Here is a 72,089-nt window from a genome sequence, read left to right on the forward strand (position 1 = left end):
AAATGTTGAGCTACTACTAGGCGAAAAGAGTGCATCTAAAGCTAAGGGTTCTAAAGAAGGGAGTTTAGTTAGTGAGTGATTTTTCAAATGTTTAAAGATTTTAAAGTTTTCTTCCAAATTTCTTGATGTTGTTCATATGTTAATGTTGATAAAAGGAACGATTTCGAAAGAAATTTTGTGTTATGCTTCGAGTAAAGTTTTATGTTTAATGATTGTATGCTATGTTATGAATAAACCATTAGTCTTATTCCTATCAAAGAGCTAACTATTATGTACACATAAGGAGTAAAGGTAACTATGTAAAAAAGGACTGCGTAGTGGAGTGAAGCTTGCCAATACATAAAAAGAGTCTATTGAGCTTAGCGACCTGAACAACGAAAAATGAATCAGAAAATTCTCCAAGGGAAGCTGTTGATGAAAAGGACATCATAGTAGTCTATGTGTAGGAATAGTTCATGTTCATGGAAGAAAGGAATATGAGAGACTGATGAATAATTTCGGTTTTATGAAATAAAGGGATGTAAGCTATGTTTATGAAAATGATTTCATATATTGCATGCCCAAAAAGGTTTTCAAAAACTTTCACTCACTATGCTTTGCCTTATGGTTTAAGTTTTCCCTCCCCTAAGGCATTAAGACCAAGTTGGGATATAAAAGACGAGCAACCACACATTGAACATGTGTAAGGCGTTTAAGCTTTATGTTATAATTCACGTACTTAAAAAAGCATGTAATATGTATATTTGGAATTTGTATTATTAATGAATAAAAGAAGTTTTGGTTATTGATATATATTGCATTGTATAGTTTTTATCGCCTAACATCTATATATCAAGTTTGTATTAAATTATTTGAATGAAAACTAGGCCATCAAAGCTAAAGTTCATGGACTTATTTGGGTGTTCTGGTATTTCACCTAAAGTCAGGATTGCTCAAGTTACGTCGTGTACTACACTACGAGGTTTAGGATGCGTGCGAGGCGGGGTGTGACATCGAATACTTTGCCTCAACTAACAAAGAGAAAATGAGAATAATTATAATGGCAATAGACCAAGAGCTGATAGAAGTTTCAATGTCGAGAGTGTGAAGGCTTTGGACTCTATCAAGCAGAATGCCCCAATTTTCTAAAATGGAAGAAGAAGAGTCTGACTATAACTCTATCAAATGACGAATCAACTATTGTCAGTGATAAAGAGGAAGATAGCAGGGCCTTTACTTGGATGCACTGTGGAAGAAGTAAATGTGACAAATTCGAGTCCTAGATATCAAGAGAGTAATATTGATAGTACTATTGATAGTGTTAAGCCAGATGTCTCTAACCTAAGCGTTGATCAAATAACCCTGAAATGGGAAGAAGATCAGACAGCTCTGAAACAACAAAAGGAGAGGATTCAGATCTTAATGGAAGATAATCATAGACTGCTATCAATAATCTCTACCTTGAAAATGGAATTAAAGGAAGTGCTCCTTGACTTTGAGATCTTAACTAAATCAGTTAAAATGCTTAGTTCTGGCAAGAAAATTTTGGACAATATACTTGTGAGACCCTAACCGCATTCTGAACTACTTGATGAGAGCAGACAATTGGAAAGTGCAAAGTAATCTATGTATCGAGTTCTACTTATGCGATAAGAAAGATCTACATGGTGAGATGGAAACCGATGTGAGTTTCCTTCAATGTGAAGTAGTTGACGTCATCCTTGTGTAAGAAGGCCAATGAGCTTATTTGACCTTGCCACCCAACTGAGTTCAAGATAAGAGGTGGCAGTAACACATGGCTATTTGTTATTGGTTGAGTCTCACCATCGAATAGAATTAACCATTCCGATATGAAAAACTTACCGAAAAGAGTTCTATAAACAGGAGAAGTCTGGTAAGTTTAAGAGTTTTTTATGGAAAACAAGACATGCGCAGTAGAATTAATATTGATTCTACTCTAATTGCATCTAAACAAATTTAGAAGTTAACATGCAAACTACCCTAATTCAACTAAATTAGGGTTAAAGAAAATATGTACTTCGTTTCTTCCCGTTCCTCAAAATCTCTTTACAAACTCGAATGGGAACCATCATTAGTGTTGACCCATTATTCCCTAGACTTAGAATTAGGTTGTGGGACTTGTTAAGTGAATGAAAATGAGGAAGAGATGGAAAATGGAAGGTGGGATTTTAGGGTTGAGAGTTTTTGAACAAAAATTGTACTTCAAAATAATCAAACAAATGGCCAAAATTTTTGTCAATTTTAAAAGAGACCTATTTATAAATAAATTACATGCAAAAATACAAGTAATTTGTTCATAAAAACTCAACACCTAATATTCCACCAATAATTAGTGGAACTTAGTGCGCTAGGTGTTTACATCTTATGTAGACACCTACCTGACTAAGTGTTACTAGGATTATTCAACAAAATGTTGAATTTTTTCACTAACTTTAGTCCAAGGGTAATATGGTCATTTGACAATTCAAGTCAAAAGTCAACATTTTGACTTTTTACCATTTTTTTCTTCTTGACTAATTCAGACCTTCTAAGGATGAACTCATGTTCGTTTTTCCAAAATTCTAATCACATTTGAATATAAAGCCAACCAAAGTTTGACTTTTCAAAGTCAAAAAGTCAACTTTTTGACATTTTACAACTTTGACCATGTCCATCAATTTCAAGCTTTCAAACATGAATCTGTATTCATATTTTTAATATTTATATCACATTTAAATATAAAGCTTTATAACCGACGCTATATCACATATATTCAACAGTCTCTCTCCTTGTACCTAAATCGAACAATTCAAATTATTCCAACATATTATTATAAGTTAATTTCATATGAGCTAGTAGAGGAACCTAATGGATTTATAGATCATGGACTCTAATGATCCGAGATTAACTGGTTAAATCCTTTTAGACCGAGCTAATCAACATTCGTTAACTTACAGGTCATTCCACTAAAGTCTCGTAGTTGCATTCTCCATACCATAGTTATATTTTTCTCTATCTGATATAACCATGATTAATAAGTTAATCATTCATAGGTTGTTCGTAACCTCGAATGGGTCAAAATATCGTTTTACCCTTGAGATTACATCTTGCTCCTTAAGTCCCCACTGATCCACTATCGAACAATTGGTTTAAAATTCAACCTATAAACTAAATCCCTCTCAGGGCAATGAGATGTTGAGGTGTAACAACCCAACTTTTCCGGACTAAGCTGAGGTCACTACCAAATACCAAAACTCGACCATTCAACGTAAAATTTAAAACGGACCAGATACGATTCATTAAAACAGTATAAACCTTACAAAAGACAGTTTCGGGCCCTATTTTAAATAATTCAAAAAAAATCACAAGATAAAATGTCAAGTCACCAGTCCAAAAAATCACAATCAAAATATTCTGACAAAATACATAGCGGAAGCGAAAGAAAATCAGACGCGTCCATATGGCCTTCACGCATCCTTCCTGCCTCTCGTCGGTCTGCCCCTCGCTGTACCCCTACCTGAAAAGTTAAAGAAGAGAAAGGGTGAGTATAAACATACCCAGTAAGGGACCCACTACTTGGCCCGTTAGGGAACAACAGTTAACTTCCTATTCGGGGGTACCCTACATAACAGTCTAGTGGTTCCGTAGAACGCACATATCAGTCTAGTGCTCCCGAAGGATGCACATATCAGTCTAGTGCTCCCGAAGGATACACATATCAGTCTAGTGCTCCCGAAGGATGCACATATCAGTCTAGTGCTCCCGAAGGATACACATATCAGTCTAGTGCTCCCGAAGGATACACATATCAGTCTAGTGCTCCCGAAGGATACACATATCAGTCTAGTGCCCCCGAAGGATGCACATATCCGTAAGGCACACTACCCCATAGATGAAGCTAACCGTTACCCCTCAGTCCAAACTAAACTGTCTACACCAGCCACATCCCAACGACATTCATATCACAGTCCCACCATAGGCTTTGTCAGTCAGATAGTATAGGTTTAAACATCTACACCCTCAGTTGCTTTATGCATTACCGATTTGCACGCCCAATAGGGAAACCCTAGGTCCAATCGACTAACCAACCAAAACCGGACTCACTGTCCTTTCCCGTCCAAATTCCATGAACCACATCCAGACCAGTGCTTTACTACATACTAAACCGTAACTTTAAGGTCCATCAACATATAATTTCAATCCACAAATAGCAGTCACAGTATATTTTCATCAGACAAAATATAATATCAGTACTTAACAGTCAACACGCATACAGATATTCAGTACAGTCACTAACGTGTAATCCCCTGTGGATTACTACGGTTTTAACCTGGACTCGGGGTCCAGTAGTAGGAAAACCCTTACCTGAAACTCGGTTATGCCCCTCGATCGAAATCCACGCTCGACAGATCTACCTAACGAAACACGAAAGTTTTAGTTGATGACTTTAGTAGCAGTTGTTTTAAAAAGGTTATCCGTTGACTTACCCAAGGAAAGGAAGCTATCTCCAACCAGGTCTGCCGCGGAACCCGAGAACTTAAGCGTCAACTCTGTACTACCTTCAAGGGAGAAAAGTAGGGCCATATCTTAATCCAACATTCAAACTCGAATCGGACGAGGTAACATTAGGGAATTCATCAGAACAATCCTTACCGAAGACTCACCGTGAACCGAAGTGGAGGAAGGAAGGCTTAGGTGGCTCGGCTCGGCTCTCGGTTCGGCTCGGCTCGGCTCGGCTCGGTTCTCGGCTCGGTTCGGCTCGCGGCTCGGCTTGGTTCGGCTCGCGGCTCGGCTCACTCGGCTCGTGGCTCGACTCACTCGGCTCGTGGCTCGGCTCGCTCGGCTCGACTTGGACAAGGATGGCGGCTCGGCTCGAACAAGTATCGCGGCTCGGCTTGGACAGGGATTGCGGCTCGGCTTGGGCAGCGATCTCGGCTCGGCTTGGACAGCGATCTCGGCTCGGCTTGGACAGCCGGCTTGGAGCCGATTTAATCTTCACACTCCCGGCGGCGGAACGCGGCGGCGATGGCAGAGATGGTTTGCCCGGTTTCTTTCGTCGACGACGGTAATACGACGGCTGACGTTTTACCACCAAGGCAGAAACGGCCGACGGCTGGCCGTGCACACGGAACTGAGAAGAAGGGTAGTCGGGGACGGCCGTCGCTGATGCCTCCCGCCGGTGATGTGCGAACACCGAAGTGGACGGCCGACGAAAGCGCGCGGGCGACGTCTGAGTGCCGGATGAAGAAGCCGAAGAGAAGAAGACGAAGGAGAAGAGAATGAAGGGGAATAGATGGCCGGCGGCGTGCGGGAGAGAAAACGGAGATGGAGGGGGCTGTGCGCGCGCGAGGTAGGGTTTTTCTCTCTCTTTTATTTTTTTTTTTGTAATAAATATATATATATATATAATTCTTAATAAATTTATAATATTAATAATTTAAATTAAATAATAATATATATATTAAATACAAATAATAATAATAATAATAAAGTAATAACAATAATATATTAATAATATTAATATTAAATAAATAATAATTTATTTTATTGTTTTAGAAATAACAATATTTCTATAATATTAATTAATAATAATAACTATAATATTAATATTATAACAAATAAAATAAATATTAATAATAATAATATAATCAATATTATATCATTATTATATCAATTTGCACTTTAAATAAAACGAGAAAAATTTTACCTTAAAAAAAATTTCGGAGCGTTACATGAGGCCCCTTCTTCAAGACTTGGATTCAATTTGGAGATGAAGCTAAAGGTAAAGTTTTTAGCAAGGGCAACCTCATCAAGCTTGATTTACCAAATTTTCAGGATACTTGTAAAAGGTCTTTCAATAAATTTGATCAGTATCGATCAATTATGTGACCAGGATTTTCTTAAGATAATTAAATGTGAAGTTCTTGATAAAGAAAAGAATACTGCCATTAGTGGTACTCGTCTATTCGATAATTGTTATTACTAGAATCCTTATTTTGATTAGTTGGTCTTTAATATAACAAAGTCTGATGAAGTTGAGTTATGGCATAAGCGGCTTGGGCTTATAAGTCTACCACTAGAATCCTTGTAAAAGGTGCTGATGCTCTTTTTAGAATCCCTCCTACAAGGGCTGAATCAAATTCTTTTTATGGTGAGTGTTAGACTAGTAAACAAACTAAGGCGTCCAGTAAGTCTGTCAGTTAATGCAATACCAATCTCGTTCTCGAGCTTATTCACATGGATCTAATGGGTCATATGCAGGTTGAAAGTCTCAGTGCGAAAAAAGTATGCATTCGTTTGTGTTAATGATTTTTCCCAATACATCTGGATGAAATTTCTTCGAGAAAAGTCTGACACCTTTAAACTTTTTCAGGCTTTGTGACTCCAACAACAAAGAGAACAAGATGAATAGATAGTTCAAATTCACAGTGATCATGAAAGAGAGCTTGAAAATGTAGCTTTTATGAGTTCTATTACGATGAAGGATTGTTCATAAATATTTTGCTCCTCTAACTCCCTAATAAAATGGAGTTTTGGAATGAAAGAATAGAACTCTACAGAAAATGACTCGTGTTATCCTTCATGCTAAGTCTCTCCCGCTATATTTTTTGGCTGAGGCGTTAAATAATGCTTTTCATATTCATAAACGAATTTCTTTTCAACCAGGGACTCTCTTTACAAATTAACTCTGGAAAGGTATAAAATCAAATGTAAAATATTTTCATGCATTCGGTAGTACATGATATATTTTGGGAGACAGAGAATTTCATCGTAAATGGGACTTTAAGTTTGATGAAGGAATTTTTTTGGGATACTCTAAAAGTAGCACCGCATTCAAAGTCTTTAATAAGCAAACCATAACTGTCATGGAATTAATCAAACATGGTTATGAAAGACACCTTTGAAAACTCACTCGAGCAGTGAGATGATGACAATGCATTATTTCTTGCACTCAAAATTTGCACCCCTAGTGCTAAGTGCAGTCGATTAAAGCTACTCCAGTTAACACCAGACATTCTAACCTAAGAAACCACTCATCTACAAATGAGGCAGGTAGTGAGCTTGCAGTTGATCCCATGGTTAATAACTCAAAGGATTCTTTAGGGGATGATGGTCTAACTGTCTTTATAGCTACTCGAGAAAATATTTCATCTGCTCATGTTAAGAAGAATCATCCTACTAGTAGTATCATTGGAGAGATACAGAGTGGAATTATGACTTATAAAAAGGAACTTCGAGACTATTCCAAAATGATTGCCAAAGTTTGCTATATTGCTTCTATTGAACCCACTAATATTATAGAAGCCCTCAAGGACAAACATTAGGTATGTGCTATGCAAGATGAACTGATTCAGTTTGAAAGAAATTATGTTTGGAAATTGGTCCCTAAACCTACTAGAGCTAAAATTATCGACACTAAGTGGAATTTAAAATTAAAACTAATGAGCATGGGGCAGTCACAAGAAATAAAGCTTGCTTAGTGGCCCAAGGGTACTCCAAGATTGAAGGTGTGGACTTCAAAGAAACCTTTCCACCTGCGGTTCGACTTGAAGCGATTTTGTTGTTGCTTGACTTAGCTTGCATTAAAAAAATCAAGCTTTTATAAATGGATGTCAAGAGTTCTTTCCTAAATGGATTTCTAAATGAAGAAGTGTCTGTAGCTCAGCCCAAAGGGTTCATGAGAACATCCACACCATGTGTATAAGCTGCACAAAGCTTTATATAGGCTTAAGCAAGCTCCTAGGGCTTGGTATGATAGACTTGCTTAATTTCTTTCCCAACAAGGCTATTCTCGAGGGGAACAAATAAGACTCCCTTAATTAAACGATCTGGTCAGAACTTCTCTATTGATCAAATCTACGTGGATGACATAACCGTCGGAGGATCCCCTTAGTCTTTAGTTGATGGATTTATTGAACAGATGCAGTCTGGATTTGAAATGAGTATGGTTGGTGAGTTGGCCTTCTTCTTGGGCCTTTAAGCTTGGCAAAGTAGTAATGACATCTTTCTATCTTAAGAGAAGTATGCTCGAAACATGATTAAAAAATTTGGTTTGGAAAAATCTCATCTAAGCACACTCTTACTGCCTTCCATGCCAAAATCATAAAAGATCCATCTGGCGATAAGGTTGATGAAAACCTGTACAGAAGCATGATTAGAAGTTTGTTATATTTAACAACCAGTTGTTCATATATAGCTTGTGTCTTTGGTGTTTGTGCTCGATATCAACATGCTCCTCGGATTTCTCATCTTCACTCTGTTAAGAGAATTCTGAAATATATTATTGGCACTCTTGAGTATGGTTTGTGGTATTCATTTAATACCAACTCTACCTTGGCTGGATATTGTGACATCAATTGGGTTGGTTGCTTAGAATATTGAAAAAGCACATTTAGAGGTTGCTTCTTCTTAGGCAATAATCTTATTGCATGGTTTAGTTAGAAAAAAAAATTGTCTATGTTTGTCTATTGCTGAAGTTCAGTATATTGTTGTTTGAAGTAGTTGTACACAGCTGCTTTAGATGAAACAAAAGTCTGAATATGGCATTTTTCAAGATACCATGATTTTATATTGTAATAATATAAGTGCCACAAAAAACTCTAAAAATCCTATTCAGTGTAGCAGAACTAAGCATATTGATATTCGACACTATTTTATTCAAGAACTTGTTGAAAAAGAGATCATTTTGCTAGAACATGTTCGTAGCCCTATGCAACTTGCAGATATTCTCACCAAACCCTTAGATGCTACTATCTTCGAATCTCTTCATGTTGGGCTTGGTGTCTGTCGGTACAACCGATAGCAATTACTGGTATTGAGTGGACTTCTTTTTATACTTGCATTGTGTTCAATATCTTGCCTATTGGGCCTTAATTAGGTTACTTGGCTCACGAGGAATATATTTTGAAATTCTCAATTTTTAGGATGTTCTGGTGTTTGGCACTTGTGTTTCCATCTTACAATGTGTATCTTTCATTCTTTCCAATTACTTTAATTACTCTGCCCTCAAGTTTATAGTGTGTTTGGTTTGCTCAAAATGGTTTCAGCTCGCAAGGACGTTATCGCTCTTCCAGTTCCACATCAATGTCTCTTAATATGGTTGGCTAATAGGGAGCTCCATCTAACCTTCAATCTTCCTAACTTGACCAGGTTTCCCCACCTCCTTCAAATGATATCAAAGCGATACCATAAAGACGTCCTAAGTTGCTTAAGATTGGGCAAATTGATTCGCAATCAGATAAAGGCTTTTTTGGTCTTTTGCATGGTGATTCTTCTGTTAGAGCCTCTATGACTCTGACTTCTACTCAACATTCGGGCTCTAATTTCCCCACTATAGATGGGTCTTCTTGGCTACCTGTTGCTCTCACAGTTACTGCTACTAGGTTGTTTCCTACATCGTCCAAGACTACTCGATCAAGTGCTCCAAAGGGCCCTTCCTGCTGACCCTAGTTTGTCAGGTGAAGTTTCTGATTCCTTGGATAAGGACCATATATGTTGCCATTGTCCGTTTGATATGTCGTCTGCAATGGATTCTTGCTGATTCCTATCACATACTTCTTCTGCCTCTACTAACCCTTCTATGAAAGTCTCTACTACCCTAGATAATGCTTCTATTGGGTTTTATGTCTTAAATTTCGTAGATAATAAATGTAATTTGTTAACCATCATTAATAAAGTGTTGTTTTTGTAATTTCAATAGTGTTATTGATTATTAGTTTTGTCTTAATAACCTAAATCCAATAAACTAATATCTTAAGTTGTTTGATAAGTCTTAAACTATATGTAGAGACATACAAGGATCAATGTTCGAGATACAATATAAAAGATCTATAGTATAGGGATAAGATTGGATACTTTATTCTGCTAACACTATGAATACGATTCACTTTGTATTTGGTACAAATGCAATGATCCAACGCATTCGTGTAGGCGACATGCGAGTGAGGGTATTATCTTATGCAATGACTTTACATAAGATCGGACCACGAAATAATAACCACTAGATGTAACTTCGTTAACTAATTAAGTGTCTATTCCATTAGAATGACCTAGGTAACTTTGTGGTAATCCTGAGTGTATTATGAACTGTTGTTCGAGAGATTGTCTTTTGATTTGTATGAGTGAGATTGGCCAGTTTGTCGAATCAATATGCTTATCATTTTGGAGATAACACCGAGTGGCGAGTTAAGAACATAATCACACAAGATGAAATTTACTCCTTCCTGACTTTAGGGTAAGTAGATGGGTGTTATCTTAAATGGTGTCTCTGAAACTTGAACTAAGGGTTATACACTCTCTATGGTACGAGAGGGTTTTTTGTTTATTGGTTGGACCATAAACGGGTTGTTCATTAGAGAAGCACTGGTATTTAAGGACTAGAAATTAACCTAGAGGTAAAACGATAATTTGACCAAACTAGCATTATGGATATTTGTAAAAGACTAACTTACTGTTATTGGTCTATATCCATGGACACAAAAGTATATCTACAGTAAGAAGAGTTCAACTGTGAGTCTTTAGTGAAGTGTACACACAGTTAACGAATAATATTGATTGATATGGTTAATGAGTTTACTCAATTAACTCATATCGTTGTAGCTTCTGATCTGTAGTTTCATTAAATCTCCTTCCTAGCTTGTGAAGGGTGATGAAGTTAATATATATTGATTGTAATTTGAAATGTATGGTAACATTATAATATAAATTTTATATTTTAATTAAACTTTGTAATATAAATTTAATTCGAATATGATTCAAAATTAATTTACGAGATAATAAAATATTTGAATGAGTTCAAATATTAATTTAATGTGAATTAGATTTATATTAGAACTAGGTTAAAATTTAATGTGTATCTGATACACATCAAAACTATAGATTATGAGAGAAACTTATTTATGAATATGATTCAAAATTCCTATATTTAATTTAGCAATTAATTAATTTGAGAATTAATTAATAGTTTAATTTAATTATATTAAATTAAATTAATTAAATTAAAACTATAGGTTATTTGAGAGATATCCATTTAAATATAAATTAATTAATTATTAAATTAAATTAAATAAATAACTCCCTTGTGTGGGAGTTCTTTAGGAAACTTGGGATGCTTTCCCACACATCCCAATCTTTTGCCTTAACTTCCTCTTCTTCAAAATGAAAAAGAGATAAGTAGATAGATACAGATACAGAGGTATTTTTTAGTTCTCTGTGTAATTTCTCATAAAGAAAAAGAAAACAAATTCTCTCTTTTTCTCAAAAATCATTTTTGGTTCCCACAAACCAAAAGGCCTCAATTACTCTAAAGATAGGTTGGTTTTCAAGTGATGATGACCCTTATTTTGGCGATTAGTAGAGAGTCGACAACGAGAGTAAGTATTAATTTCTCTGTATTTCCAATTTTGGTTACAGTAATTAATACATTAAAAACCATTAAATTTATTTAGGTTACAGTAATTTAGTTTTTGTACTTTTTTCTTCCAACGTACTGGTTTTTCTAAATCCTAATTAATTAAATTTGAGTTTAATATAATGTTTCTGTTAATTGTTTCTGCTACAAAAGGCTCTAATCCCTTCAGCTTCAACTCTCAATGTAGATACCCTTGCTCCTTCTAGTGAAGTTGCTCTCTCTGTTGATGATGCTACCTCTAGCAATGATGTTGACTCTGATGCTCCTAGCATACTTGATTCTATGCTCGTTGGTCATTCTCCTTCAGTTGATGATTTTCCTTCAAGCTTGTCTATTGTTGCAGAGGATGCTCCTTCTTCAACTGCAGGGGTGTTCCCTTCTATGAATTCTTCAGTCCTTGCTCCTCCCAAACTTCATTGGCGTCCTCCTTTCAAAGAGCAAAAAGTCATCACTACCAAAGTCTATCACCGTAAGTTACCTCAAAATGCTCCTTCAATACCGATTGATGGTTTGTCATTTCACTCTGAGTGTGCATAAGTGGAGGTACGTGGTCCAACGACACATTGCTGATGAGGTAAACATCTTTGACAAACGTCATTCATGTCTTGCTATTTTGGAGTTGATCAATCGTGCGGGATTAACTCATATTTCTCTTTTGTTGGCCTTTTCTTACCTTGTGTTGATTAGATAATTTATTGTCAAATGTTTAATGAATATGGACAGTATGTAGATACATACATAATCAATATTCAAGACGCATTTTAAAGAGTCTATAGTATAGTGATAAGATTGGGTACCTTATCCTAGTAACACTATGGATACGGCTCAGCAATGATCCGACGCATTCATGTAGTTGAAATGCGAGTGATGGTATCCTATATAATTAGTTTACATAAGACTTGACCACAAAATAGTAACATTAGATGCACTAGTACAAATTTGGGTTTTAACGACACTACAAATCAAAACATTGTGTCGTTAAAAATAAAAAGGGGGTAGGGTAAGAGTAAAATGTGTCATTGAAAATAGAAGTGACACGCTATTTCTTAACACAATTCTATTGTCACAATTTAATTTTTCTTGACAAAATTTAAAGTGTCGTTAATTAGCGACAAATTCTTTGTGTCATTAAATAAATTTTGAAATAAACAAACAAAAAATTCAAAATTTTCCAATTCTCTCTTCGCGTGACATTAAAAAAGAATTTTACAATTTGCTCAACATTTTCTCTCTCTCCCTACCAAAAAACGGGAAACAACGTAACTCATCTCCAAATCTAAGAGACTGTCGTCAAACCCACTAATCTCACACCGTTGAATAAGCAAACATCATCTAAGGGACTGTCGTCGAATCCACCAATCTAAGAGACTACCGTCGAAGAATCTTGGTCGCTCCATTTCTCTTCTCCCCCGACTACAAGAAAAATGGGTTTTAATGACACTACTAATCAAGATATTGTGTCGTTGAAAATAAAAAAGATGGGGTGAGGTACAATTGTGTCGTTGAAAATTATTTATTAACACAATTTAATTTTTTGACACATTTAAAACGTCGTTAATTATCAACAAATTTTTGTGTCATTTAAAAACTTTCGAAATAAAAAAACCTCAAATTTTAAAATTTGTTAATTCCCTCTCTCACGCAATTAAAATTATATGATAATAGCATATTTTCTCTCAACATTTTCTCTCTCTACTGTAAACGCAAAAACCTAGGCTCTCTCTACCTATATCATGCATATATTCATTATTTTTATAATTTTATACAGAATTAGAATCTAGACTCTCTTACGAACCCAATGCAATAAAAAAACAATTAAAATGAAGTCCAAACAAAGAAAAACGGGTAAATCGAAGATCAGAGACCAATTGGTAAATAACCAAAAAGATTCAATACTTCCACGCGCGTAAAACACCTCAAGGTCGCGAGGTCGAATCCCAGTCGAACGTATTCCTTTATTCCCCATTTTCGAAAGACTTCACGTGCGCCCTTCTCCACTCTTCAACCAATCTACGCATGCCACGTGTCATCTTCTCCTCACGCGCGCCTTTGATTTCCTGTGTTCAAATCTCATAGCTTGCAAATCATTTTTCTCACCTATTTTCAATGGCAATCTTGTAAATATATTACAACTTTCCAAAAATCTTCTTCTTTCCGTCAAATTGAGCGCGCGCCTAGCCTTAAAGTTATGAGTTCAAAGCCCATGAAGCAGTTATTTTCATTTCTTCTAATTTAGCATGTTGATTCTTTAATTTTTGTTCAAGAACGAATTCAATTCCATGTGATCTCTATGAAACAATCTTTTAATTTGCTCTCGATTGTTTAATTAGTATGCAAGATACATTTTGTTTAGAAAATTAAAGTGCAAAATTCAATTGATTATCTTTGTCTACGAGAAATATTTTTTGATTCAATGGAGGAGTAATCTTCTAAGAGGTTGTAGATACAACGTTTTGTCATTTACTTATTTTTTTATTTTTATTTACTTTTTATTTTTTATTTTTTATTTTACTTTATTTTTATTTTATTTTAAAAGTTGGATTTGAATTTGAATTTAACTTTTTCTTTTTAAAAACAAAAAAATGAATATCAGTCTCCTCTCTATTGTCCCTCAACTCACCCAATTTTCTCTCCTACTCCCACTTTCTCCACTCTCCTCTCTATTTTCCCTCAACTAACCCAATTTTCTCTCTCACTCCCACCTTCTCCACTCTCCTCCCTATTTCTTCTCAACTAATCCAATTTTCTGTCTCACTCCCACCTTCTCCACTCTCCTTCCTATTTCCCCTCAACTAATCCAATTTTCTCTCTCACTCCCACCTTCTCCACTCTCAAAACAAAGGAAGATTTTTTTGGGAGGGTAACTTTTTTTTTTAAAATTTCCTCTCTTACCCTTCCCTTTTGAGGGTTGAAAAAAAGCTAAGGAAACTATTATGTCAAATTGGTCAGAGGTAACTTTTTTTTTTAATTTCCTCTCTTTCCCTTCCCTTCTGAGAGTGGGATCAATTATAAGGATGTGGTTTTTCAAATTTGTTTTTGTTGTATTGTTACTTCAAATTTAGGTCAATTGGATTTATTTTTCTTTTATTGTTACTTCAAATTTAGGTCAATTGAATTTATTGTTGCATCAAATTAGCAGGCTAATGCTTCCAATTTGTTAGATTTAGGTCATTTGAACTTAATGTCATTCCTTTAATTTTGTTAGGTTTAGGCCCATTGAATTTATAGTTGCTTCAAATTTAACAGCCAATTGATTTGCTTCAAATTTCTTGGTCATTTGAGTTTATTCTGTATTCTTTAAATTTGTTAGGTTTAAGCCACTTGATTTAATTTGGTTGTTGTTAATTTTTATGGTTTATTGTTTATTAATTGATTAAACTTGTGAAAAACAGAATAGTTGGTTAGGTTTGATATTTATTTCACAAACCTATATTATTTCTTGGTATATTATATCTGATATATATTATTTTATATTATATCTGATATATTATTTTCGATATATTATTTTATATTATTTCTGATATATTATTTTAAATTATTTCCAATATACGATTTTATATTATTCCCAAATTTTATATTATTTCCAATATATTATTTTATATTATTTCCAATAAATTATTTTATATTATTTTCAATATATTATTTTATATTATTTTCAATATATTTATTCTCAACCTGTATATTATATTATTTCTCAACCTGTATATTATATTATTTCTCAACCTATATATTATTTTACTGTATTATTTGTCGACTATATTGTTTGCTATATTATTTGTTAAATCATTTGTCAACCTATATTATTTCCTATTTTTCATATTTCACATTGTTTTGCTAATAATAATAATAATATAATAAATTATATTATTATTATTATTATTATTATTATTATTATTATTATTATTTATTTATTTATTTATTTATTTCTATAATTGCAAAATGTATGAAAAATTCATTTTTTTTGTCATATGGATATAAAAATTTGAGACGGAAAAGAAGTAATGTTCATTTATGGATTTTATGGTTCTTGGCTTGCAACTAGTATATTACATTTTTTAATTAGTAAAAAAAATTCATTTTTCCTCACTTAGATAACTTTTTTTGCTTTTTCGAACTTCGAAGTATCATGCTATGTAAGTTTCATTATCATCTAATTTTAACATTTATGAATAGTGATAGAGTAAATTAAAAACTATAAGAGGATAAGATACAAAACTAGAATTTCTCAATTTAAGCCATTAAAGATTTGTTTATGTGTTGTATGTCAATGATGATGTTTTCTTGTGCTATGGTTCCCAGGAAAAAACAAGGGTTATTTAGATCAATATATTATCTACTCGATTTTTTGGGTTGAATTTGATAGAAGAGGAACTACAAGAGATCTTTGATAGCAACATTTCCAAATCCTCATGGTAAGAAAGTTTTGAAACTTACTTATTTTGCAATAACATTGGTTGCAACTTTTGTTTTTGGAATAACTTTGAGAATGATGTTAACTTAATTTACTCCATTAGCTAGTTAGGTTTCTATCTCACTAGGATGAAACAAGGGGAAGGATGTCACAACCCAGCTCGATGATCAAGAAATCCCATCCCTGCGTACCTCGGTTGCCCGATTAATGGCCATCGAAAAGAATGTGATGGAAATCAACAGCATGATGAATGATCTTCAAGCCATTATGGATCAAATCGTTCGTTGTTTGGAAGTCAACTTGAATGCACTACCACATCGACAAGAGGATAACTTGTCCAATGATCAATGAAGACAAGACCCACGTGCAGCCAGCAAAAACCAAGAAACCGACCATCAGTGATTCTAACGACCAAGACATGGAGAAGAAGAGTCAAAATCGACTGAAGAAATGCAAGAACCCCTCAGACCCCTCCAACTTCTAGCATCCATCAACCCCACCTCAAATTCGACGTTACTTCCTACAAAAAGGAATTACTCCAAGCTTACCTGTGCCCATTTAACTACCTGTTAGCATCAAGAAGAATAAAATGATTTCTTTATGGCGGAAATGGTCGAAATGGAGGAGTTGACAACCATGAATTCAAAATGAAGGTGGAATTCCCAACATCTAGTGACAAGCCTGGTATGGCCATTGGCCACAAATGGTGGAGATGATGGAAGAACAATTCTTGTCGACCAATTTTAAACAAATACTCTATGAACAATATCAACGTTGTTAGGAAGGAAATAGAAAGTTAGTGGAGTATGGTGATAGGACTTGGACAAATGAGAATGAGAACTACCAAATTGCTCGTTCATTGATAGCCTTAAAGATGAAATACAAGAACAACTTCATTTACAGCCTAAAGCCTTACTACCGACAGTAATCTCAATGGCGTATAAAGATGAAATTAAATTGGAAAAAAAAAGAAAGACAAAAGAGTACTATCATTAAGAACTCTTGGGACAAGTCATTTGTTCCTTATCAACAAAATATTCTCGAAAACATCAAGCAAGGTTAAAGTTGTTGGGAATGACTTTCATTGTACTATTTTATAACAGTTGGAAATTAATAATTGTTATTATTTAATATATTTTATAACTCAAAAATCATAATTCTTTTATATATATATATATATATATATATATAATATATATATATATATGTTTAAAGAAAAGTTTTTGGGTGATTTTTTTTCCTTTTCAGCAAAACAAAACCCTAATTTCTTTCTCTGAGCGTTTTTCCTTCTGATTCTATTCCTAATTCTTACGAGTGCACGCTAGAGTTTGGTAGTTGTGTTAACCTTGGGGAGCAACCCGGCATATGCGATTTAACATTGAGGTCGCGCCGAATTTTGGTTTCAAGGCAGTGGTTTGACATGGCACAACAACGATGATCAACGTTTGTTTTTCCAACAATTGAAAGCAAAATTCTCAAATGTTGATCAGATTTGAAAAGAAAAAAAAAAAGGAAAGAAAAGGGGTTTCGGGCAGCTTTCCCTGAGTCGAGGTGTGTCAAAATAGATAAGTACCACAACTAATTCATCTTCATTCTTGTGTTGGATTGTTGGCAAGTTTTGATTTTTGTAATTCCCTTTCTATCTCTCTTTCTATCTCTTTGATTTAATGCTTATCGCTTGATATTTCCTTGATAAGGGTTGGTTTTGTTGAAGTTTTTCTATGTAATGTTAGTTGTTTTGGTGGAATTCATTGGGGGAATTTGACTGGGGTTTAGATCATAGGTGTGTAAATTGGTCACAGCCTTCTAAAGGGTTGACTGTTGTTGTGGGTATTATAAGATAATGTGTTTTGATCTACCTTTGATGCAAAATTGAAAATAAAATCTTTTGAAGCCAACATATAGCTTCAGTTTCTTTATGTAATTCACCTATTGTTCTTCATTTGCTTGGTTCGTTATGTTCTTTTCGGCTTGGAATGAAGAATTTGAGAGCTAAAACTTCAAAATGGTAGAGTTGGGATTAACGTGAGAATGCAATGGAAGAATTTTTCTCTATTAGGTGTGCGACGTGTCCCAATATTTTGGTAAGTTAGTAAAAGTTGGTCTAAATTTTAAGAGTAATTTTCTAAAATTACTATTTATTTTGGTAAGTTGTCATTTATTTATTTGACTAATAAACTGTAATTTATTCACTACAGTTATTTCTAGGGGCGATTGGGTATATAGCATTTGACCCAAAATATATTAAGGATATAGCAAAAATTATAAAAAATTGCAAATATGGCAATTTTTAATAAAAAAGACGAAATTACCCCTACATATATTTTCTTCCACTTTCTTCGCGTTTCAAGCAGATTCTTCGCGAGTGGGAAAGTGCATACGATTTCAAGCAAATTGTGGAGTCTGCGTTTCATCCTCTTTCTATTTTCTTCCACTTTCTTCCTACTCCCATTTGGTTTTCCGGTGCCAGTACTTTCCTCCTCTTTCTATTTTCTTCCACTTTCTTCCTACTCCCATTTTGTTTTCCGGTGTCGGTGTCGTTCTGCCCTACTACTTTCTTCTATTTTGTTTTCCTTCCGCCACGCTGCAGGTACTATTTTCTTCTATTTTGTTTTCATTCCGCCGCACTACGTTCTATGCTATGTTTTTCAGTTTGTGTCTATCAATGATGTGTTTCTATCACTGATTTAGAGTTTAACTTGTTTATGTTGAAATGTTTAACATGCAGATCTGATTTAGGTTTGTGTGTTAGTGTATAGGGTTAGGGTCTATCGGTGATATATTTGTATCAATGATAGTCTTGAGGGATATTTAGTTTGTTTGCATTGGGATGTTAGTAGATAATTTAGTTTAATGTATATTTTTATGTGATGTTGTTTATGTTATATCAGTGATCTGTTTCTATAAACTTGAAGGATGTTTTACTTGTTTGTGTTGGATTGTTATTAGATATTTTAGTTTAATGTGCACTTCTTATATGTTGTTGCCTAGGGTCTATCGTTGATATGTTTCAATCTTTGATAGTCTTCGAAGATGTTTAGCCTGTTTGACTTGGGAAATTAGTAAAAGCTCTAGTCTAATTTAGATTTTGTGTGTTATGTTGCTTAGGGTCTGTCAGTGATATGTTTCTATCACTGATTAACGAATTTGGAGGATGTTTAACTGGTTTATGTTGGAATGTATAACATGCTGATCTGTTTTAGGTTTGTGTGTTAGTGTATAGGGTTAGGGTCTATCAGTGATAATTTAGTTTAATGTATATTTTTAGTTTAGTGTATAGGTTTGTGTGTTAGTGTATATTTTAGTTTAGTGTATAGGTTTGTGTGTTAGTGTATATTTTTATGTGATGTTGTTTATGTTCTATCAGTGATATGTTTCTATCAGCTTGAAGGATGTTTTACTTTGTTTGTGTTGGATTGTTATTATATGTTTGTATCACTGATATGTTTGGGGGATGTTTAGTTCATTGGGTTGATGTGTTTGTTGTAATTTTAATAGATGGATAAGAAAAAAGATATTATGGAAAGCGAACCAAATGAAAAATGTGCAAAAAGAGTCTCAACACATGAAGCTTCATCAAGCAAAAAGAAGATCAAAAAAGAGAAGGTATTCCATTATATATATATATTGTTTTGTTTCTAAGTTTGTATGTTGCATATTTGTAACAATTATTTTGCTCTAAACAGGGAAAACAATTAATTATTCCCAAAGAAATGTGGAAGTCAACCTTGAGAATCACTGTGTACTGTAATCTACAAACTTCTGACCATATTATCGAAAGTTTATCACCTAGTTGTCTAGACTTGTTTAAAGAAGGACCATTTGGGCACTTGTTAAATTTAAAAATGACAAAAATACCTTTACAACTATTAGCACACTTGATTAGAAGACAATGTGTCTCAACGGACAACAATGTTCTTCTTTTCAACATCGAAGGTAACATTGTGGAGTTTGGACTGCGAGATTTTTGTTTGATTACAGGATTAAATTGTGGTGAATATCCTATAGAAGATGTTTTAGATGCAACGGAAGAAAATGAGTCTATGGTTAAACAATTGTTTTTTAGAAATAACACTTCCATTAGTAGACAAGAATTGAAGACTGCTTTTAACTATCACTGTAAATCTTGCACCGATGAAGAAGAGCTAGTAAAATTAGCCAACCTTTACTTCTTGTACAATGTTTTAATTCCTAAACAAAATCACAATATGTTGGATTTAAAACATGTAAAAATGTTGGATGATAAAGAGAAGTTTAGGAATTATCCTTGGGGAAGGTTGTGCTTTAGTCTTACAAAGCAATTCATTCAAAATGCGGTGAAATCCAAAAGAAAATCTAAGAACTTAGAAACAGAATCTAAAGCGTATGCCTTTCTACAAGACTTCCCGATGGTTCTAGCTTACTGGGCATACGAAATACTTCCTCAACTTGCTAGTGGGTATGTGACAAGAATAGGGAAAGGGTGTCCAAGAATATTAAATTGGGAATCCAGTGAACAACTCGATTGGCAAGATCTTGAAGATAACATCTTTCTGGAAAAAAATGTAAGTTTCATTTGTTTTCGTTTCTAGTATTTTCTAAATTTGTTGTTATTAAGTGATAGATCTATACCAGTGATAGATCCTTATCAGTGATAGATCCTTATCAGTGATAGATCCATATCGGTGATAGATCCTTATCAGTTATAGATCCATATCAGTGATAGTTTCTTTTTTGTTTAACACTGATTATATATTTTGTTTTTTAGCTATCTGTGGTCCCCATTGTTGCATCAGAATAAGAAATGAAATCTGAGTACTTCAGATATTTTTTGGAATTAGAAAATGATAGATTGGATGAAGAAGCATGTGCTATGAAGGAAAGCAATATGGCAGAAAGAATATCTTCTTTACATGAAGATATTAAAGATTTAAAAAAAAGCACAACGAAGATTTAGACTGCTTGAAGAAGGGACAAGAGGAGATTGTTCGTTTGTTACTTTCACTGACAGAAGTGGTAAATCAAAGACTTTCGCACAAATGTGAAAGTGAAAAACAATCTCAAGAGCCCTTGAAAAAGAATCCTCCTCCACCAATAAGTTTAGAAATGATTGATGCGGATGTTGATTAAGAGAAAGAGGTAAAATTATTAATAGTTCTTTTACTTTTATTTTTTCCAAGACTATTATGTTTGTGTGTGAAAAGTCTATCAATGGTAGAATTGTATCAATGATAGACTATTCTTTCTATGATTTAAGTCTATTAGTGATAGACTATTCTGAAATCTCAATTCTGATTCAAAAGTCTATCAATGATAGGATATTGACAATTTCTATAATTCTTTTCATTGCAATACTAATATTAATATCTGCAAAAGATTGAAGATAATGAGGAAATCGAGGAAGATGATAATCATCGTGAAAATAAGTCAAAAATGGTGCATGACACATCAAACAAAGTGAAGGTATTAGAATAATCACATTTTGTTGTTTTATGATAGACTTAATGTATATATGTAGATAAACTCTAATTCAATATTATATATTTTCAGGTTGTTCAAGAAAAGGCAAAAGTGAAAATTATGGAAATAGCGACGAATATTGAAAAAGCTAGGCCGAAGAGACAACCTAAACCATCAAAGAAAGTGTTGGAGAATGTGAAAGAACAAAAGAATGTAAGAGGCAAGAAGAATGATTCTCCAAAACCAACAAGACATTCTCCTAGAATAAAGGATCTAGCACCTAGTTTTGATTTGCAAATCTCTCAATTATAAGTAGATGGATATTGTAGTGCAGTAGTTTTGTTGATATTTGTGATAGACTTCACATTGCAAATCTCTTAATATTTAGTAGATAGATATTGTAGTGCAATAGTTGTTTTGTGGATGTTTGAGACAGAGTTCACATTGGACCTTCATATGCTGTTAATTGATTTTACCATATTAATGAAGAAAAAGTTTTTTGTCTGTCTTTGTTTGCATTGAGATTAGTATTTATTGAACCATTCCTTTCATCAATTATCCCTTCTAGTTCCTTCAGTTGTACATTGGTTTCTATCATTGGTGATGACTACACAATAAAGTCTATCATTGATAGAAACTATCTATGATAGACTTTATAGTGGATTACTTCATATTACTACTTTACAATATAATCTTGAGAAAAAGATAGATTATTATTAAAAGGTTTGAACTATTCCTTTCATCAATTATCCCTTTTAGTTCCTTCAATTGTATATTGGTTTCTATCACTGGTAGAAACTATTGGTGATATCTACACAATAAAATCTATTATTGATAGAAACTATCTGTGATAGACTTTACAATAAAGTCACTTTTACTTTTATAGTCTTGAGAAAAAGGTAGATTATTATTGAACGGCTTGAGTCAAACAAATAGAAAGTATTTACTACACACACAAAATAAATGCTCTATATGCTAAAGCTAAAAGTTTATTATATAAAACATAATATCACGTCACTGTAAAAATGGTGGAAATTTGCAATTTCTACGATTGTGACCAGCACGATGACAATGGCTGCATCTTGAGTGACTTTTCTTCTCGCCAATTGATAGTATTCTTTGTTTTCGCGGTCGTCCTGCTCGACGCTTGAAAGTTTGAGGTAGTATGTTATTCTCAATCCTGATAGATTTTCAATTGGCATGGTTCCCAACCGGACGAACTGATCCAGTATAAGTTGAAATCAAAGTACTTGACAAAAAATACTTGGAAACAAAAGAGTAAGTATTCATATTACGCCCACGAAGAACAGCAAGAGCGTGGGCACATGGAATTTCATCAAGATCCCAAACGCGACAGGTACATGATTTGCAATCTAACCGTACAATAAATTGTTTTCTTCCATCAATCACTTGAAATTCAACATCATTAATAGCATTAACCTGAAGAAAAAAAAAATAGTCAACATATATGGTTTATCCCTGATAGAATCTATCGCTGGTATAAACAATCACCGATCAGAATCTATCAGCGATAGAGTCTATCATTGATAGGTCTTGTTACATTACCCTTTAATTAAATAAATAAACATTGAAACACAAAAACTTACTGTGAAGCTTCTTGAGTTTTGATGTTGAATTCGTAATTCTCCCTCAGCCCAACTAGTTAAAATAGTTCTCATACAACATGCAACTTTTCTTCGATCATAAAACCAATTTTGAAGTATTTGTCTGATAGAATCGAGTAATGCTGCAACGAGAAAATCTCTAGATTCTTTTAGAACTGAATTTAAGCTTTCTGAAATGTTTGTAGTCATCATTTGATATCTTTTCCTTGTACAGTATGCTCGAGCCCACTTTTCAAAACTAACCTTACTAAGATAGTCTCGTATACTAGGATACATAGACTCCATCCATCTCATATTAGTCTCAAAATCAACAACTGTATATGCTTTTCCACATCTAAAGAAGAGCTTATCAATTATAGGGTCCTTATATATCAACTTCAAACTTTTTAGAAGGTGTTGCAAACAAACGCAATATTCAGCATTTGGAAAAACATTATGAACACTTTTTGGGATACTTAAATGTCGATCAGATATTACAACTAAATCTTCCCGATCCCCTAAACTATTCTTTATATTCTCAAAAAACCATCTCCAGGATGCATCATTTTCAGAATCTACAATACTAAAGGCCAATGGGAAAATTTGATTATTACCATCAATTGTTGAAACTGTCAAAAGAGTTCCACCATATTTAGATTTCAAAAATGTACTGTCAACTGATATATTGGGCCTACAATATTTCCATCCTTCAATGCATGCTCCAATAGCCATAAAACAGTACTTAAAATTTCCCTCTGTATCAGTTTCATAAGCAGTGAATGAACCTGAAATAAAAAATATTATTAAAATGTCCCTCTGTATCAGTTTTACTATAGGTATGTCACTGATATGGTTTATCACTGATAGACTCTATAGTAAACCACCATAACACCAGTCGTCTGATGATATGCTCATTTACTATAAGGCCTATCACTGATAGAACTTGTCAGTGATAGACCATATCATTAAAAGCTTGATTGATGATATATAAATTGTAAGAATAAAAACATACCTGGGTTAATTTCTTTTAGTTTCATGAAAAAGTTTGGAATCAAGGCATAAGATTCTTTTGCTTCACCATTCAAAGAATTCATAACAAGTTTCTTTGCCCTCCACGCTTTATAGTAGCTAACATTTACACCAAGTTTAGTATGCATGTGAATCATAATATCATTTGGAGTCGAACGATCAAAAGAACTAAAGTCTTTTACAATACAATCACTAATCAATGATGAAGATGCTTGTTTATGAGTAGTTTGAATAACATTTATGGAGCAATTGTGATTAGCAATATACTTCCTTAGTCGCCATAATTCCCCACCCTTGTAACGAGATGCACGAACATACCATGGACAATTATCTTGGGAGCACTTAAACTCAATAGATTTAGAATTTGATATCACGGTCTTGAACTCAAAGTTGTTCTTTATAGCAATGTAGTAAAATGACTTTGATAGTAATTCCTTGCTAGCAAACATATCCTTTTATTTCAAATCGAATGTAGAAGACAAGCTACTAACATGAATATCCGTAAGAATTTGAAAATCGTCATCAATGGAAGAAGAAGGTAGCAAAGAACACAAATTATCCATCCCACTGTCAACAACACTAGACCATTCTAAATCCATATTAGAGACATGAGCAATAGCATGGGCAACTAATGGATGTCTCGTAATTTGCCCTTTAACTAAACTTAGAAACCAAGTAACATCTTTATCTTCTTGAATTTGAACCGCAGTTTGAATATCAGTGATACCATAATCCAATAAGATTGACAGTTGTATTGAAGAAGGAGATGCATCAAATCGAACTTCTCTTAATATCAAACTCACAAAATTTTCAAAAGACATCATCTCATCAACCAATACACCTGTAGTCTTGTAATTCAAGTAACTATTTGTATCATCCCACTGTCCACTATGAAACACTACTATTGGAAGCTTAATCATAATTCTAAATTACTGTAGAATTAAAAAAAAATAGTGTATTAGTGCTAGAAGACAAAGTGTCTATCAGTGATAGACTTATATCATAGTGTATTAGTGATAGAATTCTATCAGTGATACACTAGAATACAAGTCTATCACTATCATTAATAGAAAATGATAGACATGTAATTCTGCAAGAATTAAAAAAAAAATAGTGTATTAGTGCTAGAAGACAAAGTGTCTATCAGTGATAGACTTGTATCATAGTGTATTAGTGGTAGACTTCTATCAGTGATACACTAGGATACAAGTCTATCACTATCATTAATAGAAAATGATAGACATGTAATTCTGTAAGAAGATGAAGTCATATCCAAGATTACAAACAGAAAAACTAAAATACTAAAAAGAAAGAATCTAGAGATTTAACGAAACTAAAATCAAAGACTACATACCAGATGATTTAACGAAAATAAGAAAAAATTGACAATAAGATGACGACTGGTTGGAGGCGGAAGAAGTTGTGGTTGGAGGTGGAAGAAGTTGTGGTTGGAGACGGAAGATGACGACTGGTTGGAGGCGGAAGAAGGCGTCGTTGGAGGCGAAAGAAGGCGTCGTTGGAGGCGAAAGAAGGCGTCGTTGGAGGCGAAAGAAGGCGTCGTGCAGAAGAAGGCGTCGTGCGGAAGAAGGCGTTCTTAACGTGGAGAATGGTAAGGCGGAAGAAGGGAGAAAATCGTGGAGAATATATTGGAGAGGGAGAAAATCGCGCAGAGGAATGGAGGAGGAGAAATTCGCGCCAGGATTTTTTTTAAAACAAGGGTAATATTGGAATATATTTTAAAACAATCATCAATTTGCTATATTTGCAAATTGTTTCATAAACTGCCATATCCTTAATATTTTATACAAAAACTGTTATACATTACAAATTCTCTTATTTCTAAAATTAGAAAATTTTGATGAATAATAAATAAATAAGTAATATAAATGATGATTTGTTGATAATTTGTTGATAATTTGTTATGCATTACAAAATTGGAAGATACAGTGCATAACAAATCTTGAAGTTTTGGTTAATTGGCATTATGGCACTAATTTAATTGTGAATATTTGGACATAATAAATTGAAAATTAAAGACCAAAATAAATTAGTAAGCAACTTAGCATTTGAGCTTTCACTATGCAATGGAAAGTTTTCAGCTTACCATATATATAATTTTTCCAAATATTGTTAATTTGGATAAAAATGGTATTGGAATTTTCTTCTGAAGATATTTTGATTGGTAATTTATTTTACGAATATGAACTAAACAATTGAGCCTTTTATGGTTAAGTTTAAATGAACTTTATATAGATTTGTGTTCCACAAATTTAATTCGTATATATGGGCTAAAAATTTAGTGAGTTTATTTATATGCTATATTTGAGGATAATATTCCGTATATATATATTTGATGAGTATATACTATAATACTTTGTATAGTTTGACAAATATTTTGTATAGTTTGACAAATTTATGTTATAGTAATAAATGCTATTGTGATGATTTGAATTAGTCTATGCATTATTGGATGAAAATAATGTATGGCATGAATCATGCATAAGATTAATTAGAAGTAGAAAGTCAATTAAACAAAATGATCATGAATACCTTAGAATAGAGTTTTGTGAACTAAATGGATTTGTTCATGAAATTTATTCCCCTCAACAAAATAGTATTGTTGAACTTTAAGTATGTTATGCATTTAAATATTTAGAAGTGTAGGGGCATCTAACTAAGGTAGCATATCTTGTATTCAAGAAATCTTCAGCATGATTGAAAACCCTTGATTATGTTTACTGATTATATTCATAATAGTGCTGCATATAGATTTATATATTCTAATCAGTTTGTGAACAGCGTGATCTACTTAAGCATGTCTATTAGCATGTTAGCATGGGTAGAAATGTATATGTCGTGTGACAGAGTTATGCATGACTTACTTTATGAATTGTTGATTAATGTGGTTGTTAATTTTCATTAAATTGAAAGTATTACTATTACTTGTAATCAACTTTGGTTGTACAACATTATTTGCATATTACTAAAGTTTGCTAGTAGTATGAAAATATGCAAATTCATTCTTTATGAATCTCATTGGATCTTATGAAAGCTTAAGATATATTGCCTAAACTATTGAATATGTGATATCTTATAAGGAACATGGGGGACTTATATCCTAAGGTGTCTCCAAATTAAGGTGGTATCAGAGTCATGTTTTTATGGTTTAGCCTTGTTGATATAATTCTAGGTTGAACAAAGGTGTAGTGGAACCTTAAAAGTAGTCACAATATTATCCATGGTTGAGTTCTATTGAATAGGCAATATGCTCTAGCTAGAGAGGAGTTAGCCTAGATAAAAGTTTAATGGATGGATGTCTACTTTAGGGGAGGTTCAGTTGGAACTTTGTTCGAGGGGAGGATCATTGGGAATGCGACCAAAGTCCCACATTAGATAAAGAAACTGATCATAAGTACATAAGTGTAACTTTAGACTAATGAAAAATATTTTGAATCAAACGTGGAATTTAGAATGTTTTGATTCTTATTCTCGTACAACCAAATTAGCCACTATAGAGCCTTAAAAGCTTTTGTAGCTGTATGTGGTCTTCCAATACGTCAAGTGTATGTAAAGATGATATTCCTCAATGGTAACTTGGTATAGTCAAATTTCTTTATGGTCTTAAACTAGTTCCTGAAAGTTTAATGAGAGAAAAAAAACACTAACAACATTGTAAACAATGTCTCGAGTAGTGAATTGTTGATATATGTGTTTACTAAAAGTTGTTTGGAGTTTATTGTGTGATTATATGTTTATATGTTGATGTGAAAGATTTATGTGATACAAACATAAATGTTAGTAATGCTATAAAGTTATCACATCTTGAAGTCATGAAAGATTTTTGTGAGACTAATGTGATGAGTTTAGTATTATTGACAATGTTTTAATTTATGTCAATCACACATTGAATACTATTAAATAGATTTTAATAGTTTGATAGTGCTCTTATGATGCCAGTAATGAGCCTTAAGGAAAGTAAATGAGATAGTGTTTCTCATCTGAATATGCAAAGATTAACTGTAAAAGACATGTTGTTGCATATGCTATGAGAAGATTGAGTATATACACACATAATCCTGATTAAGATTATTTTATTGTTCTTCGTCATTTATTAAGATATCTTAAGGTTACAATAGATTTTGGTTTGCATTGTAATTATTGTCTACCATACTAAATAGGTAGCGTATGCAAACCGGGTAACTTAGAATGGCGAGGTAAGTTTTACTAGTGGATATGTGTTCTTAATAAAAATTGTACCATTATATGAGCCCATTAGTATGAATGACATAAAAGTCTAATGGGAGATGTACCATTGTGGGGGGCCTTTATACCAGTATATCTGTATTAAGATTCATACACGGCCATAGGATATTTCCAAGAATAGTGTATTATGGCAAAAGAAGACATATTCGTCTGAAACATGGAGTTGTGAGATGATGGTTGAATGAAAGAATTATCTTCTTGAAGTATGTGAAGTCTGAGGAAACTTGTAGAACATCTCTCCAAAGGCTTAACAAGGAGAGAGTAATTCTAGGATTTTCAACAAGTGTGAGACTCGAACATCTGATGGTCCATGGCCCTTTATTTGGGTGGTCTACTGCGATAGACTTGATGGTCCATACCCCTTTTCTAGGTGGTTTGCTGCGGTTGACTTGATGGTCCATAGCCACGTATGGTTATTCCTTAAATGGATTTGATGGATAAAACTAAAACCTTAGAAATTTCCATAGCCCTTCTTTTGAGGTGGTCCTGGTATGGATTTGATGGATAACCGTAAAATCTTCATAGCTTAGTTTTGAGTGATTTGTCTTTGACAGACTTGATGAAGTTGGTCTTAATGTGGACTATTGTGAAGTCTTCATAGCTCAATTTTGAGTGGTCTATTGTGATAGACTTAATGAAGCAATAAACATGATTGTGAGGGTGTGGCCGCCTTCTATGAAAAAGTTTAAGGATCTTTTTCTAGAGTTTCACGTTGACCCCAGGTCTATGTGCACGGCCTTAAATAGCACAGTTTTGAGTTGTCTATTGTGATAGACTTTATTGTAGAATCGATGGAAAATTAAGAAGTAAAACTTGTTATGGGAGTCTCAACCATAGTTATTGAAAGTTCAAAAGGTAACTTACTTTCTTTAATTGGATTGTTGCCCCACCTCACTACGCATCAATTCAAATCGAAAGATATTGATGTTTAAGTTTATACTACTTCTTTCTTTGCTCAGAGAAAATGCTTTATTATTGTTTTTAATTGGATTACAATGGTAGCCATTCGTAGGGGATTGTTGGGAATGACTATCATTGTACTATTTTATAACAGTTGGAAATTAATAATTGTTATTATTTAATATATTTTATAACTCAAAAATCATAATTCTTGTATATATATACATGTTTAAAGAAAAGTTTTTGAGTGATTATATTATTATTATTGTTATTATTTAATATTATTATTATTATTTTATACTAATATTGGTATCATTATTTAATATTAATATTGTTATTATTCAATATTAATATTATTATTATATTTTTTATATATTAATATTGTTATTGTTATTTAATAATATTATTATCATTATTTAGTATTATTATTATTATTATTATTTAATACTATTTTTATTTAATATATATAATAATAATAATAAAATATATTTTTTTTAAATTAACCCTAAGACGCGCCCCCATCCATTTCTTCTTCTTCTTCATCGTCTTCTGCTCCCGAACGCCGCCGCCGTCTCTCCAGTTTTCTCTCTTCCACTCGCGTCCCGTCGTCGTCCCATCTCTGTCTCCGTCCGCTGTCACCGTCCTCTGTCCCCGTCTCCATCTCCGTCGGTTCATAGCTCCACCGTTCGTTTGCCGCAGCCACCATCCGCGCGTTTGCGCCGTCTGCCATCCATCTGCAGCCGACGTCTCTCTCTCTCTCTTCGTCTCTGCCACCGCCAGCGGCTTCTCCCTCCTCATCTCGTGTTCCCGACGCAGACAGAACACCGAGGGGAGCTGCCTTCTGCCGCCGTCGTTGCCGGAAGGAGAAAGAAGTAAACCCGAGCCGCGAAGTGAAGCCGACCCGAGCCACGAATCCGAATCGAGCGAGCCGCGAGTCGAGCCGCAAACCGAGTTGAGCCGAGCCGCAAGCCGAGTTGAGCCAAGCCGCAAGCCGAGTTGAGCCGAGCCACGAGCCGAGATGCAATCTGAGTTGAGCCGAGCCACGAGCCGAGCCGTAAGTCGAGCCATGAACTGATCCAAGCCGAGCCAAGCCGCGAGCTGGCCAACCCAAGCCGCGAGCCGAGCCGAACACCTCCAAGCCAAGCCGAGCTCCCTGTTCACCGAGCCACCTAAGCCTTCCTTCCTCCACTTCGGGTCACGGGGAGTTTTCGGTAAGGATTATTTTTTTGATGATTTTCCTAATGTTGCTACATCCGATTCGAGTTTGAATATTGGAATAAGATTTGGTCCTACCTTTCATCTCTTGAAGGTATTAAGGAGTTGACGTTCAAGTTCTCGGGTTCCGCGGTAGGCTTGTTTGGAGATAGCTTTCCTTTCCTTGGGTAAGTCAACGGATGTTGCTTAGGACCATTTAAAATGACTTCTACTAGTATAATCGATTAAAGCCTTTGTGTTTTCGTTTAGGTGGATCCGTTGAGTGTGGACTCGATCGAGGGGCATAATCGGGTATCAGGTAAGAGTTTTCCTACTACTGGACCTCGGATCGAGGCTGGAAACGTAGTAATCCACAGGGGATTACACGTTAATAATTGTACTGAATAAATGCATGTGTGTTTGACTTTAAGTATCGTTGCTATGCTCTTGTCTGATGTAAAGGTAACGCGACCGTTAGTTGTAGCTTGTGTGCCATCGTGTGTAAGGAATTGTGTACGGATAGGCACCGATGTCGGATGTTCGGTATATTGTAGTTATGTTAATGGGCTACGTTGTGGATTGGAATGGTATGTCGATGGACCTTAAAATTTTACGGTTAGGTACGTGGTAGTCTTTTGTCTGGATTTTGGTCATGGAGTCTGGTCGTGGAAGGACAGTGAGTCCGGTTTTGATTGACTAGTTGACTGGATCTAGGGATATCACAGTGGTGTGTGAAGCGGAGACGCATATAACTACCGAGGATGTAGTTGTCTAAGTCTATATTATCTGACTGGCGAGACCTATGGCGAAATTGTAATATGAGTGTTGTTGGGGCATGACTGTTGTAGACGGTTTAGTATGGACTGAGGGGTAACGGTTAGCTTCATCTATGGGGTAGTGTACCTTACGGATATGTGCATCCTTCGGGAGCACTAGACTGATATGTGCATCCTTCGGGAGCACTAGACTGATATGTGCATCCTTCGGGAGCACTAGACTGATATGTGCATCCTTCGAGAGCACTAGACTGATATGTGCATCCCTCGGGATCACTAGACTGATAGGTGTATCCTTCGGGATCACGAGACTGATATGTGCGTTCTACGGAACCACTAGACTGTTATGTAAGGTACCCCTAAATAGGAAGTTAACTGTTGTTCCCTAATGGGCCCGGTAGTGGGTCCCTTACTGGGTATATTTATACTCACCCCTTTTCTCTTCTTTAATTTTTCAGGTAAGGGTACAGCGAGGGGCAGACCGACGAGAGGCAGGAAGGATGCGTGAAGGCCATATGGACGCGTCTGGTTTTCTTTATGCTTCCGCTAATGTATTTTGTTAGAATATTTGGTTTTGTGATTTTGAGTTGATGAACTGAGTAATTTATTTGAAACTTTTGTGACTGTGATTTAAAATAGGGCCCAAAACTGTTTTTGTAATATTTCTAACATTTTAATGAATCGTAACCGGTCCGTTATGAATTTTGTGTTTTGTGGTCGAGTCTTAGCACTGAGTAGTGACCTTAGCTTAGTCCAGAAAGTTGGGTCGTTACAGTTAGGTTCTAACAAGGAAGAACAACTTTCTTGTGTCGTTCGAAAAATTCTACTTACACCTAAAACCTAAACCCATCCACAAAGACATTCATTATTCTTTACCCGTTTTATAATTAACAACAAAGTTTACAACGTCATAATTGATACCAGGAGTAGCAAATACATTGTTTCTTCAAAACTCGTGGAAGCACTCAACCTTAATTAAATCCACACCCACACCCTTACAAAGTTAGTTAAATCAAGAAAAGCAGTGAAGCACTGATAAGTTTAACTTGCACGATCCTTCTCTCTATCGACAATTTCTATAAAAATTAAATTATTTGTTTAAGGTTTAGGGTTTAGGGTTTATTGACATGTCATTTGCCATATTTTTTAGGTCGACCTTGGCAATATGGCTTGCAAGCCATACATAAAGGAAGAGAGAATACGTATGAATTCTCTTGAATGGGACAAAAAGTAAAGCTACTACCTTCAACCAACTTGATGGATAAAGTGGATTCCAAGAGCAAGAAAGAAGCAAAAAAAAAGAGCAATATTTCACTTTCAAGAAAGTAGACGACTTATTGAGAAAGAAGACAAAGAAGTATGGACGTTGATAGTGAAAGATCAAGTAGCCACTTCTTTCTTGCAAGAGGGAAACGAAGATATCAAAAACATTCTAAGGGAATTTCATCAAGTTTTAAAAATTCCCACCAACTTATCACCACTAAGGGATATTCAACATAATACTGATCTCATGTCGGGTATAACTAAATCTACCACACTATAGAACGAGTCCAAGAGAGTACGAAATTCTTTGAGAACACAAGTCCACAAGCTCCTTGATAAAGGATATATTAGGCCTAGCTTAAATCCTTGTGTTGTACCACTTCTTTAAACTCCCAAGAAAGATGAAACATGGAGAATGTGCGTGGATCGTCGCGCCATCAACAAAATTACAATCAAATACCACTTTCCTATTCCAAGAATGTCCGACCTATTTGATCAACATGGAAGAGCAAAAATTTTCACCAAGATCGACTTGAAGAGCGGTTACCATCAAATAAGGTTCCTGCTAAGAGATGAATGAAAGCCTCTTTGAATGGTTGGTAATTCGCTTCCGACTTTCCAATGCGTCCAGCACTTTTATGAGATTAATGACCCAGATTTTGCATTCTTGCCTCTTCTGAAGAACATCTATCCCACTTGCATAAACTTTTAAAACACTTCATGAAAACCAACTTGGTATTAATCTCAAGAAGTGTTCTTTCTTGGTTAAAGAAATATATTTTTGTGTTTTGTGATAAATAAATTCGATATTTCTGTAGATCCTAGCTAGCAAGATTAAAGAAATAAAAAATATGTCTCAACCTGAAATGGTAAAAAAAATTACAAAGCTTTCTTGGTCTTGCATCTTTTTATAGAAAATTCATAAAAGAATCTTACTATTGCATCATCTCTAATGCGGTGTCTAAGAAAGGGTCAATTTTCATGGTCAAACCCCTAAACATAAAATTTCATTCTTTTGAAAGATAGGTTGCCAAAACTCTCGTTCTTGCTCACTGGATTTCTCTCAACTGTCTGAGGTAGCAATTGATACTTGTGGTTATGGCATAGGAGCGATTCTATCTTAACAAGCTCATCCAATTGAGTATTTTAGCGAGAAGCTTAGTGAAGCAAGTCATAAGTGAATTACTTATGAACAAGAACTCTACTCATTGGTAAGAGCTCTAAAGGTTTGAGAACACTATCTTTTAGGTCAAGAACTCATCTTATATTCGAATTTTTGTCACTTAAATATTTACAAACACAAATGACTATTAGTAGAATGCATGCTAGGTGCTATCTTTCATCTAATGTTTTCATTTCATAATCAAACATAAGGTGGATAGTACTAATATTGTGGCGGATGCTCTTAGTAGAAAAAATGACCATGATTTTGCTAAGATTTGGTCTTTATGAGTTGCTCATGTTAATTGCAATGATTTCCACTTGACTAACAATTTTCTTTTGAAAAACAATTTCTTTTGCATTTCAAGAACATCACTTCGTAGCATTGGATTAGTGGGTCATTTTAGCATTGGTAAGATCAACTCCTTGGCAAAAGTTATTTTTGTCGACAACTACACAGAGAAGTTACCAAATTTGTCAAACCCAAACCGGCAAGGGACAATGGCAAAATATGGGCCTTTACACCCATTACCTATCCCCTAAGGCATTTAGAAAGACTTGTCAGGCTGTCCATGGACTCCATCTTAGGTCTTCCAAGAACTCAACGGGATATGATTTTGTACTTGTGGTAGTTGATCGATCTAGCAAGATGTCTCACTTCTTACCTTGTAGGAAAACTTCGGATGCAATTTATGTAGCTAATCTCTTATTTAAAGAAATTGTGATCATTTGCATGGAATACCTAAACCCAATGTTCGATTGTCATGTTAAATTCTTTAGCTATTTTTGGAAGATTCTTTGGAAAAAAAAATTCAACACGACACTAAAATTTAGCACTACAAGCCATCCATAAATGGATGGTCAAATCGAAGTTACCAATAGAATTTTAGCTAACCTCATAAGATCATCGGAGAATTTAGTATAGGCCTAGGAGAGAGCTCGAGCTTCCCTCAACTTTATCGTCTTTAAATAATATATATAAGCAAAACTATTTACTTCTTAATATTTGTAAGTAGCTTAGTAATTAGTCTGTTTGTTAGCTCTCCTTTCAACTCAAGTTTGAATCTTATCTTTGTAGTTTATTTTCCAGATTTTTCTTTTTTTCCAAATTACAACCCTTCGATTTCCGCCCAAGAGATAATAATTATACACTCTTTCCCACCTAAATTAAAGTTAGACTATTCAACTTCATTTGTTTTATTGTTTTTCTATTTTTATAAAACTTCAACTTAAAATTTTTTTTAGCTTTTCAATTTTTTTCAAAAATTTTTTTTGCTTCTTCAACATCTTCTCATAGCTTGTCCTAGAGATTTTCCAACTACAAAGGTTGTTATTCTTGAAGATCAGCTTCAAAATTACATCATTGATGTGCGTTCAGATAATATGTTTGTTGAGTTTACAAGTATTTTGAGATTTTTCTTAAAAAAATGGTGATAACAGCTAAAGATAAAGCCTACCAATTAGTCTATCGGTTGTTTACCTTAACTACACAATCGAACTAGAAACCAATGGATGAATGATTGTCTTGTAACATATATTGAGAAAAATTTATTTGATAAGATATGCAATAAAGTTATTATGTATCGATTTCAAAATATGAAATCTCGTTGATAGTAATTGTGATGTATGAAAGTAAATTTATTAATTTTTAAAACCACTCATAAATTATTTTGACTAAACTACAAAGCATCCTGCCAATAAATTTTCTAGATCCGCCACTACATAAGATGCACCGGTGGAGACAAACTTAAGCAATTAGACCTCATCTTAGCATAAACCGAATTCACTTACAACCACATGAAGAATAGATCAACAAGAAGTTGTCATTTGAGATTGTTTACACTAAATTGTCTAAACTAACCGCTTTACTAATATTCCTTTTAATGTTAATTTTAGTATGAAAGCCGAGAACATGACCAAAAGGATAACTCAAGTACACAAAGATGTAGCGATCACATTGAAAGGATGAATGAAGACTAGAAACAAGTCAACATGCATAGAAGATTAAGAGAATTCAAAGGAGATTTAGTCATGACATACCAACTAAAAGCAAGGCTTCCAGTTGAAATACAACAAATTGCAACTAAAGAAGATAGGTCTTTATTGAATAGTAAAGAAATCTGGTGACAATGCATACAAGATTGAGTTGCATGATCACATATACATCAATCATATCTTCAATATAGTGGATATCTTTGAATATTTTCCACCTAAACAGCTGTAAATTTCAACTTAAACTCAAGGACTAGTTCTCCTTAGGGGAGGGAATTTGATGTATTTAGTTGGTTATCATTTGTCATTTGTCTTTCTTATTTCTCTTTTAGCTTGTTTTTATATGTTAATAAGCGTTAATTGCAACAAGTCACCTTTTGTATGTTTATATAAGTAGGTCTCAACTATTATTTTTTTAAAGTAGAAAAATTAATAAAAAAATTTAATTTAGTTCTTTTGCTTCAAACTTCTCCGAGTTTCATCAATTTAAACCAAAAAAACCAAAAGTAAAAATAGTTTATCCACATTAGGGATTTGTTTTATTCTTTTTTACATGTCTAGTAAGTTATCTTGAACATACTAATAGTATGATTACATGGACATCCTCAGTTCTATGATTACATGGAAAATTTAGGAATGGTGAAGGTTGTGCTAAACCATTGGGATTCGTCCCCAACCTCTAATTGAACCCTAAGTTAGTTGCTCTACATTCATCACTTTTATGTTCTGACCTGAAAACTTTAGTCAACATGAAGCCTTCATTTTAAATTTGAAGGCTCTACGCTACAAAAAGTGACCTCCAATCGCTTCTCTGCTTGAACGTGAATTACATCTTTCCAAGTCATTTGCTGTATGCACGATTATAGCCACCGCTTGGTTACCTGGGTCGACGGATAAACAGATGGAGGGGTCCTCGCATTTCTAGTGTCTATTACATTTTGAACATCTGCAGAATACAACATGAGGCTCAAATCCTTAGTCAAGTTATGGCAACAATGAGAAACTTCCATAAAAGCTAGAGGAGAAGAGGTATGGCAAATGTATAAAATCTATCAATCTTGAAGTCAGTTGTACTAACGTGAGTCGCCTGGTTTCCCTCCAAGGGATGATCTTCTAGATTTGCCTGGCCCTGTCATTTGGATCCCAGTTAGTGATTGCCTCCTCTGCATCCTTGAATTAGTTGTAAATGGTGACGTCTCAAGATCAATATTACATGTAACTTGAACTGGAGTATGCAATTCTATCAAATTTTGTCGGTTCCTGTAATATCTTCGAAAAGAGATTGAGTTTAAGTTTAAGTTTATTTCTATAATAAAAATTATGCTTCTCCTTGTGGTAACAAGGATGGTCTAGCATGTTACATGAAAAATAAATGACATACGAGGGTTTTATTGATCACGAGAACTGTGATTCAAATCTCCCTACTTTCATTGTACTAAGAATAAATAAATAACAAACAATGAAATAGCATGCATTGCATAGAATTAGAGAGCCAAAGTACCCTCTCATACAACATCAAAGAGAAATAATTGAGATAGAACTTACTTCTTCTCAGAGCCATTGATAAGCTTCCCAATGGTCCTCATGGATCTTCTGATTCGAGACCCTTTTCCACTTACTGTACTCGTCATGTTGGGTGTTTGGCCATCCACAGAAAACATCACATCGCTTTGCATTTGATTTTGGATGTTATTTCTGACACGCTTTGGTGGTTCAGGTGTCTTGGGCAGCTGAAGGCTAAGAATTTGGGTACTTTCAACGTTGATCACTTGCTTCCTATAATCAGTACCTAGAGGACTTCGAGGAGCCTTCGGATGGTTCATCTCAAATGAAACAGCAGCATTGCCGATGCTATGAGAAGCTTTAGAGACTGTCTCTGAATTCTCAATTTTCCCAGATTTCTGGAATGCCAATGCCTGAAACTTACTTCCATCTTCCAACAATACCTTCATCCTTAAACCATCTTTTTTAATACATGTTGGGCCCTCCAAGCTTGATCTTCTGGTGCGTACAGAGGGAGTCTTTGAGCCCTTTCCTATTTCTTGTTTGGAAGGTAGCTCAATTTTAGCAATCTTGCAACTCTCAATGCTCAACCTTCGAGCACAAGGAGTTTTCTTGACTACATGTGTAGGTGATCTAGGATCCTTTGAGCCCTTTCCCATCTCTTGTTTGGAAGGTAGCACAGTTTTAGCAATGTTGCAACTCTCAATGCTCAACCTTCGAGTTCGTGGAGGAGTTTTGTCAACTACATGTGTAGGTGATCTAGGATCCTTTGACTTATTACTTAATATCCGTTGAGCTTCATTATTAACCAAAGCTTTCTTGAGATTCTCAACCTACATAGTGATAAGGAGAAATATTCTCATCATATCGACTTACCTAACATAAACCAATGACATACATGACAAAAAGAATTAAATCATGCAGAGAGCAAATCAAGACAGTACTTTACTTGAATTCAAGCATATAACTAATACTTTTCATAACTGCATGGTGGTTACCTTACTGGTTTATGAATTTTGGTCATGTAATTTTAAAGTTTGATTTCGTCTCAAAACTTCAATTATTATCCATATTATTATTCATACTTAATGTGAGAATGGACTTCCACGATTTTGTTCTTGTTAGGTTTCGAAACATCTGCATGCAGAAAAACCAAACAAAGGTACAAGCACAAGGAAAGATGTTCCCTGTTTACGATACATTGAAATAACTTCAAGAGTTCACAAGACAACAGTAAACCAATCGCAAGGTTCTGAAACAAACATAAAGACAAAATAGCAAAGAAGAAAATAAACCGTCCAGCACATTCAAGAGAGCTGGAAATCCTCTCCTGTCCCTTCAACCTCAGCCAAATTCTCCACACCCCAAAATGGATACCACAGCCCCTTCATAAACCCGGTCGGTCCCCACCTGCCACACAATATTCCCGTTTTCATTCTTCTAACCATTTGTCCCTCCTGAAATTCCTTTCTTACACCTCCTCACGTATGTGTGCACAATTGGGGGCCTCACAGTTCCACACCACTTTAATGGTGATTAAATTTGGCACCAACTATCCATATACTTTCCGTTTGTATCAATTTTCTTTTTATACTTACAGATACTTCAATTTCATCTCTGTACTTAGATCTATTAATCCAAATCTCCTCTATGAATGGGTTAAAGTAACATGACATCCAAAATAAATAATCAGTATTACTGTGTTAATTTCTTGCTATAGAACCACTTAGTACGACGGTAAATAAATTGTTCGTATAGGAACCAAATTGATATAGCACATGAAAAGACAAAAAGAACCAACTGTATAAATAATCCAAGCACGAGAGAGTTGAAGTACTAAGGATGCCAAATTTAAACACAATTAAATGATGCAACAAATCATGAAAAATAGAAAAGAAAAAATATACAAGTGGAGAATTAGTTGCCTTGAAGGTTTACCTGAGCCTTTAGTTGCATGACTTCACTGCTTTCCTTGTTCAAACGAGCAGCACCAAGTTCAACAGTCGAAACACTTTGAGCAAATTTCAAAGTGCTTAATGTTTCACAGAAAGAATCTTCTTCTGGACTTACATGTGCAAACATTACTGTTTTAGCATGTCCACCTGCAAAATAAATTTACCAAAGAGTGTTCCTAAATATATGAAGTCAAATGATTATCTACCATTGATCACACAGAAGCTTCTCGATTGCGCCATGGAAAAGCTTAATTTAGAACTTATTATGGACTATTGTTAGGTTTTAAGGTATGTTTGAAAGTACCTTTAAATACAGCACTTTAGTGAAAAGATAAAACTAGAAACAAAGAGTTTTAATGTTTGGCTGTATCATGCTTAAAATTTGGAGCATTTTTGAAGTACCTAAGCCAAAAGCAGTACAAGCCACTTGATACCAATTTCTCAAAGCACTTTTAAGCTACTTCCAAATATATGACTTCAAGTAGAAAATTTAATATTTCTAAAAGCATTGTTATGTTACTCCCAACCGTTAGTCAATCTTCTTCAACATGGAAATGTATGTTAGAATACCTCCTAACAAGAAAACTCATAAACAACAAAAAAAAGAAAGCACGCTAAAAGATAGAAACATATATTGCAATATCAAAAGAAGTTACCATCATAACAGCTCGAGAGGGCTACTAAAAACTTCCCCACCTCTGAGATCCAGAACACCCTCTGTTTATAATCCAAGAACCCTAACCAAGTTATTGGGCTAATTACTAATATGCCCTTTACTAATAATAGTAATAACCATAACAATGATCATACTATCTACTTAAATATGGGTATTAATATTATTCTATTTCTATGTGCTCTAATGTCGCTTGAAATAATCATAACAAGAAGAAAAACACAATCTCCATTACTTTATAATATAAAGGAACAATGCCTAAAAGAATTGGAAGTTAAAACAAAGGGACAATACCTAAAGAATCTTGCAAGAGAAGTGTGAGTTTACTGTTTCTGTAAGGGATATGAGAATTCTTATGAGCTAATGCCATGATGACATCTCCTAAACAAGAGAGAGACTTGTTAATATATTGTGCCTCTTTAAGCCGGTCTCCCATAACCTCAGATTTGTCGACCCTTTCACTTCCTGCAAGATCAACCAAATGTAGGCAACTACGAATCGTGCTCCCAGAATTGTCCTTTCCATTAACATAAACAGTCAAAATACTGCACGCAAATGAAAAAGTCATATCAGGAAATTCCATAACTCCAATACCAAATAGAAAAGGTGGAGCGCAATATATTACTAGTTTACCTGTGCGAGCGGCTACTTCGATTGTTCATAGCAGTGGAACTCACGGCACGGTTCAACTCTCCTAGTTTCATTAGATTGAGAACATCATCAGTGGATTTCACAGAATGCCGTGTTGCATCTGGAAGACTGAAGCCACTGACACTAGTACAGCTTCGAATCTCTAATTTATTATTAGTAAAAGATGTAAAGTCAAATGTAAAGCATAGTCACAAAAAGTTTGATTTTTCGAAGACCAAGACTCAAAACCTGATTACATAGATCAGAGATTCACAATAAACAGTTGGCAAATGTTAATGGTGGTTTCTTTTTTGTAAGAACAAAGGTATTTATTTTATAGATGGGTGATTCAAATGTAAAGAAAAGATTGTAGAAACAGAATCTGGGCAGAACAGAAAATTTTTGGCAAAAATATAAGGTTAACAAACCATTTTTGTCCTACTCTATGTCTTATTCTATTTTAATCTACGTAATTTCAAATGTCCAAACTTAGCCCATATATTTCTAATAAATCTTAAATTTAATCTTTTGACATTAAAATTCGTCAAATAGTAGGAAAGTGTAAAGAGACTAAATATATTGTCAATAAACTAACATATATTTTCAATAGACTAACCATAAACTAAAAGTAGGGACTATTTTCAAGATTTATTCTACCAGGACTAAATTTGGAGATTTGAAAATATAGGAACTAAAATATAACAAGTCTCAGACTAGAAGAACCAAAAAAGTATTTTAACAAAAATAATAATAATAAAATAGATGGAAGTAAGGATATTTGGTATTTGTTGATTCTGCAACAAGAAGGTCTCGGACTTGTTCATTGTAAATTTCAACCATTTGGACATTGATTTCATAGTCTATGCCGTCCTTCCTTACATTTTGGATCTGGAATAGATCATTAAGAGCTAGATAATTAATTCCGAAGTCTTTGTCTGCTCCTCCAGATGGACCATTCTGTTAACATACAATATATTTTAGAAGGGCAAACTTGCAGGTTGGTTACAGAGTACAAGTCCTTTGATGGAGGTGGGAGAATGTTTGAGATAAAATATGTAAATATGGATATCTTACCATGGTGTGCGTTTTTCCTGATCCAGTTTGACCATAGGCAAATATGCATACATTGTATCCGTCCATGACAGATCTAATTAATGGTTGAATATCCTTAAAAACTTCATCTAAACAACATAAATAAAAGCACTATGGTCAGCTAACAAACAACAGTAAGATTATAAACTAGCATTAGTGATAGATATACCTTGCTTTGCAGCAGGGCCAAATACACGATTAAATCGAAAAACCTTCCTTTCATCTCTTTTGGATTTTAATGGATCCAAGATCATTAGAGAACCATCTTCCCCAATATATTCTATCACATTTTTTGATAAACAATTGAACGAGGGCCTTACTCTGCAGTAAACTCGAATATTGCCTGATTAAATATAAATGATTATGAATAGCTCAAGTTTTTCCAATCAAATTGGTAATCAAAAGATTGTTACTACGTTTCAATCATTAAACATACTAACCCTTTAGATCCTGGACAATGTTATACAGGCTTCTGTTCTCCTGAACCACATTATGATAACCAAGAGCAGCATTTGATAGCCCCTGCACTAGATTTTCTGAAACCCAAAAGAAACAACTTGAAAATTATCAAGAAAATCAGTCTTGAAAGTAAGTATTAATAATTCAACCTCAAAAAGGGACTAATAATGATACTTGTGACTAATTGTGAAATGTTCGTGAGAAACAACTATAGCTTGAGCCATTTCACGTGTAACGCATCAATAGTTCAAATAAAGGAAAAGTGTTCTAATCGTGAAAATACCCAAGTCTTTCAAGTCCCTTTGTAACTGCAACTGCAAGTCATGAAATTCCCCCTTCGTTTTAGATAAAAGGGCTTTGAGATCCTGTATGATAAAGAAGGTATTATATTAACAATCCAGTTTTATATGCACATAGACATGCTTGCAACAATTTTTTACTCCTATAACCCATTACTTGCGGTTTCAAATGAGATCTACTCTAAAAATAAATGACACTTGAGTTTGGTAGTGTCCATGTCCCACACTTGGACATCCCAGCATTGGTTGGCATATATCAGACACTTGCTAGAGCAGTAAATGTGTTAGACATGCACAAAACGCTTGTTGGATAGCATGTCAGTGTCCAACATTTAGACACATATATAACAACAATAATAATTTTTTAGTGTGAAAGACATCCAGTTAAATTTTTTAAGCATATAAATGAATCGATCCATTTGCTTTGAATTTTCTTTTGGTATAAAACTGATAGATTTTTTTTTAACTGTATATTTCAACAAACGTGTCCTTGTTGTATCATGTCCTAGATTTTAAAATATGGCATGTCATCATGTTTGAGTCATGTCATATTCATGTCTCTTATCTGTGTATGTGCTTCTTATAATCCTATTAATAATAACCTATGTTCAAGTATTTAAAAGCATATAATCCAACTAAACGGAATAGGTAAAAGCATATTCACAGCCATACTTTTATATATATATATATATATATATATATATATATATATATATATATATATATATATATATATATAATTATTTCCAATTGAAAAAACAAGGAGATTACAATGCATACAGCAACAAATGTTATATACTATATTAGATGAGAGACAGGAAATTACCAAAACCTCCCTCTCTTGAATACAAAAGAGTTTGTGGTGATTGCAGCTTTTCTTTTTGAAGCATGCTCTGCATTTCTTTAAGGAAAATGCATAAGCTGATATTAGCATATTTGATGAAGTTGAAAATATATTATATGTGTAATTCATTTAGGCTTGTTGGATAAGTATTTTCTTTAAAGCTGACTTTTATTAATCTACTAAAATTAAACAAAAGGAACTTCTAATTAAACATATAATTAAAAGCATAGTACAGACAGAGAAAACAAACACTTCTTCCTCGTCCTATAATTCTTCTTCCTAAACCAAGTAAACATCCGAAAAAATCAACTAATAAATAAATTCTATTCAAACCCAGCCTCCTAGCACAAAAAACCATAAAAAGAAACACGGGTGGAGAGAAAGCCCAAACATTAAAAAGAACATTGATTAAAAAAAATAACAATTAAAAAGAAAATTTGCTACATAAACATAAGAAAAACATAAAACTATTTTTAATGTCGCATCATCGTATTGATTTAATGGGCAATACCCAAGCCCCAACTTTAAACTAATGATTGTTTAGACCACAGAACTTAGAATCAAACTGTACCTTATTTTTCAAAAAATGAAAAAAAAAATCATTAAGATTTTGGTTTAGCAATCATTAACGCACTCATTCCATCAAATTGGAGGTTCAAAACCTCACACCCTAGTTATACTAAAGATAAAAGAAAACCATTAATGCATAATTTTGTGTAACTATATTCTTTTTATTATTCAACATGTGGGGTAGGGAATTTCAAACTTTGACTTCTTGGTCAAGTTCGGACTTTATGTTGGTTGAATTGTGCTTGTGATGACTATATAAAACTGTTTTAACCAAGGTTTGAGAATGATAAAAGAATCAGGTGGATAGGAACCTTCATTAATATGAGCCATCATCAACTCAGTGCTCTATTTTCCTCTACTTATACATAAGATATAGTTTTTCTTCCTACATTGGTGGCCACTTAATTTCCTCTACTTAATTTTTCTTTAGGTAAAATTAACTTATGGACTTCATTAACATATATAAATTGACTCACCTATGAAATTCATTAATAATTTCTCCCTCATCTATTTTGACAAATATGCACTAATGCAGTCTGCCCTCATTTTGGGATTATATTGTCAACTTTTGGACCGATATCTCAAAAAACTTGCTTACATGTTAAGAAAAAGAAAACAATACAGTTCAAGGAAAGTAAAACAGATAAAATATGCATACCTGTAAACATTCAAGGTCAGAAATGTCATATAAAACTAAATCAGAACGAGCGAGGGAGCTGCTCCTTTCTTTTAATTCATCTTCTAGAGTTGTATCAAACTTTGTCTTCTTCTTTTTTGTGGGAGATGGAAAAAAAGGAGGGTATAAAATTTTCAATTATAATACAATTTTACTGAAAATATACTAGGCAATTAGCATGAGAGAAAAGAAAAGAGAGATACAGATGAATGAGATCTCATTTTCAAAAAACAAGCAGTTGAGCTTTCGGTTGGAAAGCAAATAACAAAGTAGTTGTAGTTAAATGAATACAAATCTTTTATAGCTGTATAAAATTTAGATTCATACAATAATGATTGTGCATCATTCCTTATAACAAGGAAACTACATAAACATAGCAAATATCACTAGGTGGATGAATGTCCTTTTGATTCATCATAATTCACAACGAGTCCCCTCATTGCAACTGGGCAACTTTCACTTTTATCAGCACTATTCAAAATGGGATTTCAGAGAAAAATAGTAAAAGAGCAATGCATTATCACAGTCTAACCAACCTCTGAAAAGTTTCCTTGGAGTGATTCATTTGAACAAATTGATACAATACTTTGGAATAACTTTACTGCATCCTGTGTATAAGCAACGAATTCATAAAAGGGAAAACAATCCACTAAAAGCTATCAAGAAAAAGTAGTGATAAGTTTTCAATCAACCTTATCTTGATTTTTCAGAGATGCAAGAAGGTTCCCATCAAAATTTTCCTTTTCCTGGACTATGGAATCAACAAGTGACTTGACAATGAACTCTAGAAAAGTTAGAGAAAACCCAATGTTAGAGTACGATATAAACTGTCAAAGATGTTAATGATATTCTATAGTTTAGATCTCATGTGTAACGAACAAATCTTTACCATAGAATATACATCAAGAGTAAACTTTTTTTTATCCAAAAGAGAAAATGATCTCATCAACTAAATATTGCAGCTTATTCTTTGGGAAACATTACCAAATTGCCATAAGCATCAGTTATGCTAGGAGTAACTATTTGACATTATCAAACTCTCCTATTTATCATCTCATTAAATTGTCATAAATGACAGTACAAACATAAATTGGAGCAAAGGATGGTCAAACCTTCAAGTTCTATATTTGGACTCCCAACAGGAGGTTGTTTCTCACATGTGGCAGACATATCCAAACGTCTACAAGAGTCCAATGAGACTGTGGACAAGGGTCTTGGATGCATCCTATTGGAGGAGTGCAAAAGCAGAGGAGATTTCACGTGTTTATGATATCCATTTCCATTACTTATCTGCTTTGACTCATGAAGAGATTTCAGAGCCAATACACAATCCACTACATTTGCCTCAAATGTATCCTGATTAGTGCAGTCATGGTTCTATGTTTTAGTTACTCATATAATTAAAAAAGAAAAAATAGCATACATTCAAATTGGAAAAGCACCCTTTCTAGATCTGACGCTTCAAAAGCAGGCAGATTCAGCTCTTTTGCTGCCACCAAAAAGTTTCGGACATTCTCAAAGTATTGATAGGCAGGCAATGGCTGGCAGTCCCACGAAATTGATTGTAAAGGACATGGGTTATCCACCACCTTCAATTTAATCACAAATATAGAAGTAATGGTTAAGAAAACATTGAAGAGGTAATAGGTCCAAAAACAATGGTGGTCTCGCAAGTTCTAAAAAGAAAATCAGCAACAACTTCAAAACCTTAGGTACTGCTCCAGGTTGAATTTTGTTAATTGCGTTGCACAAGATCAGACCATTTCTCAAGCAAGACAAAAACTCCACCTCTGATGGTTGATTTGATATGCCAAGTGGTCCAACAAAGCTGTCAAGCCACCTGATAGCTTCATACCGCCTCCAAGCTGTAAAATTAATCAACTTCACTTGAATTACTGTATAGATCACATTCTAAAATATAAACAATCTTGTCTATTCAGAATCTAGAAAAACATAGGAAACAAGAACAAGCTACAAGGACCACCAGTTAACTAATTGAAGTAAAATTCACGCAAATGAACAATGAATAGATCCTTCAATATAACTATATTCCCTGCATGAATAAAAGTGAAATGAGAGGGACTGAGAAGAAAAAGAAACCAACCAGCTTCTTCAGCCTTTCTTGACGCAAGAGCCAAACTAAAACCATGTAGCTCATTTCTTGAAGAATCATCCATTGAGATGCGACCTTCTTGCTTCTATTCTATCAAAGAGAATATGAATAAGCAACAGTAACTACTTCATACCTTGCTCGTTTACCATGGTAGTCGAAAGTTCATAAAAGAAAAACTTATATTTTCAAATGTCCCATTTCTTTTATCCATATACTTTTATGTTATCTTGTCTCTACTGCTTCTTTATCGTTGAATGTTTTCAAAAACTTTTGGTTATTTATTAGCATGTTTACTCTAAAATTTGAAAATATATTCACATATTATATTTTCTTGCATGAGACCTATTATTATTATTTAGCCAATTTGATAAGAGATAATAATAATAATAATAACTATGAGGGATTCAATCTAAGATTTATTAATAGAATAAGGACAAAAATTGAACATTTGAAAGTAAATCGACTAAAATTGAACAAACCTCAAAGTAAAAAGACCAGAATGGTATTTTAATCAATATTATGAACATTTCATATGAATTCTAATTCAGAATTTGGATAGAAATGAGAAAAAGAAAAGTACAATTTTGGTTCTTAAGGTTTGAGTTATGTTGCATTTGAGTCCCTGAATTTTCAAACTTAGCAACTTTTCCTTAAACTCTGCATTTTTCGTCATTTTCCGGTTAATTACTAATGGGTGACATGTCATTTATTGCTTATTAAAACATTATTTTTTTCTAATTTTTAAATATTATTAAAATTAAAACTACATTTTTTTTTTCTTTTTATTGTTCTTATCACTCCTTACTTCTAGTTCCCTTTTCTTCCTCCATCTCCCTCTCCCATCTTCTTCTTTCACAACCAATGGCATTCCCCATTGCCACTACTAGTCTTTGTTATTGCCAGTAGGACTGTAATTATTTTCCTTTTTTCTTCTACTATTTCCCCTCCTCTCATTTCTTCTTGTTTGAAAAAAAAAAAATATAAGTATGAACCCTACAATTACCTCCCCTTATATTTTCCCTAGACAAAACAACAATTGAATGCCGTACCTTCTTCTCACTCTCTTCTCTGGCGACATTGTTTCCCTAAAGATAGTCTTTGGGATAACAACCCCCCTGCTTCATAAATCTATATTGAGAATATTCATACTCCTTAAAGTTGGTCAACTCATTGCCCATGCAAGAGAATATATACTATATGTGACACCCCAAGCCCAGAATACGAAATCCAGATTCGACACCTTACGGCCTGGCATTCCCTTGTGACATGGCTACACCATTATAATCAACTTCTTATTAGTTAATAGTTGATACATAGTTACATGGATCCATCTTTCTTCCTGAACGACCAAGGAAAAACATTAAGAAGTATGGAAACTTTGTTAAATTAATCACGTATATTTGACTTAGTCTACTTCAACTCTGCTACTGCAACTTCTTGCTATCAACTGAAGCTCTACATGTCCATTTCTTGTACCAGTAGTGATCTTGGAAGATTAACTTACTTTACTTCTTGTTTCCTTCAAACAACAGTACTTTTACCTTTTTCAATCGACATGATGGTATTACCAGTTTCTGGTTATAGCATATGTCTAAAGTTAAAAATCTCTTAAGCTTTGTTAATACTGCCAACAACTTACACTAATTAAGTCTCAAACTTTACAAGTTCATGAACAACTACTGTTACCCTAACAACTCCACCTAAAATAGTTTACCCTTCAACTCATCTGTAACTCGAAAGAAGCTTATCAGGCACTCTTCCAAAGCTTGTTTGTCCCTACTTAATCTTTTGTTCTTGAGAAGAGGATTCTCACGCTAATGCCAAGTTCCAAGACCAACAACCTAAGAAAGCTATCTTTTCAACCAAAACATACTAAGGTCTAAAGTTCCAAGTAGCAAAAAGAATTGCTTATACCAATTCCAAAGGCTCGTAAACATCCAAGTCCTATAGAATAAACCAAACCATAAAGTACTTTAGAATCCCAACACGACAATATATTTTATCTTTCCAAATAATAAAACCTTTCTGAAACACTTCTCATTGCCTCACGGGTATTTTCGTTGAAGCCAACAAAATTTGATGTGTTCTATTTCACTTTTCAAGTGCTGTCATATACTCATTATAAAAAGTAGGGATCTACTTAACTACTCCAAAAGTCTCTCCTTTCAAGTTCAAAATTTCCATAAAATGTTTTTGGTTATAAACTCAATTTACAGCAACAATAACTAATGTAAAAGAATTTCAATGCCTTAACGCTTATCAAAAAAAACGTCCCAGAATGCTCTTGATTTTGATGAACAGCGACTTCTTCCTGAAACACAAATCTAACATTCAAATACCAAAGGTAAACCAATTCTAAGGCCAAACATGAATGTGCATTCAAGAACTAATCAAGAACATAAAAGAAAACTCATCAAAACTTGAAAAATAAACTCTTACCAACAACACCAAACGGAAACAGCGAAGAATGGCGGCGGGTTACGGCAATGGAGAGGCCGGCGACGCGTGGTGGCGGGGGCTGAAGTAGAACAAATAGAGGGAGATAAAGAAATAACACAATGGTTGGAGAGAGAAATAGAAAGAGCCGCGAGCTCCTTTACCGGCGGACGGCGGCGACGAGGAGCGGCTGTGGTCGGTGATAGACGTCGGTTGGCGAGGGTGAGCGGCGTTAGAGAGAGAGGAAATGGGTTTCGGTTGCACTTCTTGGGCGCATGGTAAGACAAAAAGAGTATAAAAAGAAACTGCCAAACTTATTTATTTATTTATTTTTAAACTCTGTAACGTTAGTATACATTATGTATTTCAAATTTAAACATACAACACTTTTCCCTCTCGCATTTCAAATGTTCCAAACTTCCAAATTTCTTCTTTCACTAAGTGAGGGAGTTCAAGGTTGGATTTATTATCTTATTAATTATTTGATCAATGTATACGCTATTTATGCCAACTTCTCTTTTTCTCTTTTATAATAATTATCAATTCAACTCTTCTAAACTAAACGCTTCTTAAATAAGAAATTTAACCAAGGTAAATATTTCTTCAAATTAACTTAAAATTTGGTTAAAAAATCAAAAAGAAAATATGATACGACTAATTTAAATTTGTAAGAAGGTTTGGAAGATTAATCAAATTGTACAAGCCAATTGTGAGACATTTATTAAAAGTGGTTTTGGAGTGAACACAATGTAGATGTCGTTTATAAGGATTGGTGAAACCAACTTCGCTGAACTACAACAGAAGTCAATGCTTTGAATTCATGTTTGGGATATATAACTTTGAGATGCACGTTATTGACATGAGGAAATAAATCCAAAACAGCCAATACTGCTATTATTATTTTTTTTCTTTTTTATCTTTTTGGATCTTTACTTGATGAAATTAACATACTTTTGTGTTTCATTTTTAATTTTATCAAATTAATTTTTCGTTACGATCTCATTCTATCATTTGATATATTTTTCGTTTTTTATTTCCTAAGGTCGTTTGGAGCAATAGTGGTGCAAGACTATAATAACCAACTCTAGCTACAATAAATATGATTTTAAAAGTCAATTAGCTTTAGTAAACATTATTTCAAAACTAATAACCCATCCCTTACTCCAAACACTCTTTTATTGGTTAGAGAAAATTAGAATGTCAACATACACACAATGTAAAGTTATAGAAATATACTTGATGATAAATTTGATAGTCGTGAATTATTACTTTAAAAAAATAAAACTTTATTTTATAATTCACATATATTGTTTTAGTACAAATATAATGGATAAATTTGAACACGGATCTCTTAGTCTTCTACTCCACAAATATCAATTTGATTAAGATCTTTTTAACTATATTGATAGTGTGTTAGTTAGATTGTTTTATTAATATATTTGCTCAAATATGTTATATATATATATATATATATATATATATATATATTTTACTTTGTTAAAACAATTTAGTTGGCATGGAAGAGCCCTAATTTCAGTCCTAAAGAAAAGCCAGTAATTAAACTTGTTGTTCAAATACTATTTAATTTTATAAATAAATTATTGTTATGAAATAAAGAACCAAAAACTAGATAAGAACACAAAATAAAAATAGAGAAGAGAGGAAGAAGAGAAGACAATTGAACTCAATTGTGGTATGTCTACAAATGATCTCTACAACCTCTATTTATAGGGTTGTGAGAATAATGGTTACAAAACCAAACATAAATAGGGGACAAGAAAGTTATGAATATTGATGGAGAGGTTATGGATGAATTTGTAACATAAGGAGGTTATGGACATCTAATAATATTTGACTTTAATATTGAATATTCATAACACTCCCCCTCTAGATATCCATATTATATAAAATAAATGTCTCGTTAAAACCTTACTAGGAAAAAACCCAATGGGAAAAAATCCTAGTGAAAGAAAAAGAGTACATCATTTTATATACTCTAATAATTGCCTCATTAAAAACATTGCTAGGAAGACCCAATCGAAAAAACCATAGTCAATAAAAGAATGTAGTATTTTTACTCCCCCTAATGAGTACATCACTTGAATTCTCCGAGTTGTCACATTTCAATGTTGTGCTTAAGCTTTTCAAATGGCGGAGTTGGTAATTAATTGCCTTTGTAAATAAGTCTGTCATGTTATCTTTTGAAGATTTTGTTGAATATTGATGTCATCATTTGATGCTTTGTCTTCACATAAGAACATTATTGGCTAGTTTTGTACATTATCAATATCGCTGCATGATTTAAAATAGTTGTTCTGATATGCTTCATAAGCTGCGATAATATAGAAAAAAAAATTTCTATATGTATTGAGTAACTCGTGTAAGATCTAGCTCGCATGAGTTAGATAAATAACCTTATATCTTCATAATCAACTAAATCACAATTAGATCTATTAGAATAAATTATTGTAAGTTAATAATTCTTAAATTAAACATAACATAGTTTAATTCTATTTCAATATTTTTGGAGAAATATTATTTTTATGTAACAAAGTTACTAAAAATATTACAACAGATAGTGGATAAACTAGTAAAGATACAAATGCACTTATTTCTCAAAATTATGGTTCTTCATGACCTCAAGTTCTTCTTTATCTTTCTGATACAAAATGATATAATTTTTTTTTCCACATGGCCAAGTGAATAAATCACCCTAGGAAAGTTCAATGATATAACTAGTCCAATTTCATCTGCTTTATGCTTTATTTGCAAGTTAAGACAAAACATATAATCTCAAATTCTTTTTAGAGAAATTCTATTGTTTTTTAAATCTCTTTAGGAGTTTCTACTCAAATCATCAAATTGGACAAATAGAGGTTATGTTTATATCTTCTTATCAACAAAAATGTAATAAGAGATGATGATATTCGTTTGAAATATTTTATAACTCTCTTATTATTGAATCATAAGATTCCATAACCTTTAATCCTTCAGTGATATAATTATTAATAAATTTATATCAAATGTATAATGACTACATTCATAAGGTATATGTTAAGCTTTGCATGTATATGTTAAGCTTTGCATACACACTAAGATATGTTAGATATCTCATGATATTGTGTAACGACCGAACTTTCTGGACTAAGCTGAGGTCACTACTCAATACCAAAACTCGACCACACAACATAAAATTCATAACGGACCGGTCACGATTTCTTAAAACGTTAGAAATATTACAAAAAACAGTATCGGGCTCTATTTTAAATCACAGTCACAAAAGTTTCAAATAAAAACTCAGGTCATCAACTCAAAATCACAAAACCACATATTCTAACAAAAAAACATCAGCGGAAGCAATAAGAAAACCAGACGCGTCCATATGGCCTTCACGCATCCTTCCTGCCTCTCGTCGGTCTGCCCCTCGCTGTGCCCTTACCTGAAAAGTTAAAGAAGAGAAAAGGGTGAGTATAAACATACCCAGTAATGGACCCACTACTGGGCCCGTTAGGGGACAACAGTTAACTTCCTATTCGGGGGTACTCTACATAACAGTCTAGTGGTTCCGTAGAACGCACATAACAGTCTAGTGGTTCTGTAGAACGCACATATCAGTCTAGTGCTCCCGAAGGATGCACACATCAGTCTAGTGCTCCCGAAGGATGCACACATCAGTCTAGTACTCCCGAAGGATGCACACATCAGTCTAGTGCTCTCAAAGGATGCACCTATCAGTCTAGTGCTCCCGAAGGATGCACATATCAGTCTAGTGCTCCCGAAGGATGCACACATCAGTCTAGTGCTCCCGAAGGATGCACATATCAATCTAGTGCTCCCGGATGATGCACGGTTATGCCCCTCGATCGAATCCACGCTCAACAGATCAACCTAAACGAAAACACAAAGGTTTTAGTTGATGACTCTAGTAGAAGTCGTTTTAAAAGGTCCGAAGCGACACCCGTTGACTTACCCAAGGAAAAGAAAGCTATCTCCAAACAAGCCTGCCGCGGAAATCCGAGAACTTAAACGTGAACTCCTTAATACCTTCAAGAGATGGAAGATAGGACCAAAGCTTATTCCAATATCCAACTCGAATCGGATATAGCAACATTATGGAAAATCATCAAAACAATCCTTACTGAAAAACTCACCGTGACCCGGAGTGGAGGAAGGAAGGCTTAGGTGGCTCGGTGAACAGGGAGCTCGGCTTGGCTTGGAGGTGTTCGGCTCGGCTCGGCTCGGCTTGGCCTCGGCTCGGCTCACCCTCGGCTCGGCTCGGCTTGGCCTCGGCTCGGCTCAACTCGGCTCGCGGCTCGGCTTAACTCGGCTCGCGGCTTGGTTTTCGGCTCGGGTACGGCTCGCGGCTCGCGGCTCAACACGCGACTCGGCTTGGTATAGATCGGCGGCTCGGGTCGGCTTGGGGTCGCGGCTCGGGTACGACTCCTTGCTCCACCCGACAACGACCGAATCAGGGATGAACGGCGACGAAACGGAGTTGCTCACCTCAGTTGTTCTGGGCTGCGTCGAGTACACGGGATGAGGAGAAGGAAGCGCCGGAGGCGGCGATTGGAGTCGGATACAGATCCGGTGTCGAACGGAGGGGCGGTAAGGAGGTCGGTTTTCGCGAGGGCTCAACGACAACAGTCGGCCGACGGCGTCGATTGCAGGTGAAGCTTCGATGTGAGACGCGGCTCGACGGAAAGAAGACGAGGAGACGCGGACGAAGGCAGAGGCGTGCGTGACGGAAGAGGAATGGGTGCGAGGCGGCGGCGACGGCGTGAGGATGAGGAAGAATAAGACGAAGCGCTCGGGGGGGGGGAAGTGCCGCGCGTTAGGGTTTTTTTTAAAAAAATTATTATATATATATATATTAAATTAAATAATAATTATAATAATAATAATATTTAATAATAATAATAATAATAATAATAATATAATTAATAATAATATTAATTAATAATAATGTAATAATAATATTAAATAATAATAATAATATTAAATAATAGTAATAATAACAATAATAATTTATAATAATAATAGAAAATAATATTAATAATATAATTAATATCATATTATTATTATAGCAATTTACAAAACATTAAATTCAAACAAATTTCGTATCCCCGCAAAAAGATAAAATTTACCTCGAAAATTCGGGACGTTACATATTGTATCCATCATAGGAGAATATGTATCTCTCATATAACCAATATCAATTATTTGTGTGGAACTTGTCCCACTTTCTATTTGTTTTACAAACACTTTACTTGTATTCATCATGTTCGACGTTCTCTAAATGTCTAACTAGTTCTCACGATTTGAAACATATAAGTTTATTTTGATTGGATTGTTTCTTTTCACATAAGCCAATCCTTTTTGTGTTGTCGCAACATTGAATATGTCTAAGTACATATTACTTATTTTCATAAATAATATCGTGAGCAACATTGTATGCAAAAATGTTGTCAAGTTATTTAAGTATGGTTCCATTTCTTGTCATGACATATAATTTTATCAAGATCTCTTTACCATTTTTTTTACTTCAAGATTCTTATGAGTACTCATATTCAGGATTTCTTTTAGAATATCCATATTCTTAACTGATTATCAATTGACTATTTCTTCTTTAAGGATCTTTTTCTTTGGAACTCACATTTGCCTATCACGCTTCAAGCGTGTAGTATTGACAACTTGTGGCACTAAGATATCGTTCTTAGATGGTAGCTTTGTAACCATTATAACTCGATCACTTTCTTACATTTGATTTGATATCATTTTATTCCAAATGAGATATCTTTTGAACTTCTAGTTCAAAATAATTTGTATGATGATCAAAATGAGACAATACTTATACATTTCATTCAATTTATTTTTCCAACATTTTCTTAATTTCTCCCCCTAATGTTGGAAAAAATGTCTCATTAATGAGAACTAGCAAATTGTATAGTAAATATATCATCCATCCGGGGGTTAATTGTTTCATCATCTTAAACATGATCTCATACAAATTTAGAAGTTTTTCTATTCAAACATATGCTACAATATGTTTGTGCACTTATCTCAATCAATTATCAAATGTTTGCGATGCAAACTCATTAACATTCTTAAATCAAAACAATAAGTATATCTATGACCAAACAATAGGATACGCCAACAAGAAACCATGAATCTCTTCCCAAAAGCGTGAGAGTTTCAATTTCAAATTTCTCTAGTGAGAGTTTGATGATTAACCTCTTGAGAACAAGAGACTCCTTGACAATTTATTACATGAAAGAATCTTCTAGTTCTTCAATGGATGTCAATGTATATTTCCAATCATACATTAATTTCATTATTAACCCAAAATGACTCTCATGTCAAATAAAATTATGTTTGGATCAATGAACTTCAGGTTCATTATTGCATATATATCAATTATACGAATGTGTGTGTAATATAATTGATAAATAAAAGTAGGCAAATTTTCTATATGCACTACCCGCAGAAGATTATATATAATATATGCATATCATATATTATTCTTATAGTCAATCTCTCTAGATATCTAGATATCAATTAGAACATATACCTTTCCAGTTTACTAAACTTCTCTTTGATAGATTTACAAAGATAGTAAGGTATCTCAAGACTATCAAATCTTGAAGGTGTATTGTTTAGTTTTAAGTATAATATGCATAGATGTACTATATGCAACACATAAATATCAAGAGATTATTCTTATTCTCTCCAAGAGATTAAAAGAAAGTCCAAATATTTCATCCATATATTAATGGACAAAAAGAATAATCATCTCTTTAAGAGATTGTACGTAATATGTGACATCCGAATAATATCATATTTATAAGGTTAAAATAAAAACTATGATCTCTTTGAGAGATACAAATAATTTATCAAAGTTTGCTTTCATACATCGCTCTCCTTTTCATCGTTAAGAATTTTAATTTTTCAAATAGACTTTTAATGTACGACAAGTATAAGAATATTGTATCTTTTCCAAACATATTTGGAAAATAAAATTCTCATATGGTTCTAATCAAATAAACCCTTATTCTCTATTAACATAATTTCGATCTTACTAAATATTGTAACATTCACTTCAGGAAATGCTATTAAATTATTTGATCAAAATTTACCACTTTTTTTTTTTTTTGTATAGAAACATATGCTCAATATATAATATAATGTTTCAAACTTTCTCTATCAAATTGTTATTGTAAGAGCAAAGATGTTTTGATATGTGCAACTACTGATGCACGACAAAAACAATGAGCACTAATTGATTTATGCAACTTCAAGTGCATTAAATCAACATTGAGTTTAAGAAGTAATTAACTATTATACATAACTTTCATAAATTTGTCATAAGAGAATTTAATCAAATATATATAATCACTACATATAAAATTTTTAAGACTCATAAATTTCACATGAGAATAATTTAAATATTCAACAATCAAATAAGTTTCAAGGACAACATTGAGAATTTATTCTCATATTTGAAAAACAACATTAACATTATATAATCTTAACGTATATATATAGAAGATAAATATTAGCACAACATTTGTCAAGTAAAATGAAATCCAATTAGGAAAATAAATATTCTAATTTAAACTTTCATATAAATTAATTAGAAAAACATCTCAATCAAATATTTCAAATATAAGAATTATATTTAAATATAAGGCATGATTTACCACCTTAATCTAAATAATATTAGAACATTTATAACATAAATCTAAAATGATATAACATATTTGACAAATCTATAAGTTTTAACCAAAAAATTAAAGTAAAAAAATACTTGATTATTCAATATCTTTTCTATTTTTGGATCACTCAAAATAAGGTTATTTAAATTTCTCAAACATAAATTTTATTCCTCAACAAATATGAAAATTATTTATGGCCTAAAATAGTAACCACACACATATATATACATATACTTCAAATAGAATTTAAGTTTGAATATATACTTATTCAACACATATGTCATGATATACATATCTCATGCACCCAAAATTTAATATCACAAAATTTTACCATGAAATGTCATACATAACTTGAAACCAAATTAAGGATAGTTTCATTAAATCTATGCAATCGCAAATTTTTTTTTCTATTTAGTCATTCTACCAAAGTATGAGGATAAAGTACATGCAATTTTTGTCGAACATATGAAAATATGAATAAAGTTTTTTGATTCGATCAAATCAAATTATAAAACTAATAACAAATGTATCTTAGCAAACAATTTCACAATTAACATATATTGCATACTTAGTTATCGATAAATATGAATGATGGTGATGAGAAGATCAATGATGAATACACCAAATACATACATATATCACAAAATCATCAAAATCAAAATACTCATCATATTTGGACGAAATTCTAAATACCTCAAAAATTATGAAAATAATTCTAGCCGGTCTTTAACAAGAATCAAAATCAATTGCTACAAAACTTCAAATTAGTAGAGACTCGTGCTCATAACGTGTTATGAAATAAAGAACCAAAAACTAGATAAGAACACAAAATAAAAATAGAGAAGAGAGGAAGAAGAGAAGACAATTGAACTCAATTGTGGTGTGTCTACAGATGATTGTGGTGTGTCTACAGATGATTTCTACAACCTCTATTTATAGGATTGTGAGAATAATGGTTACAAAACCAAACATAAATAGGGGACAAGAAAGTTATGGATATTGATGGGGAGGTTATGGATGAATTTGTAACCTAAGAAAGTTATGGAATCTAATAATATTTGACTTTAATATTGAATATTCATAACAATTATGTTTTTATTATGTTTTAATGATTCTAAATTCAATCCCAACTATTGAAAACCTAATAATTAAGATCATTTTAATTTAATAAATAAATAAGTATTTAAATTATTTTACAATTTCGTTACCAAACAAATTGAGTTGAAACTAAATAAATATACGTTATTTTATAATTTTATTTGTAGAATTGATATGACAGTCCTAAAAGATGAATAAGGTTAATCAAACTAATTCAACTTTTTATGGCTCTAATTAAATAAATTGGTAAACTTTTTGCACAAGATTTTAAACAAAAATTTTATGCAAAAAATCACCTTATAACTACACAATAAAATAAATCTTAACACTTTTAACTTTTATTTGATTCTAGTAACAACATTGGTAATGGATAATAGAAAATATATTCTATCAATGAAGAAAAAAGTTAAATATAAATTAAACAATTAATTTCAAGGAAAATTAATGGCAATTAATTTCATGCATTAAAATATGACAACAACAAATTAGTTGCAAATTTAAAGTAGTACATAGGGATAGAGAGATTGGCACAAGGAGATTTTATGATTGTTTGACAAAGTTGACCTACTCAACTTCCCAACACATATTTGTATTTGATAAAAGTTTAACCTACTCTTTCTATATACTAGTTCTCAATCACTACACAACGTACTTTTTTTAAGTTCAAGAGTAAACTCAATCCTATTTTTATCTTCTTTTTAGGATTAAAAGCAACTAATGAAACGAAAATTTAAGAAAAATCAAAGTTCAACCACTCACAAATAGATCTGAAGTTTAAAACTTTGTAAAAAAGGAAAAAAAAAAACCTTACAAAATTAATGTTCTCCAATAACTATAAACATAAATATATATAATTTGGAAGCTAACGAAATAATCAAATGACGGAAGATGCTGTGAAAATTGTGCAAAAGTTTTGGTGTTCGGACTTCAAATAAAAGGAAGAAGAGAATTATGACGGTTACATGCCACGTCTCATATATTTTCATTTGATGCAAAGCAAAATGATAATAATGTATATGTAAGCACATGCAATGAAGGTCAAATGCATGTAGAGATGTAGAGCCAGATGCAGGTCAAAATGATAAAGGACAAGAATGATGGTGGGCCATCATGTGTTGAAATGTAAGGGTTGTAGTTGTAGTAAAGTAAGGATAAAATCTTCAAAATAAAAGAACTAAGATGACCGTTGGAATTCCATTATTTTAGACTTTAGTGTTTTTTCAAAGGAAAAATAAAACAAAATATAAATAAATAACTAACTAACGAACCGAGTCCCCACATCATCTTTCATGTCCTAGTTTTAAGTTGGCTATATCTTTTTCATTTAAACTCAATCGGTAATTCACGTTGTGTTGAAATTGTTATTTTAAGGTATATGCTTGACGGAGTTTTTCATTAACTTGAAGGTTTTCTCTCTAATTCAAAGTTTGGTTGCAACTGGCGGATATGGTTTGCAGATCCCAAGAAAAAAGACACAGAGACCGTCATGGGTGAGATTCAACGATGTTGTGTGAGACATTCTCTTAGTGAAGCTTACCATTGGTTATTGAGGAATCTAAGTTTTGGTTGGATACTGCTCACTTACTCTTTTCTACAAAGCAGACTAACATTGAAGTTTTCTGCTCAATTTTAAAAACGATTTGATGAGCGCACACGAATACTCGGATTGATGGTGTTTGGCATAGTCTCTTTGTTATTCAGTTCAAATTTGTGAAAGACAAGTTAAGTGTTATCAACAATGGTCCATGGACTTTTGATAACAATTCGATAGTTGTAATAAAATATTTGATACAATATGACAACATTGACTCTCTATGGCTTATGTATGAGGTTTTTATTTATAGATTCAAGTACATGACATACCTTTTCTTTGTTTGTCTAAAAAAGTGGCAATAATGATAAGGAATTAATTATATTGGTGACTTACTTGAAATTGATTGTGACAATGAGAGTAGATGGATAGGTTCATGTATGAGAATGAAAATGCGGATCGATGTACCTAAACCACTTCAGGGGATACTGATGCTTCAACTCAATGACAATAAAGAGCTATGTTGTCATTTAAAATAAGAAAATTTCCAAAATTTTGTTACAATTGGGACATTCTTGGTCATACAAATCAAGAATGCGAAGCCTTTAACGATGCCATTAGAAAGAAGTGAGAGATATAATAGGGGAGTGGATGAAGGTTGATATCTAGAAGGGGGAAGGGATATGGTCTCGGAGTAGAGTTAATCGAGGGGGTCATGGGAGATGTGGAAGGGGCACTTTTGGTGATATATAGTTAAAGATGTTTTCAAGGACGTATTTTGCATTTCCAAGGGTCATCCAAATGCGTTGTTGACATCCATTTGGGATAATGATCATCCAAATGATGCAACAAAGGGAAGAAGGATCTTAACTAATGCAACTTTGGCCACTAATGAGAAGGTATTCACTAAGCTCTTAATATTCTGACTGCTTTCTTCTTGTAATCTATTGATCCTAATTCTCTTTGCGGTTAGCATTGTGCAATTGGTATCAAAGCCATCAATAAAAGTTTAATTTTCTTTCAATTCGTTTTCAAATTTCATTTCCGAAGGAGAAGAGTAATCTGCCTTAGCACTTACAAGTATATATTCTTCAAATTTTGTTGAATTCAAGAAATTTAATAAAATTTTAGTTCTCTTCAATAAAAATTTGAAAACGAATTGAAAGATCCTCTTCTCCTTCGCACTTACAAGTATATATTCTTCAAATTTTATAGGGAACCTAGGTGATTCGTTTTCAAATTTTGTTGAATTCAAGAGTTTGATAAATTTTAGTTCTCTTCAATAAAAATTTATTCTTCAAATTTTGTTGAATTCAAGAAATTTAATTTCAAAGATCCTGACTCTACGTCCGTGTCTAAGTTTGTGATCCCGGCAGAAAATGCAAGGAAGCGCGGTGAGATCGCTGGTCAACAGTAATCTGCCTTAGCACTTACAAGTATATATTCTTGATCCAAGGAATTTTATTTTTAGATTTAATAAAATTTTGAAAAATAGATATTTATAGTACGAGAATTTAAAATTTTCCTTAAAAAAATTTATCTCCTAAATTTTCTTCAAAAAATCTTACTCAAAAAGAAATTGAGGAGCAACATACTGCTTCTTCTAGTGAAGGTGATTTGACAAATGGATCAATTCGTATTGCAAAAATAGAAATTGATTTTCTCAATTAGGGAATTCCCAAACTTGATTCAAAAATAATTTATTTTCAAAATACTTTCAACTTCAAAGAAAATCTTTGTGTAAAAATTGTTGAAAGAAGAATTCAAGTTTATGGAAAAATTGATTCCTTACAATTATTTCCAAGAAATGATATTGAAAAACATCAAAAAGAATTTTCATTTCTTCATATAGGAGCTGTCCAAGTAGCTTTAATTCCAATGTTCAGATTGGGACTGGATACACTAGTATTAGCAAATTTACTCGATAAACGCCATAAAGATTTTTCAAATTCTTTATTAGAAATAATTGAATCAAATTTGGCCAATGGTCCTGTATATTTTAATTGTTTTCCAAATTTTATGGTGTCTTTTGATGACCCACATATTCTCAAAACCTTGAGCTTAGATATTACTGGTCAATGATTAAATTTTGAAGGAGTTAAAAAATTAACCCTTGTTTACAAAGTTACTTATAAAGTTTTGATTACTACCATGCATCCAAAAGCTTTATTGTCTTCAACTAAAGGAAAAACTATGTTGATAGAAACAAATCTCAATAAATCATCTGTTAGTGTTCCATAACTCCTTTCTTGGGGATGAAGTGACAAAAAATCCCCGATGGGTTTTAGACAATGCTTTTGTCTCTCAAAAGAAAGAAAAAGAAGTCTCCGATATCATTGAGCATCCTAATGGGAAAGTAGAAATCAAATTTAAAAACGAATCACCTAGGTTCCCTGTTGTTAAAGAAAACATGAATTCTACAGACTTCATGAGTTCAAGACCAAGTATTTCTAGTAGAAGTGAGTCAATTCCTAATCTCAAAATTAGATCTGCCAAAATAGATCAAGGAATACCAAATATTATTTATGAAGAAAATCTTCCAAACTCTCCAACTCAAACAGAAATGGATACTAGTTCTCAATTAAATGTAATTATTTCAGAATCAAAGTTTGAGCTTGACAAAGAATCCCTTTAAAAAAAATTTATGTCTAAAGAAAACCGTATTGAAAGAATTGCTTTTTTCAAAAACTACTCTGAAACAGAAAGGAAGCTGTTCAGAGAAGAGTATTTCAAAACCCTTGGAATACTTCAAGAGCATATTGCATTTTTTAGATGGTTTAACCAAAGAAAAGAAGTTGACCATCTTTGTACTATCAAAGAAAAAGAATCATGAAAAACTCAAAGAGGTGAAATCAAAACTGATTTTCCACCAATGGAAGATGTTGAGTTCAAAAGTTTTTATAACGAGAATGTTATTGCAAAACCCTTTCAAATCATTAAAGAATCAGAAGAGCATAAAACCCCTACAAACAAGGAAATAAAAAGTATTTGAGTTCAAAATAACTATTCCAACAGAATGCTTTCTTCAATTGCAAGCCAAGTTTTTAAATTAGAAGAAATCATCAATCCTCCTTCTTCAGAAGAAATTCCTAGTCACTTCCAACCTTTGGAAAAGGTAAAAATAAAAACCCAGAAACAAAAACTTCTAGATAAGATTAACAAACACCTGGAAAGCTTAAAAGGAGAAAGTTCGATCAATGTCATTAATGAAGAAGATGTTGCCCAATTCATGGAAGATTTTGAAAATCTCTTCGTCAATAAAGAAGAAAAACAAATCAATAAAATAAATTTTGGAAAGTATATCAATAAGAGAGATCAAATTAATTTTTATCCTCGACCTTCATTTCCAAGAGAAGGATTAGAGCAAAGACAGAGATATTCAATAAATACTGAGTTCAATGGAGAATCGATATATGTTTGGAACCTTGATGGAACTCCAGAATTTCAAATCTATGACATATTAAATAATATGTTGACTTATGCCATAGCCTACGAATCTAATGGTCATTCAAATAGAGAAGTCGTCATGCTTCTAATTAATGGATTCAGTGGAAGTCTCAAATTGTGGTGGGATCATGCCCTAACTACTGAACAAAAAGAAGCAATAAAAAAACATAAGACAAAGGTTAGAAGGATAATTAAAGTTAAAGAAGGAACTTTAACAACTCAAGAAATAGAAGAAGAAATAGAGAACGCTGTAGAAACTCTTCTCTATGTAATTAACCTGCACTTCGGCCTAGGAAGTGACACTAATGTAGAAAATCAAAGGAAAATAATAAAAAATCTAAAGTGCTCCTCTATGGAAAATTTTAGATGGTATAAAGATATGTTCTTACTAAGAATTTATATCTTCAAAGACTTCAATGCTAGACATAGGAAAGAAATGTTCATTGATGGATTTCCTAGCTTTATGGTAGAACGTGTCTACAACTCTCTTAACAAAGCATACCTTGAGCAAATACCTTGGGAGAACCTTACTTATGCTCAATTAACCTTTAAAATTATAGAGTGTGGTTTAGATATCTGCAATGAGATAAAAATTCAAATCAAAGTTCAAAAGCATTCAAATCTTCATAAGAAAGAAATGAAGACTTTTTATTCTCAATATGGATTTGAGAAAGTCAAAGAACCAGGTTCATCTTCAAGAAAAATTCGTCCAAAAAACTATAATATGAAACCCACATATTATAGAAAATCTCGAAGGTGTAACGCCCCGAAGATCGAGGTAAAATTTTAGTATTTTATGTGAATTTTTCGGGAATTTAGGATTTTTGTAAAGCGATAAAATAATAATATAATATTTATTTATATTATTATCATTAGGTAATTTATCATTTTATTTTAATATTAATAATTTTTTTTATTTTATTTATTATTTCTTATTTATATAAAATACTAATATTATTATTTAATAATTAATTATTTAATAGTAATATTTTAATATAAACTTTAATTAATTTCATTTAATATATTATTATTATATTAATATTTTATTATTAATAATTATTATTATTATTTAATTTATATATATATATATATATTTAAAAAAAAAAAAAAAAGAAAGAAAAGAAAAGAAGGGAAACCCTCGCGAGCCCCCCCATCTTCTTTTCGTCTTCACCATCCTCGCGCGCCGCAACCATCTCTCTCTCTCTATTCCGTTTCAGCGCCGCCGTCCACCATCCCTTCTCCGTGCACGCCGCGTCTCCACCTGCCCCGCCACGTTCCGTCTCCCTTCCGCCTCCAGCGTCATCAGCTTCATCGTGTTCGTCCGCCGCGGCTCCCCATCCATTTCCGATTCGCTTCCAACCGCCGGCAGCCGATAGCCCTCCCTCTTCCTCCGTCTCTGTCACCGTCGACGGCCCCACTTCAGTCTGTGTTCCCGACGCAACCCTGAACGCCGAGGAAAGCCACCCACGTCCGCCGTCGACGTCTCTCACTTGAGCGTTGTCGGGTGGAGCAAAAACCAGACCCGAGCCACGGATCCGATTCGAGCAAGCCGCGGGCTGGAGCCGAGTGAGCCGGGTGAGCCGAGCCGAGTCAGGTGAGCCGAGCCGAGCCACGAGCCGAGCCGCGAGCCGAGTGAGCCGAGCCGCGAGCCGAGCCGCGAGCCGAGTTGAGCCGAGCCGCGAGCCGAGTTGAGCCGAGCCACAAGCCGAGCTGTGAGCCGAGGCCAAGCCGAGCCGAGCCGAGGTGGAGCCGAGCCGAACCGAGCCGAGCTGAGCCGAACGCCTTCAAGCCGAGCCGAGCTCCTTGTTTCACCAAGCCACCTAAGCCTTCCTTCCTCCGCTCTGGGTCACGGTGAGTCTTCGGTAAGGATTGTTTTCGATGAATTCCCTAATGTTGCTACATCCGATTAGAGTTTGAATATTGGGATAAGATATGGCCCTACTTTTCTCCCTTGAAGGTAGTACAGAGTTGACGCTTGAGTTCTCGGGTCTCGCGGTAGGCTTGTTTGGAGGTAGTTTTCCTTTCCTTGGGTAAGTCAACGGATGTCGCTTCTGACCTTTTTAAAACGACTTCTACTAAAGTCATCAACTAAAACCTTCGTGTTTCGTTTAGGTGGGTCTGTTGAGCGTGGATTCGATCGAGGGGCATAACCGAGTATCAGGTAAGGGTTTTCCTACTACTGGACCTCGGGTCGAGGCCGGAAACATAGTAATCCACAGGGGATTACACGTTAGTGACTATACTAAATAAGTGTATCTGTGTTGATTGATGAGCACTGTTATTATGTTTCTGTCTGATGTAACTGAACTGCAACCGCTAATTGTAGATTGAGATTTTAGATTGATGGACGTTGATCATGGGATTAGACGGGGAAGGACAGTGAGTTCAGTTGGTTATTTAGCTGTTTGAGTCTTGGGGCTCTTCCATAATGGTATACGAATAGTTGACGCGTGTAGCAACTGAGGGTGTAATGGTTTAAGCTTATACTACCTGGCCAGTAAAGCCTTTAGGGAAATTGTAAAATGATTGATGATTGTGGTATGACTGTGGTAGACGATTTAGTATAGACCGAGGGGTAACGGTTAGCTTCATCTATGGGGTAGTGTGCCTTACTGATATGTGCATCCTTCGGGAGCACTAGACTGATGTGTGCATCCTTCGGGAGCACTAGACTGATGTGTGCATCCTCCGGGAGCACTAGACTGATGTGTGCATCCTTCGGGAGCACTAGACTGATGTGTGCATCCTTCGGGAGCACTAGACTGATGTGTGCATCCTTCGGGAGCACTAGACTGATATGTGCAACCTTCGGGAGCACTACACTGATATGTGCAACCTTCGGGAGCACTAGACTGATATGTGCGTTCTACGGGACCACTAGACTGTTATGTAGGGTACCCCCGAATAGGAAGTTAACTGTTGTCCCCAACGGGCCCAGTAGTGGGTCCCTTACTGGGTATGTTTATACTCACCCTTTTCTCTTCTTAAACTTTTCAGGTAAGGGCACAGCGAGGGGCAGACCGACGAGAGGCAGGAAGGACGCGTGAAGGCCATATGGACGCGTCTGGTTTTCTGATCGTTTCCGCTATGTATTTTGTCAGAATATTTGACTTGTGGTTTTGAACTGATAAATTGAGTTTTTATTTGAGACTTTATGATTGATTTAAAATAGGGTCCGAAACTGTCTTTTTGTAATGTTTCTAATGCTTTTAATGAATCGTAACTGGTCCGTTTTAAATTTTATGTCGAATGGTCGAGTTTTGGTATTTGGTAGTGACCTCAGCTTAGTCCGGAAAGTTGGGTCGTTACAGAAGGTACAGCAAATCTTATACCCCCAAGAGATATCACAAATATTCAAATTACAAAAAAAACTGCTCAAAAAAAGCAAAAAGAAACTAAAAAAGGAGGCAAATCAAATAAGAAGATTTTTTACTACAAATGCAGAAAAGAAGGACATTATGCCAACAAATGTCCCCAAAGAGGAATCCATGAGATAAATGAAGAAGAATATTCTTCAAATTCAACCGATATTTCTGACTTTAATTTGCAAAAAATTGTAGATGAAACTGATTCAGAAGTTTCAAGTCAATCCTTCTCAGATGAAGGGCCAAGAGCATGTGGTTGTATCAAAGACCCATGTAAATGTGTTTTAAATGAAATAAATGTTTTAACTTCCAAACAGGATTTGTTATTTCAAACTATTAACCATGTTTCAAATGAAGAATTAAAAAGAAATATTTTAGAAACACTTAGAGACTCTCTAACAAATGAGTCATCTTCAAAACCATTTCCAAAAAGGAAAACAATTCCTGAAAAAAGTCTTTCTGAAATTTTAAAAACTCTAAAAGAAGAAACACCAATTTCTATTGATGATTTAAAATTTGAAATCAATTGTTTAAAAAGATAAATTTCTCAATATAAGTATAAAATTTTAGAAATAAAAAAAGAAATTTCTCAAATGAAACAAAATGATAATTTAAGAGATTTAGATGTAGGAAAAGATTTCTTAAGTAATTTAAATTTTGAAATCAATTTAATTTCAAGAATAAGTTTGCAAAAAGGGTAATTATAATGCGTAGCAATTTTTAGAATAATTATTAAGTATGTAGCAATATTTTTTAAAAAATTGCAAATATAGCAAAGTCTATCGATAGACTTCTATCATTGATAAACTCTTATGGTTTATCAGTGATAGACCAACATTTGCTACATGGTCTATCAGTGATATACTCCTATCATTGATAGATTTTGATCAATTTTGCTATATTTGCTATTTTTTTAAAATGTTGCTATATACTTCATTATTTTGAATATAATTGCTATATTTGCAACTATCCCTTTCAAAAATGGTATTGTCTAATTACATTAAAAATTGAAGATTTAAAAATTACTTTAAAGGCATTAATAGACTTAGGTGCTGATCAAAATTGTGTTTAAGAAGGTTTAATTCCTACAAAATATTTTGAAAAAACCACAGAGGTTCTTACCGGAGTAAATGGAAAAAGATTAAATATCAAATTTAAACTTTCAAAAGTACATGTTTGTAATAAAGAACATCGTTTCAAAACTTCTTTTCTTTTTAGTTAAAGATCTTCGCCAAGAATTAATTCTTGAAATACCTTTTATTACTCAATTATATCCTTTAACAATAATAGGAAAATGTTTAGTAATAAAGAAATTTGAAGAAGAATTAATTTTTGAATTCATTACTCCAATTTTACCTCATAAACTTTTTAGAAAGTGATGTTTTGAAAAGTGAGCAAATAAAAAGAAAACAAAAAGAAATTAGTTTTCTAAAGAAAGAAATTGATTACAAAAGAATTGAAGAAAATTTGAAAGAATGTTGAATACAAAATAGAATAAAAGAAACTCAATTAAAAATTGAAAAAGAAATTTGTTCCAATTTACCAAATGCATTTTGGGAAAGAAAAAAACACATAGTTAATCTACCATATTCAAAAAAGTTTAAAGAATCGGATATCCCAACAAAGGCTAGAACGATTCAAATGAATTCAAACTTACTAACACATTGCAAGAAAGAAATTTAAGACTTATTAAATAAAAATCTAATAAGACCTTCAAATAGTCTATAGTCATGTGCCGCCTTTTATGTTAACAACACCGCCGAAAAGGAGCGTGGAGTTTCAAGGTTAGTAATCAACTACAAACCTTTAAACAAATTATTGGAATGGATTAGATATCCAATTCCTAATAAACAAAATTTACTCAAAAGAATTGCAAATGCAAAAATATTTTCAAAATTTGATATGAAATACGGATTTTGGCAAATTCAAATTTCCAAAAAAGATAAATATAAAACGACTTTTAATGTTCCGTTCGGACAATACAAATGGAATGTGATGCCTTTTGGGTTAAAAAATGCACCATCTAAATTTCAAAAAATTATGAATGATATTTTAAATAATTTTCAAAATTTTACAATTGTTTATATTGATGATTTTTTAGTTTTTTCTCCGAGCATAGAAAAACATTTTAAGCATATCAATATTTTTATAGATATTATAAAAAAAATGGTTTGATAGTCTCTTTACTAAAAGTCAAATTATTTGAAAAAAAAAATAAGATTTTTGGGCTTTGAAATCCATCTAGGAAAAATTAAGCCCATTCAGAGATCAATTGAGTTTGCTTCAAATTTTCCTGATCAAATCTTAGATAAAACCCAACTTTAAAGGTTTTTGGGCTGTCAAAATTATGTATATGATTTCATTCAAAACATAAGGCCCATTTGCAAACCATTATACCAAAGGCTAAAGAAAAATCCAAAATCGTGGTCGGACAAACATACTCAAACTATTCAAAAAATTAAGTCTTTAGTCAAATCAATCCATTGTCTCAGTTTAATTAATTGAAAAGCAAATCTTATCGTTGAAACTGATGCCTCTGATATCAGATATGAAGGAATCCTAAAACAGTGTTTAGATAATACCGAATCAATAATTCGATTTCATTCAAGAATTTGGAATGACACACAAAAAATTACTCAACAGTGAAAAAGAAATTACTTGCAATAGTTCTTTGTGTTAAAAAATTCCAAGGTGAATTAATTAATAAAAAATTCATTATCAAAACTGATTCGAAAGCCTTAAAATTTGTATTAGAAAAAGATGTAAAAAATCTTGTCTCAAAACAAATTTTTGCCAGATGGCAAGCCATACTGTCTTGCTTTGATTTTAAAGTTGTGCCTATAAAAGGAGAACAAAACCCTTCAGTTGATTATCTATCAAGGGAGTTTCTAACTCCAAAAATTTCTCTTCTTTCTAAAAACTCTCTCTCGAAAGAAAAATGAGTTCGGAAAAAGGAAGTGCTAGAGGAAGAACAAACTCTACCTCTTCAAAGGGCCATCGCCCATCTTCTTCTTCTAATTCTGAACCCTCACCTATGAGTGCATATCAATATACAATGGATTTAGGGTTTACCATAGTAACCCGATCCAGATCAAGATTGTCCAGCATATGGATTGGGTCCCCTACGGAGTCATCAACTCCACCTAGGCCTTCGGTCAATCTTATCCGTCCTTCTGGCGGAGTCATTCAAATGAGGCCTCCTGCCTCTCCTTCATCCAATAGGGAGTCTTCTACTCCTCCTACAACTTATTCTCAGGCTGTCACCCTCGATAAACGGTTTGTGCCAAGACCCGAGATCAAATCTTATTTTCAAAAGTCTATCGTTGTTTATGATCCTATCATAGAACCCGAATATCAAAGTCTCACTTTAGAAGAGATGGTTTCAAAAATCTTTCCAAAGGACTTTAATTTTCTTCCTGAAGACCTCAAAAAAAAAGAAAATTTTATGAGTTTATTTTAGTAGACACAAAGTCTATAGAAATAACTCATGTTCTAGACAAAAATGATCCTTAAAAAATTGCTTACTCAAAATTCAAAATTTTTAAAGCAATCAATCCAACTCATTGGAATCAAGGAATTTTTATAGAAAAATCTCTTTCGAAACCTTTTGTTTCTCAATCCTTCTCATACCAAAATTATGTCAAAGCTTGGTATAGAGTATTTTGGTTTTCAAATAGAAACCACTCGTGGTTTATTTCTTTTTGTCAAAACGCCTATAAAATTAATTTTCCCTTATGGTTTATTCAATGGTGGACTAATTTTAGTCTTACAGACGGTATTCTACGAACTTCAATTCAAGAATCATATTTTTATTTTTCAAGAACAATTCAAAAGAATTCTTTTCATAATTCAATGAGATTTTGCCTCTACTTTCAAATTCTATGGATATTTTGTTGGAGCTACAACACAACATCATATCCTCAATACAAGATGTTGGTTAAGAATCTAAAAATCAAATGGTGAGAAAAATACAATTTTCAGCATGCTATCATCAAACACATAAAGGAATGGTTCGAAGAGAACGAATATCTACAAGACATTGATCAAAGAAAGAATGCCGAGTTCTTAAATGACAAATCAAAACTCCTTGTAACACTCGCACAGGCCACAACTGATGCAGATTTCCAGAGATTATTATCAACAACAGTAAATGCTTCTTCTTCTTCTAAGTCACCATCTTCTTCCATACATGAAGACGAAGAACAAGTAGATCCAGAATATAATCTAGACGATCCATTTCTCGACTCACAGCCTATGTGAGCTCCGAATCAAAAACTTGTTTCAAAAGAAAAATATGTTCAATATAGAGTCTTCTAAAAGAAGATTTCTATTCAAAATTATTATATTTACTTTCTGTACATATTAAAAATAAAACGAAAATGTAAATTCTCATCTTTAGTGTAATTAATGAGTAAACTTTTGTAAAATTCTAGTTTACTCTGTAATATTGTTCTGTCATTTAGAAATCCAGGAAAAAATTGAAGACAACAAGCGCCAATAAAGACCAAGTCCAAAGAGTTAAAATGAAATTATGTATTTCATGGAGTGTTCGATTACGTTTGATGGTCCTGGCTGTAAGTCACAATAATGAAGCGCGGTGAGTCCGTTGGTTTGTCAGTAATCCGACGTAAGGAATACAATTAATGGATACATAATTTACTACTTGCAAGAAAGGATAACAAATATGGAAAAAATCTTCAATTTTCTCATGGAACAATGGCCGACAAAGTCTTAATATGATATATATCTTCTTACTTAAAGATAGTAATAATGTTAATAATTAATATGTGTATAATAAATATGGTAGTTAGTAAAGATGTATAATAATTTAAGTTATATAATTATAGTTGTTTATTATGTGGAAGAAAATTTCCACATTGTATTTGTACGAAGATGGATTCTTGTCCATAATTAATTTTCTCATTTATATAAATTAATTTAGCTTTAGTATTTTAGAAAAATGAGAATCTTATCATATAAGGGGTCTTGTCCAGTCTGATTCGATCTTATCTTCTAGTTTTCCAAATTTCAATTGTGTTTCAAATCCGAGGTCTATAAATAGACTTCCAAGTTGTAATGTAAAGCACATCGCAAAATATTATCGAGCTCTAATTCACTAAGCTCTTAATATTTCGACTGCTTTCTTCTTGTAATCTATCGATCCTAATTCTCTTTGCGGTTAGCATTGAACAATTGGTATCAGAGCCATCAATAAAATTTCAATTTCCTTTTAATTTGTTTTCAAATTTCATTTCCGGAGGAGAAGAGAGAAGGTATCAACGAAATATATCCCTTCCTATTGGCTATAGCCTTTGCAACTAAGCGAGCTTTGTAATGCTTCATCGTTTCATTCGCTTTATATTTTACTTTATAGATCCACTTGCATGCCACTACATTATGGCTTGGTGGAAATGGAACGATGCTCCAAGTTTTTATGTGTTCCATGGCCTAAATTTCTTCATTCTTGGCTTGGTTTCAGTGTTCATATTTGACAGCTTGGTGGAAATACAATGGCTCAAGTGTGATGGTGACATTGAGGAGAAAATGTTTGTGGTCTTCAGCAAAGTTTTCAAAGGATAAGTGATTGTTGATAGGATAAGTGGAGGATTATTTTGTTGGTTGGTCTAGCAACGAGTTACAGTGATAATCTTGTAAAAAATTAGGTCGATTATGGTTTCTCGTGGATCTTCTCAGAGGAGGATCTACTGCTGATGTTTTCTGATGTTTCTCAGTTACATCATTGCAGCTATAATCAGTGATACTAATAGTTAATGGAATTTCATATGTGACTTGATGGTTGGACATTTCAATTGCAATATATTTTTCTGAATTAGTCTCAACTAAAGAATTGGTTGAGGGATGTGCAGCAACATCATCATTCTCAACTAGAGCATTATTTGTCCCAATATTGCTTTTTAGAGCATCATGTGTAGAATCTGTTGTTGGAGATGAGAGGACAAAGTCTCTAAAAAGGTTATTGATTTCAGAATCCGTTGAAGCTATTTTATTGATGAATGGGAAGAACTCTTCATGAAAGACAATGTCTCTTGATATGACTATTTGGTGGCTTTGAAAATCATGCAGTTGGTATGCTTTCATTCCTACTGAATAGCTAATGAAGATGCAATGATGGGCTCGTGGCTTAAAATTTGTTCTTTGATTGGCTAGCATGGAGGCATGGCGTAGACAGTCGAATACTCTCATGAGTTCATACTCAACTAGTTTATCTTGAAGAAGATTGTACGGGAATTTGTTTGCTAGCAAG

The 72,089-nt window shown here is 33.5% G+C and overlaps 2 protein-coding genes across 2 annotated transcripts; both read right to left on the minus strand.

The window, feature by feature from the left end:
• Positions 1-22,914: 22,914 nt before the first annotated feature.
• LOC127150566 (uncharacterized) lies at positions 22,915-24,321 on the minus strand. Its single transcript, XM_051088437.1, has 3 exons — positions 23,856-24,321; positions 23,108-23,628; positions 22,915-22,986 (listed from the first exon to the last, which is right to left on the minus strand). Exons 1-3 carry the CDS (start codon positions 24,319-24,321, stop codon positions 22,915-22,917), a joined length of 1,059 nt encoding a protein of 352 aa, XP_050944394.1.
• An 11,607-nt stretch (positions 24,322-35,928) lies between these two features.
• LOC103497262 (kinesin-like protein KIN-14L) lies at positions 35,929-48,936 on the minus strand. The gene is made up of 20 exons (XM_051089135.1): positions 48,675-48,936; positions 46,227-46,325; positions 45,830-45,987; positions 45,565-45,711; positions 45,235-45,478; positions 44,815-44,906; positions 44,659-44,730; positions 44,105-44,215; positions 42,859-42,933; positions 42,017-42,098; positions 41,715-41,810; positions 41,444-41,617; positions 41,257-41,363; positions 40,964-41,139; positions 40,186-40,353; positions 39,847-40,097; positions 38,863-39,026; positions 36,967-37,757; positions 36,500-36,690; positions 35,929-36,367 (listed from the first exon to the last, which is right to left on the minus strand). The coding sequence occupies exons 2-20, from the start codon at positions 46,297-46,299 to the stop codon at positions 36,282-36,284; spliced, it is 3,258 nt and encodes a 1,085-aa protein (XP_050945092.1). The 5' UTR covers positions 46,300-46,325; positions 48,675-48,936; the 3' UTR covers positions 35,929-36,281.
• Between the last annotated feature and the right edge of the window lie 23,153 nt (positions 48,937-72,089).

Source organism: Cucumis melo, chromosome 8 (assembly GCF_025177605.1).
Source record: "Cucumis melo cultivar AY chromosome 8, USDA_Cmelo_AY_1.0, whole genome shotgun sequence".
NCBI lineage: Eukaryota > Viridiplantae > Streptophyta > Magnoliopsida > Cucurbitales > Cucurbitaceae > Cucumis > Cucumis melo.

What these genes read in the sequence shown, in the direction of transcription:
- LOC127150566 (XM_051088437.1), bottom strand. Translation starts at nt 24,321, where the DNA reads ATGTTTGCTAGCAAGGAATTACTATCAAAGTCATTTTACTACATTGCT. An exon ending in ACTAAAAGAAATTAACCCAG is followed by an intron (nt 23,629 to 23,855) that starts GTATGTTTTTAT and finishes TTTTTATTTCAG; the next exon opens with GTTCATTCACTGCTTATGAA. An exon ending in TACGAGACTATCTTAGTAAG is followed by an intron (nt 22,987 to 23,107) that starts GTTAGTTTTGAA and finishes TTCTCGTTGCAG; the next exon opens with CATTACTCGATTCTATCAGA.
- LOC103497262 (XM_051089135.1), bottom strand. Translation starts at nt 46,299, where the DNA reads ATGGATGATTCTTCAAGAAATGAGCTACATGGTTTTAGTTTGGCTCTT. An exon ending in TTCAAGAGAGGGAGGTTTTG is followed by an intron (nt 42,099 to 42,858) that starts GTAATTTCCTGT and finishes TTTATCATACAG; the next exon opens with GATCTCAAAGCCCTTTTATC. An exon ending in CATTGTCCAGGATCTAAAGG is followed by an intron (nt 41,618 to 41,714) that starts GTTAGTATGTTT and finishes ATATTTAATCAG; the next exon opens with GCAATATTCGAGTTTACTGC.